Genomic DNA, 72,089 nt, shown 5'->3' on the forward strand with positions numbered 1-72,089 from the left:
CTGCCTGCTGCAGACGCGGTTGTGCCCCGGGGAAGCAGATGAGCAAGGTGCCCTGGAAAGCCTCTTGGAGCTCCATGTCAGCATTTCCAGGGCAATCTTCCAGTGCGAAGGTATAAACATAAGAGGACACGTGTAAAGCTTGGGGCTAAAAACTTCACATTTAGCAGGAAAACATTTGTACCGCCTTCCCCGTGACAGAAGCACAGTGGCACATTGAACCTGACCCCACAGAACTGAAATTCTTCTTCATTTTCTATTGAAAATACTTATGCCGAAGAATATGGAAACACGATAGCTTGATAGTGACACTTATGTTTAGGAATAAAAGCAGAGGTTTTTAATGCAGGGAACCTGATTTTGAGAATATTCTTGGCAAAGTCACTTAAAATAATTTGATAGTCAGGCCTGGATACATATCAAAGGTGTAAGAGAATAAAGCTATAAATAAAAGCAATCATAAACTCATCTCTGAGCATTTTCATGGTTTGGACATGCAAATGAACTCTTAGAATGGTGCATAAGCCAACTGTTCATCAAGTGGTAGGAGACGCATATTCTACAGGAAAGTTCCCAGGAGGGATATTTGAGTCTTTTTAATAAATAGGCCTGATGATTCTTTCTTGACCTCATGGCATAAATCATAACAAATTGAGTTATGCAGTAACTGTTGGAGATGGCATAATACAATTGCTATTAAAAATCTCAGGATACATATAGTATGCTGTCATAACACATAAATTAAGGGTCTTATATTAAAGTTATCAAAGGTTGTGGGTTTTTCTTTTCATTTTAAAATTAATTATTTTCCTCAGGACTAGTAGTAGAGGGATTACTAAATTCCAACATTCCATTGGTCAGTAATCCCAGCAGCAGAATGTTTCTACATTTCACTCGCTCTAATTCCCTGAATAATGAAGAGAGAACAGCAACTTGAGCGTTAAGTCACGAGAACTAATATCTATGTGGGTTTATAGTTATACAATACTACTGTGCGGCAACATATCACTCTTCACCCCATTTTACAGATAAGGAAAATGAAGTATCGAGTTGTTCAGTAAACCCAAGTCACAGCGCTTGTGGCCTTACTGTCAGACTCGTGACCACCTTGCCTCCTCTACAACGACTCCTCAAGCATTTGGATTTCTCACAGGATGGGGCTGTTTTTATGTTTGAAGATCCCCAGAGGTACCTTAATATTGTTGCTGGCTAGAGAGAGAAAAAAAATAAATGGAACAGGGACTGGAAGAAGAGAAGAAAGTGTCCTAAGGTCCTTAAAGGGTTAAAAAACTGAAGACCACTAAAAGGATCTGTTACTGGGGAAGGACACTCACCACTGAAGAGAATCTGTGGAAGTCACAGACCCGCCCTGAGCTGACCCTCAGCCAGCGTTTTCCACCCCACTTTAGGGCTCCCATCTCCCAGTAATCCCAGGTTACACTGACGTGATTTCCAGGGTTATCCAGTTTTGTCCACAATGTGAGTTTTTCTCAGAGAACATATACTTCCTAGAGGATCACTTGAGAAATGAGTAAAATATAAGACGGCATATATTTAATTTGTAATTAAGTGAATGTTCAGACAAACATTGCTTCCCATTCAAGTAATATCGTATAGATGGCCAACTTGGAAAAAACAGAGGGGTGGCTATTTTGGTCTTACTAAATATTTTCTAAAGGGTTCACACATGTTCCTAGCAGGTCCTTTGTAAAGTAAGATTCTATTCTCCTGCTCTCTGAGTGAAGCATTGCATTTTGTGTGTGTGTATATGTGTGTGTGTGTGTGTGTGTGTGTGTGTGTGTGTGTGTGTGTGAAAAAGGGGGTTATCTACTTCTTCTAAAATGCCTTAATGAATGGGGAAAGATATGGTTAGGTTACAGAGTACAGCAACATTTGCTTTTGGCATCATTATCTGGGGATTTTTGTGCTTTTCTTCCTGCTTGGCCTTATCTCTTTCCCTTTTCACAGTTCACACTTACACAAACTGTGTCATTCATGGTAATGATAAAGCAAGTACTGAGTGTTTAGCTTTCATTCTTGTCCTTGGATGTTAAAACTGACAGCTTAGCACCTCTATTACTTTTTATCGGTGAGTCATTGCCCTTGCCAGCACTCAAGATAAGAAAGTCTCACACTTGCCAGAGGGAGAAGAAAAAAAACACACAGGAAAACTGAAAAGAGCACTGGGGCTGGGTTATACTAACCATAAAATGGATGGCAGGAGGCTGTTTTGAAAATGAATGGGACTTGCCACTCACAAGGACAAAATTATAAATGAGAAGCTATATGGGTCTGATTTAGGTCTGATTACCAATGGAGGGTCAATTTTCAACTACCTGGTTACCCAGTGTAAACCTCTAAAGAAGTAGAGAAAACCATCAATTTATCTCATTTTAATTCAACTGTGAAAAGACTTCCAGCCAAAGTGAATTTGACTATCTTATACAAAATCCTTGTTTATGAGACATTAATAAGAACTGAGAATCAACACTTGCTTCTACTGTAGTGTGTGTGTGTGTGTGTGTGTGTGTGTGTGTGTGTGTGTCTAGACCAGTGAGGGCGAACCTTTTGAGCTCGGTGTGTCAGCATTTTGAAAAACCCTAACTTAACTCTGGTGCCATCTCACATATAGAAATTTTTTGATATCTGCAACCATAGTAAAACAAAGACATATTTTTGATATTTATTTTATATATTTATTGCCATTTAACAAAGAAAAGTCAACCAAAAAAATGAGTTCATGTGTCACTTCTGACACGTGTGTCATAGGTTTGCCATCACTGGTCTAGACAAACTATCAGAGAATTCTAAGACTCATTAAGGCTGTTTGGGGGTCATAACTGATAAATTTGGTGATATTAAATATAATTTCATGTTTCTTTTCCCCCCAATTACAGACCATCTTTCCTGGGACCCTGCCTTCATTCATATTGTCAAGATCCTTTGAAAGAAGCTGCACAGGTCTGTGAAGGAACTCAAGGACCTTCAGTCCTCACCTGCTCAGGTAGATACCTAGTGGGAGTTCTGTCCAGTGGTTCACAAGGAGTTGAGACGTCTGTAAAAATATTACATTGATTAAAAATTCCCACATGGAACAAGTTTCTGTTTCTACTGACTGCATGACTGCGGACATCCTGAGGTGGAGAACAGCCATATGTAATGTGTGCTACATACACCCTTTCCATGTCATCCTAGTTAGCTCTCTCAGTGACCAAGTAAAGTTTTCAGTGAGCATGAGCCACACCCATAAAACATCCTCAGCTGATTGATTCCCAATCCTGATTACTTTAAAGGAAAACAAGCATTTAGAGATGCTTGCAAAGCAATCTTCTAGATTTACAATCTCTCCCCAGTGTTTACAACTGTCTTGCCCATATCTAATTTCACAGCATTGTGTTTTAGTGATTACCTTTAAAGAATCTTTCCCAACCTTCAAATTCATTATCATAGAAACAAAGTCACTTTCTGGTTGCACTTGTATTTATTTGGTTTACACAATAATTTAATTGTGTAATGGTAGATATAAACAAGTCTGGAACTAGTATGGGGCAACAGGTAGGAGCAAACATGTAAATAGTGTTCTAGGGAAGGGCTTGGGAGTCTCCAGATTTCAGCTGGTCCTAGGCATTAGTCAATAAATCATACAGAGAGAACAAACAGTGACAGCCAATCCACTGAACTGATAAATGGGAATCAGATAAAGTTTTTATTGCATTCCCAACTTACAAAAGGAGAAACTGAGGTTTTTATTTATTTATTTATTTATTATTTATTCTGGATGGCTAGCAATTTTTATTTAAATTTCCAAGTCTAAGGTAAAAAGTATAGGCTTGCTCATCAATAAACATTAATTCTACCCCCAAAGATGTTTTTCCATTGATATTTATTTGTTCAAATCTTTATTGTTGAAAGTATTACATATGTTCCCCTTTCCTCTCCCCCCCATCGACCCCCTCTGGCCTTCCCCCACCTCCCCTCTGAGATTCTGCACTCTATTCCATGCCACCATGTCTCTGGATCTAATCCGTTGATCAGTTTATTTTATTCATTAGATTCTACATATGAGTGAGATCATGTGATACTTGTCTTTCTCTGACTGACTTATTTCACTTAGCATGATACTCTCCAAGACCCTCCATGCTGTCTCAAAGGGTCAGAGAATCTTCTTTTTTAGTGTTACATAGTATTCCATGGTGTAAATGTACCACCAATTTTTTATCCACTTATCTATTGATGGGCACTTGGGCTGTTTCCAGATCTTACCTATTGTAAATTGTGCTGCTATGAACATAGCAGGCTATATATTCTTTCTGATTGGTATTTTGGGTTTCTTAGGATATACTCCTAGAAGTGGGATCACTGGGTCAAATTAAATATGGGCAGTTCCATATTTAATTTTTTGAAGAAACCCCATACTGTTTTCCATAGTGACTGCTCCAGTTTGCATTCTGACCAGCAGTGTACTAGGGTTCCCTTTTCTCCACATCCTCACCAGCACTTGTCATTTGTTGATTTGTTGATGGTATCCATTGATTTTTAGAGAGAGTGGAAAAGAGGGGGAAAGATAAAGAAACATCAATGTGAGAGAGACACATCCACCTTAACTGGTTGCCTCCCACATCTTGACCAGAATCAAACCTAGGACCCTCCAGTCCACGAGCTAACACTCTATCCATTGAGCCAAACCAGCCAGAGCATGAAAATTTAAATAACTTGTCATATATCAGGTGAAACCCTTAACAGACATACAGGCTACATGGTGATGTGGCAATTCTAAGCATTACCTAGGAAGTAGTCAAGTGAAAATGGCCACTTACATTCCAGTGAATACTGTACCAGTATGTGCTGGGGTGCATTGGAGAAATACCTACAATATCAGGGGAGCTTCCTCCCAAAGAGGGATGCTTAATAGCAGGACAAGTCAACCAGGCAGAAGAAGGGCAGAGAGCGATCTGCACAGAGGGACCAGCATGTGAAGCAAGACCAAAGGAAAGAGCACGTCATGGAAAGAGAATTGCAAGTTGTTCCTAGAATAAAAGGGAGAGGATTAAATAAAAAGAGTTTGAGAGATCAGTAGAGGCCAAACACACACACTGAGGGCAATGGTAGCCTGTGAAAGGAACTAGGTCATTGAGTCAAGGCTCGGATTTGAGCTTTTGGGACATCATTTGACTGCACTGTGGAGAAAGGCCTGGCATGTCAGCCAGGAAAGAGGCTATGGCAGTAACACAAGCAAGAGCTGATGGTGGTCTGAGTTTACACAATGTCTATGGAGATAGAGAAGAGGTATATTTAGTTGCTAGCGTCATCAGGACTTGCTAATTAATTTAATGTACAGGTGGTGCTGAGAATGAGGAAGTGTTAAGAGTGAATCAGGCGTCTGGATCTCCATCTGGCCGGAGGGAGGTGTCTTTCCTTGAGATAGTAAAATCTGGAGGAAAAGCAGTAGGCTAGGGGCTGTGAAATTTAATTCCAGACTTGTTACATATGGACATCAATTTGAGATGATCTACAGATGGTTGAATATATGAATCTAGAGTTTAGGAGAAATATCTGGGCTCGAATATGGATATGGTAAATATCAGCATGTGGGTGTAAATAGAACTCACAAACGGTGAAGTAATATAAGGAGAGTATAGATTGCGGAATGGAAATGAGACAAGCCTCCCCAAAGTGGTAGCCTATCTATTTCTGACTATCTCTGTCAGGTGGGTGATGTGTCAATCAGCAAGCCACCATACTCATGCCACCATGCTAATACATAATGGCACATATATAATGGCATATTTTTTTTTTCCTTTTTAAAAACTCCTGCCCTGACCAGTTTGGCTCAGTGGATAGAGCATCGGCCTGCGTACTGAAAGGTCCCAGATTCCATTCTGATCAAGGGCATGTACCTTGGTTGCGGGCACATCCCCAGTAGGGGGTGTGCAGGAGGCAGCTGATGGATGTTTCTCTCTCGTCGATGTTTCTAACTCTCTATCCCTCTCCCTTCTTCTCTGTAGAAAATCAATAAAATATATATTTAAAAACTCCAATGCACCAAGCCCAATTTTCTCCACATGTAATAGATGAGGGAGACAGAGATGGGAAATCCGTAAATTGACCGTGGCGTGTCTGGACCACTCCCAAGTAGGCAAAATGTTCACTTGAAAACCAAGGTGCTGTCATTATCAATATTTTCTAAGTCATCAAAAAAGAGGGTGGAGTTGATGCTAATGGCAGCTGGGAAGAAGAGGATGGGATATGGACGTGAAGCAGGGTGCCTCAACTTCAAAGCGAGTCACTGCTCTCCCTCATGAATGGGGGTGCTTATCCGGGTCATTTGCTACAGTGGAAATCAATGGGCATTAGAGTTGGAGTTAAGGTCTCAACTCTACAAGCTCTCTCCACTTCTCAATAATGAAAAGTGTAAGTGGCCCCGAGGAATGCTTTGGCAGAAAACACCCAAGCAACGCTGATTGCAGAAGTGGAAGTTTAAAATCAGCTTCCAGTTTTTGCCACAAGTAGGTTAGTTCCCTTCTCTGGCTCTATTTCATCCTACAGAGGAGGGCGTTCCCAGATGATCTCTGAGGTGGCCCCAATCACCTGCAAGAGTAAGTCAAGGGACAGACTTCCCTGGCAAGTCCTGTGTGCTGAATCCACCCGACAGAGGAGGCAGGCAAGCACTTCTGGCCTGGTAGCATTCTCGATCGGGATTTGTCATCACTCAAAGCCCAGGTGGACCATGGTACATAGATTAATTCTTCCCACTTAGTTTTCATTTTGCTCTGAAATATTACTGTGACTACTTTTATTATTTCCCCCTATTGCATGCAATCTATGATTGCCATCGCGGTTTATTAGAAGGCCATTTCCCATAATTTCCTCCCAGGTCTATCCAGCTGGCTATTTGTAACTCAATATACCATTTCCAATACCACGACTTCTACATTTTATTTTTTTGGAGCCAATATATGGAAAAACCCGACCAGCATGACTGTTAAAGAAAATTGCGCTTTCATTGAAACCATTGTTTATCTATGGATAGTAGGACAATTTATACCTTTTTAACACTTGGAATTGAAAAGTTTTCTGGTGACAGAGCTAACTTAACTGGACTCCCCTGATGTTCCCTGAAATACCTCCAACTCCGCGAGCTGCCCTAACGTTATATACTCGTTTGCTCACTACCTTCGACTCTCCAACGCCATTTGATATATGCTTCCCAGGATGTAGTGGAACTTCTGGCCCGAGAGGCTGGAAAATGTAACCCCGAATTTCCTACAACCTCAGCTCCACTTTCTCCTGCGCTCCCGCCCAGGGCTTGGAGCCCTGTTATTGTCACGTGGCCAGGGGCCCGGCCGGCCAATGGGCGCGCGCCGGCCGCCGCTCGCCCCGCCCCCGACTCCGCCGAGCCGGGACTGGGCGCTCCGCGGCGGGGAGGCGGCCGAAAAGTTTCTTGTGCGGGTGGAAGGGGCTTCGGCGCGCCGACGCTGCTCGTCCGGCCCCTCTGCCGCGGGTCGCCCTCCTTTTCGGTTTCCCTCACGCTGCTCCGGTGCAGGAAAAGGCTTCGCCGGGGAGAGTGAAAGAAAGGAGTTCACCTGGGAGCGCGAGGGGAGGGCGCGCACACGCGGTCCGGGGCGCGGGCATCACCCTCGGCTGGAAGTTCGTGCGGGGCTCCGAGCGCGCCGGCTGCGGAGCGCGGGGCCGGGCGAGAGGCCGCGGGACCGCGATGGGCGCGCCGAAGCTCCGGGCGCCCGCGGCGGCGCTGGGGCTGCTGCTGTGCGCGCTGTGGGGACGCGCGGGCCCGGCCGCGGGCATCAGCCGGGGGGTCGCCGCCGAGCGCCGGTGCCCGGCTCCCTGCCGCTGCCTCGGAGACCTGCTGGACTGCAGCCGCCTGCGGCTGGCGCACCTTCCCGAGCCGCTCCCGCCCTGGGTCGCTCGGCTGTAAGTATTCTCCCCGAAGGCGGGGGAGGGAAGCCAGCCACGGGTCTGGGCACTTGGCGCGCAGCAGCGTTTTCCCGGGCAGCTGCGCTTGGCCCAGGCCTCGAGGGCGCTGGGTGCGGATGGAAAGGAGCCATCGGGGACTCGGTGGTCTCCCTTCCCCTGCGCCTTGAGGGCTGCGCTTGGGGGTGGGGGGGATGTGGGGTCCTAGGCGCACCCGTCCAGCCTCACTTGGGCGAGGGGAGGGAGCCACTGACAACTCTGGGGGTAGAGTCAACTTCCTGCGCCTGGAGCTTCCCCAGGGGGTTCCAGTGCGCGCCCCTGCCTGGCCGGGAGAGGTGGCCACCTGCGGACTATGGGAGTTCTCAGTTCCCCCTGTGCGTGTGTAAGATCCTGGGGTTCAACTATAGTTTCTAACTGTGCCAGGCCCCTCCCCTGTACCCCACCAGTATTGAATGCGCTCCTTTCATGTAGGAAGCCCTCTCTCTAGAGTTGGGGCACTGTCCAAGCTGTGGTAGATGGACATTCTTTTGTTGTTCGTTCTCCGGTGCTCCATAAACCCCCCTCCTAGACCAGATCGTAGCGTCTTCGTTCCGGTGGGAAGTTGGCAAGGCCGATCAGTAGATCTGGAAGGGAAGGAGCTGGTTTTGAGAACCAAGGGCGTGATTTCTGTGGCTGCTCAGCACGCCCAGACGGTTTAGGAGAGAGTGCTGAGTGCTATTATGCAAGTTTTTGGATGCTAGCTGTGAAGTCTGAAAACCTGAAATCACTGCCAACTGCGTGCAAGAACAAGGAAAAAAATGTAGTTTAGTTGGAAAGGCTGATTCTTTCCAAATGTCATGTCTTTATTCTCTCCCAACCTTAGTTTTGTTGAAATGGGAGGACTCCTGTAACATGTAAACAGTCAAAACTTGTGCTTTAAAAATAAAAAAGTTACTGTTTCAAAGAAGTAAAAGTACAGTCTATACTTAATAGATTTGGGCCTAGCAGAATTGCAATGGAAATGCTAAGTTCCTAAACAATTCTAGTAGACTATCCTAATGTCATAATAATAATAATAATAATGGTAGAAGGAAATTGTTTTTAAATCATTGTGCCAATCAGAATATTTATTTTTGAATTGTAGAACTGTTGGCCATCAAAATAATATTCTTTGTGTGTTAGTAAACCTTGGTTTAATAAAAAAGGAGAACTGGAGAGTTTTAGATTGATATTTAATCGCTTATCACGGGATGTCTTATTTAGTAGTTTTTATTACAATTGAAGATGGAGATAAAGGCTTTAACCCAAAGCAGGAAGACTTTCAATTAGTTGTGGCTAATTCTGCTCAATTGCCTCTTGTGGAGGTCATGCTGCCTTATTCATGAAATGTGAATGGCTCTATTGACAACATATGGAACTGACTGGAGGTGAACACCTATGAATAACAGAGGGAAGAGAAAAAGAAAATGAATATAGTAGTGCTTCCTGGGCTGTGTTTGGAAAGGCTTGGATCTTTCACAAATCTAATTTATATTCAATAGTTTCTCAATATCAAGAGGCCTCATACCCTGCAATATTATATTTTTGTGAATTTGGTTGTCTTTTAAAAAATAACTGTATTGCTCTTGATTAGAAGTTGAGTTCAACCAAAAGGGGCTTGGAACCTATTTAAACATTATCTTAAAAGTAGCTGACCTAATTAGGATTTTGTTTTGCAGATAATTTGGTGGCACACTAAAAACAAATTACAGTTTATTTGGTTAGCACAATCTTTAATTACATTTCCGCCAGCAGTAAATTGTCTCAATACAAGTCCACATTCCTTAAATGTATGTGAAAATAAGTTCCACTTGTATAAATAAGCACTAGGTCTGTTGTCAGAAGCCCCACTGTGATCACTCATTGGACAGCTCTGTCATTCTTGTACTTGTGTGACTTTTAACCAACTTTGTAGTTGTCACCGAACCATGTGGTCTAAATTCTTTATTGTAAATGTTCCTTTTGTTTGTGCTTAAAGCTCTGCAGGTCTCCTCTCTCCACCTTTGAAAGGAGAAGAAAAACCTAAGAAATGGAGCTTTAACTTCTCTGTTACTTGGTGTTGGTAACAGGAGGCATAAGAAAGCTGCTTCTTAAATTTTACGTAATGAGAAAGGCTTTTAAGTAGATTGTTTCAGAGTTTAGACATAAGTAGAAAAATGCATATTGTTCTTCTGTATCTTAACTTCCTTTCCTTAGGTAATTAAAGTAATGAAAGTTGGCCTCAGGACTAGCTTATGGGAGCACTCTTCAGAAAAAGTTTAGTGTCCTCCTTTTTTTTGTTGTTTTGTTAAATTAGCAAGTTTAAAAAAAAATCAGTCTTTCTGTTTGTTATAATTATTTATTTTTTCACGTTGTTCAGTTGTAATTTATTGCCATAGGAACCTCATGTGTGAAAAGTTGAATAGTTTGAACTGTAACATAATAATGCTGCCGTTAGTTCTTTCAAAAAGTAACTTCTAATATTTTAGTGGAAGTGGCTCTTAAAACAGTAACTATTTGAAGGTTGCTTACAACTAACTGCCTTAAAAGGCATTCTTGAGTTTACATCTAGAGTTGTGCTCACAGAGTCCTGAACCTAAAGAAGAGCACTTGTTAGAAATATGTTACTTAGCCAGAGAGGGGAAAGTTGCTCAATTGCCATTGAGAGCTTCAAGTATTATTAAAATTTCGCTGGAATTTCAAAATTATTTATTGTACACGTAGAGATGTTTGAGTTAGTAGGGCTCAGGGGAAAAGAGTCCGAAAGGGACTTCTTTCTGCTGGTGGGATTTCCTTAGTGTCCGCCTGTTATAAATCCTTTGGTTGGTATCAGAATTAGGGCTGGGGTGGGGGTAATAGTCCGTATGGTTTTCGCAGCTGTTTTTCTGTATTTTCCAGACTAAAACTTGAACATAGCAGGCTGATTTATGAGTCACTCTGGATCAGTGTCTTAAAACAGCTACAGCCTGGCTTTTTGTTTTTCAGCTTTCCAGATTTCTGCTGAATTAGCAGCTCTGCGGGCCCCAGTGGGATTGATTAAGAAGCTGTGCTGGATTTGCATTTTAAAATTTGACTTGGAAGTCAGATTGCCAAATGCTGAAAGGAAGAAAATGATAGCTGGAACCAATTGTTGTAAATTAATTATTTTCATATATGTATCTAAGCGCTTGCTAATATTCAGGAAGATTGCCTCTACCAAGTAGAGTTTGATTTTTCAAGTATTTGGCCAGCTGAGTTCTGGGTAAATAGTTAACACCTCCCTGCCTGACCACCTTTTCCTTTTATTAACCTCACTACCAAAAGTTTTTTTGTGTTGTTTTTTTTTAAGGTTTCTTGGTAACACTTTGTAAAGTATATGGTTGTCTAACCACTATGTGTAGCTGTACACCTGAAACCAACAAAAAAATAATCTTGAATGTAAATGATAATTGAAATATAAATTTTAAAAAAATTCAAAAAAATTGTTAAACATTTAAAAAAGATATGTCCCTAAACATAATAGAAATGGTTTCTTTTTCTCCAAAAAAAGTTTCTTGGTGAAGATGTTCACTAATGGGAGTCTAAAATGAATCTGCCTTCCTTTCTGAATGTTCTTACGGGTTTTAACAAAACATGGACATTGTACAACTGGAATTTGTTTGTAATGGTCTAGCTATAAAAACAATATAAGGAAAATGTGACATCCTTTAACTGGAAAATAAGCATTTCTGAAACATAAACTGAATTAAGTCTAAATTTAGGTGCATTAAAAGTTTCATGGCTTTAAGTATTTAGCAGTAAAAGTCACTTAAGGGGTGTCTTTTTTTCTCCCACTTAGAATGTGGTTTTAATAGTGGTACACAGAATTCAGGAGTGGAAGTGTTGCAGTAACTGAAATAGTTAAGGTTACCAGCTCTTGCTTCTGAATCAGAAGTGAGCGGTCCCCCCAGCATGTGCACTGTTCTCTGGAGGCAGTTTCTCCATTACTGGTTGGGAAAAATGCTAGGCACTCCATCTCTTTCCTCACAGGATTGCCTTGTGGAATGATCCTTAAACTGAAGTGAAGAGTATGGTTTTAGTTTTTCTAATTAAAAAGAAAATCACCTGTGTTAAATGTAAATGCCAGATTGGTTCCTCCTTAAAAAACAAAACAAAACAAAAAAACTTGAAACAATAGGGGAGGCAGTTTTTTGCCGGTTCAATGTTTAGTTAAGTGGGTCCAAGTGAGACTTTCTGTTGATTCAGGCTACCTCCCAGGTGAAGGACTCTTTTCCTTGGTTGTTTTCTGAACCCTGTGGGAAATCTGTGACTGTCTGTGGTGCTAAAAGCACACAGGTTTTGTTTGAATCCTAACGTGAGTTGCTGGGCTCACGGTTTCCTTGATGAACTCCAGATGGACCTGAGCTGGGGCTGTGAGGGAAAGTGTCTGGCTCCAGCGTGGTGAGCATGCACAGCAGTGGTTGTAATTGCAGGATTTTTATAGTTGAAAGACTGTGCCAGATTTTTTTTTTCATGTTATAACTCTACCAGAACAAATCTGCTCATGTCTGTTACTGTCTGGTAGGTCTTTAGGCAAACATGTTTCAAATAAAAAAACCTTTGCAGATTTTTGTGCGTGTGTGAAATGGAGAAATACAGGTTTATTCTCAAAACAAAAATTCAAAGACTGAAAAGGCTCTCTGATTTCTAATTGTTAACTAATGGATGGGCACTGAGTAACACTGTGTTTCTCTGCCTTTTTCTTTTGGGGGGGGCATGCTTGAGCATATAACAAATGGTTCATGCTTTTTCTCCAATCAAATTTGGTTATTTGAAACTTTGGTTATTTAAAAATCTTTCTCTTTAAACACCAAAAGAATTAATTTAGTAAGCGTTGGTTAACCTTTTTCAGCGGGAGCGCTTTACACCATATTGTTGTTAGCCTGGTTTTCAATGGCTGTTCAGTCACTTTATTTTCATTGCACCATTTTGAGGGCACGTATTCCATGTGCTGACAAATATAGGGAAGATAACCAAATATTTGGCAGGTTTAAAAATCACAGCTTGAATCTTAAATGCTGTGATGACTTCCTAGCCTACATATTGCATATGTAGAAGTTTTATGTTGCTTCTTTTAAAAAAGAATAATGTCCAATGGAAATTGTTAGGTCAAGTTAGACTGAGTCTTTGCGTAAGAAAGCAGAGTTATTTTAATGATTGAAAAGAAATGTGATCACAGCCTTCTGTACATTCTGCTTAACTTTGTGAGGTGGCTAATGTGGTTTAAATGACACAATATATTACCAGATACAGTGGGGCCTTCACTTACGAGTGTCCCGACTAACGAGTTTTTCGAGATACCAGCTGTCTCTCTGCCGATTTTTTACATTGAATTGATAGAGTAATTTGAGTTAACGAGCTCCTTAACGAGCTCGGTCTCAGGACGAATTAAACTCGTAAGTTAAGGCCCCACTGTACTGAGATTTGGGGAATTCAGGAGAGCATAGGGTTTAGGTTGTTTTCTACCCTCAGCATTCGAGTGTGCACGCATGCAAACACACACACACACACACACACACACACACCACAAAATGATACTTTAAATAATTTGTTGCCTTAGCCCAGATAAATAAATGTGTGAAAAGCAATTTCTACTTTGTTGGACTATAATAAGACACTTGATGTTTAAATTTATGATAATAAAAGAAAAAGATTTCTTTAGAGGTTTTAGTTTCGGCAACCTGCCTAATTAGCCACTTTTCTTAAGCCATGACTTCATCATATCACGTTGGAAGTGAGGAGATGGTAGGGGATGGGGAAGGTGAAGCAAAACAGCCCGCTCACAAAAGGCCTGTTCACCCTGTGCCAAAACACATCTCCTAAAACACTTGTGGGCTTAAAGCCTTGGAATCTGCCAGCCTCCTAAACTAATTCTGTCCGCAGAGTTTGTGTTTTTGGAGTTTGGCATTTTGGTTACCATCTAGTTTATGGTCAGGATGGGCCAATTATGGCTTATGTCACCACCAGTGTTGGTAGAGATATTTCACAGATCCATTCTGTCTTGTACATCATTAAGTGCTATTAGTGATTTTTCAAACGACTTATCATTTTATTTTTGTTTTCTCACAGGGACTTAAGTCACAACAGATTGTCTGTCATCAAGGCAAGTTCCACGAGCCACCTACAAAGCCTTCGAGAAGTGTGAGTCTTAGTTATCTTCTATTTGACGTTTGAATAAAACACTACCCATCACATTGCTTAACTGTGAAAACATTTGGATTGCAATAAATTATTTAAAACTGCTAACTTGAGTTAGCAATAATTTTAAATAATTTTATAGAGTTTCGTCTCTCTGAATTACAGATGACCTAATCAGCTTTCTTTCTTTTTTCTTTTTTTGGGGGCATTTATAGGAAACTGAACAACAATGAATTGGAGACCATTCCAAATCTAGGACCTGTCTCAGCAAATATTACACTTCTCTCCTTGTAAGTGAATGTTAGCAGGATTTCGTATGTATGTCTGCAGGGACTATGAGTAGCAGTTGGATATGAGCTGGAGTAAAGACCTTAGAACAGCGGTTCTCAACCTGTGGGTCGCGATGGTCGAACGACCCTTTCACAGGGGTCGCCTAAGACCATCCTGCATATCAGATATTTACATTACGGTTCATAACAGTAGCAACATTACAGTTAGGAAGTAGCAACGAAAATAATTTTATGGTTGGGTCACAACATGAGGAACTGTATTTAAAGGGCCAGAAGGTTGAGAACCACTGCCTTAGAAGCAAAATAAGAATACTCCCTTCAGTGGGTGATGAGGTGTTTAAAACTGTTGACTTGTTTTTCAGCCCCAGTCTCTCTCTGCTAAATTTGAAGTATCATTGTAACAACACACTTTACACTTCACTCATTGCTGAACTGGCCTCCACAATTCAGGGGAGCCGCCTGCACCCCATAGAGACATGTATTTGATTATATTCTGTTGACTGAGACTTTACCTCTGGTATTGCTTAATGGTTGGCATGGGACCTGTGGGTTAGGTATTATTACTTAGCTGCTAGTGGAGAATCATTGGAGTTGTTTTGTGAGGAGAAATGGGAGCTTTTAATAAGGCACTGGAGTATCCTCTTTTAAGTGTGGCGCCCGCGGTGGAAATCCAGGTTCAGAAGCATCAAATCAAAATAGGAACTTTTATCCAGATAAATTAATGTGATTGAAGTTAGAAATACCATTGCGCATTATTTTGCAAATACAAGTTTTCAAATAAAATGAAAATGGTGTTAGCTTTTCCGTAAGTTTAAGGGGGATAACATATTCATGCATTGAAGATATTTTGGAATAATTTTGACTTGGGCATTTGAAGGCAGCATTTAGAATGTGAATGATTTAATTTCTAAAATTAAGTAGTTTGCCATCTTAATCTTGAATAATTTAAAAATATATTTAATCCAGTGACGTTAAAAATGTTTTTCTCCTTTAAACAACCGAAGAAAATGACCCCATTGTTAGGTGCTGCTGGGAAAGGTGTTGGGAGGGTCGAAATTATACAGTAAATTTCAGGAAAGCTGTTCAATTAATTAAAGTGATCACTACCCAATTGCTTACATCTGGTGATTGATAGAGGTTTGTTTTTACTTAGGGCCCAGGTCAGCCAAGTCACTGGTGCAGCCGCTGTGTCTGCTTTCCCCTGTTTGAATAAGAGCTAAGTGACATTTGATACTGATGTGGTTTTTCCAAAGATCAGAAACAGAAAGGAATGAAAGAAAAAGCAGTTGGTATTTGACAAATAAACACTGAATTTAAAAAAATATTTTTATGCTAGCATTAATACCTGCTTTCTGTCTTTCACAATTGCTTAAAATTTTGGAGTCTAAATGAAGCCCTGGCTTTGGTGTCTTGAACATCTTTAGCTATTCTCCTTTGACCACAGGGGCCTTTTTAAATCTCAGGGAATGCCACGTCACCGTTCTGTCCTTGTCCCTGTGTATTGGCAGATTCTGTCAGCATGTTCGAGAGAGCCCTGGGGTGTGGGGGTCAGTGCATGCTTCATGGCTGAGAGCATTCACAGTGGAGTTTCAGAATTTGTGTGTGTGAGGGGGGGAGGGCGCGGGGGGAGCGGGGCAGGGAAAAAAGTCTTCTCTGACTTGCTACAGAGTTAGAAGCATAAGAACTGGTAAGGGAATTAGAAAGTTCTATTGGGAATAAATAACCTAATGATTTTGTACTTTGTAGCTATAATTTGTAATTAGAAAACTGAAATAAAATATGGAAATTTAGAAACCTTCTGAATTTGAAGTCATCTTCATATTTTGTTTGTGTTTCACTTTAGTGAGTGCTGAGTTCCAATCATTTTAGAACTTGAATAATCTCACTTTCCCCTCAAGTTGTTGCAGTACATCTAACCAGGGATTGCTTTATTCATCTATATCAGTGGTTCTCAACCTGTGGGTCGCGACCCCTTTGGCGGTTGAACGACCCTTTCACAGGGGTCGCCTAAGACCATCCTGCATATCAGATATTTTCATTACGAGTCATAACAGTAGCAACATTACAGTTATGAAGTAGCAACGAAAATAATTTTATGGTTGGGTCACAACATGAGGAACTGTATTTAAAGGGCCAGAAGGTTGAGAACCACTGATCTATATAGTGATAGATCCTTTTTATTACTTAGATCACATAGAATCTGTGAAAAGTAATTTATGTGGTGGGCTGCTAATTCAATATGGATGCTGAAAAATTGTTTTTATACCTATGAAATATCTTGAAAATTTCACTTCTCTGCCTATTTTCTTCTACAAATGTTTTGTTTTTTCTTGTAGGCTTCTTTGGCTATTGCAGTACACAATCATTGTTTCTAAAGCACTATTTCTTTCTGCCTTGTCTTGTGTAGGGTAGAACTTGTGTGTGTGTGTGTGTGTGTGTGTGTGCTTTTTTAATATAGAAGCACTTGAAAGTAATCAGAGCTAAAAGTCAATACTTACCCATTTCTGAAATAAAAAAAAAAATTGTTGAACCACATAACATGAGTCAGATTAGAAACTTGCTGGAGCACCACAGTTAAACCCCACATCTTTTAAAGTAGTTCTCAGGATTATTTGACTTCTATTCTGTCAAGATTTTTTTTTTTAACAATATGTGTAGGAAATCATTTTTCCAGGTAATTTACACAAGTTCAATAATTTTAAACATATCAAAGAAAGGGAAAAATTAGTTGGAGTCTTGAGCATGAGATTTGGTGTCAGTGCTCTGTACTTCTGCTGCTCTGTGCAGTGGGGACCCCTCCCAGCTCGAGGGGCTGACGCAGAGAAGAGTAGAGAAGACCATATCTGGTAAAATGCTTTTTCTCTCCAGGAGCCAGGAGCTAATATTGGGTCAGATGGCACCCCATGTCCAGGGATGAGTTTATTTAAGGACCAGTCCTGATGTCAGGGAAACTTGGCATTTGTCTTAGGTTGGCCATTGGGTGAGCATTGAATCTGCTCATTAAGAAACCTCATTCTAACATTTCTAGGGATTTTTCAGAATATAGAAGGCCTGAACAGACTTGCTTTTCTTTGAATCCCACCCAGTACTAGCTCAGAAGTCAACTGGCATTCTAAGAGCAAAACATGATTTGTGTTTTTTGTTTATTTTTCTCTCACAGTTATTTCCCACCCATGGCAAGATGGTATGTTTTAGGAAAAGAGATAGTTGGAATGAACATATTTTGTAGTAAGACTGTTGACCTGGCATAAGTGAGTTGTGCTCACGGATGTGATAGATTTGGCTTCCTATGATGTGCGTGAGCTGCTCAAGCAATGGGCACTTGAAACTTGTGACTTGGGTTGGGTCTTACTTGAATCTGTGATTTATATAACACTAGTGGCCCGGTGCATGGTTTTGTGCACATTGAAAGGAAATTAATTAGAAGAAATACTTCAGTATTGCTGTTTGCCCTTTCTCTATAATAGAAGTGCCGACCAAATTCACGATCGACAATGACAGATGGAAACACAAGCGCGCAATTGGTGCCAGCGAGAGCTTTACATGTATGGCGCATGCGCGAGTCAAACTTAGCTGTATATATAGAATACATTTGCTTAATTAGACCTGCTTTTTCTGATTTAGCTAAACTTTTTCCAGCCCAGTGAAGCACCCCAACTTCTCTTTCAGGTAATTGTCAGCAACACAGCAGTAAATATTAGCATGAAGCAGATAATTATTGTAGATCACGCAGGGAGAACAAAGGGTAAAATATTTAACGGCAGCCGTGTTTGACTATATTCTGCGCAGTGAGAAAACCTGAAGTCATTTTCAAGGTCCACCACTTCTTCTTTTCACTCGGGTCAAGTTTCTAAACTTTCTAAATCTCCGTTTTCCGGCTAATGAAAATACAATTCCACCGAGTCTCCTATCTTCCTACTCCAGGACTTCTGTGAGGATCAAATGAGATGAGGCACTGGAAAATGCTTCACAGACATTTGGTTAAAGTGTAAAATGTTTGCACTTGGCTATAAAGCAAGTTGTGTTCCTGGGCCGAAGAAACTCCAAGGATGCTAGTCGCTAGGGAGAGGAAGCCAGGCGTTGCTGTGTGATGTCATTACCCAGCTCCCACAGCCACCATTTCTGGGCTGGGCTGGGCTATGGGGTCTTGGCAGCATTGGCTGTGATTTGGTGGGCTGTCACTCTGGGGTGGTGGCGGGCCTGTGTCCCACTTGGGGGAAGCCGAGTGTTGGTTTGTGGGCACCAGGTCCACAGTGCTGTTTTTTTGTAACTGGCCGTTGTGCCTCAAGGCAGCTCCTGTGCTGAGCGTCTGCCCCCTGGTGGTCAGTGTCGTCATAGCGACCAGACAGACAGTCGAAAGGACACTTAGCATACTGGTCGCTATGAAGCACACTGAGACCACCAGGGGGCAGACGCTCAACACAGGAGCTGCCATGAGGCACAATTCAACAATAACGTGTGTGTGTGTGTGTGTGTGTGTGTTATTGTTGAATAAGGGAGGAGCTATTGGTCATTGAATAAAGCTAGTTGAGCCTTAGTCTTGACATTGATGGTTTATATGGTATTGCTCAACATGCAGATACTTGCCTATTATCTTAGAGATGAAAAGGTTTAGGTGAGTGAATGTCCAAGAGGTACCTAGAGTACCTGTTAAAAACACAGATTTCCTGACCGAATCCCTTAGAGATTCTAAATTAATGGGTTTGGGTGGCGCCCAAGAATATCCATTTTGACACATCTGCCTGGCTGATTCTAAGCAGAAATTGCATAAATATTTTTGGAATTACTGATAGAGTCCAGTTTATCATAATCAAATCAGCATTTTCTCATTATTTCTTATTTCAAAGGTAGAGCATTTCTCCCAAGTTCATTGTTTTCTTCATAATACTTTTCCAGAGATGACATTTGTCATCCTTCCCAAGAAGTTGTTATAAAAAATGATCACCTTCATGGGTGGGACCCTAAAATGGGTGCTCTAGCAATGGAAAGGCATTGGAGAATTGCAAGCAGGTTGAGGTGATCAGATTCGCTTTTTGAAAGTGTCACTCTGGCTTTCGTGTGGAGAATGGCTTGGAGGAGGCAGGAGGGTGGTTACATCGGGGCAGATGAGGAGGAAGCTACCGAGGTTGGCCAGGAGGGATGACGGCACCGTTCTTCTACAGTGCAGCTCCGGCCGGGTCCATAGAACGGTGATTAAATGCGAGGCGCAAGTCACATGGCTCAGAATTAATTGCTGGCTCTTCCCTTTGCTTGGTTTGTGGCCGTGGACAAGTTACCGTCTATCCGTGTTTCCCCATCTATGAAATGAAAATAATAATGCCCACCTCCTAGGGTTGTGAGGATTTGGAGAGAGAGAAGGGTAAAACCCACTGGCATATGCTCAGTGACTATAAGCCATGATCATGACCATTCCATTCAACTAAAATTTGTGGAATAAATAAACAGTGCCAGGCTCTGTTCTGGTGCTGGGGGCACAGCAGTGAACAAAGCAGACAGAGTCCCTCTTATTAGGATGCTTCCATTCTCCTGAGGGTTGAGAAAAAATAAACAAGTAAACAAACTTTAAAAGAAAACTTGAGTTCCTTCATAAAGACTAAGAAGCAAAAGGAAAGAGGACAAAGGGATGGAGAGCTCCGGCAGTTGCCCTTTAGTGTGGTCCGGGAAGACTCATTTTTGAATATTTACCAAAATCCTACTATGCGCTAGGTACTTGTTTTAGGGTTGAGATTCAACAGTGAACAAAATAGCTAAAAATCTCTGCCCTCAGGAGCTGACCCTCTCATGGAAAGAGAAAGACAAGAAGTAAAATAAATAAGAAATGTGGCCAGAAGGTGATAAGGGCCAGGGAGAACAATAAAGCAGAAAGGAGGTGGGAGAGTGTGTGGTGGGAGGGGGGTTGACAGGTTTAAGTGGGGACTCGTGGAGGGACGCCCTTGGCAGGTGACAGTTGAATTGGCCCGAAGGTGGGGAAGGGCGTCCTGTGGGGCACCTGGGGGTGGGGGCCATCTCCGCGTTTCCTCTGCCCTCTTGCCTTGTCTATCTTGATTGTGTTTGTAATCGTCTCCCCTTCTATACTTTGAGGCCTCGGTGGCTCACTCTTGTTTTTCCCAGCACTTAATGTAGATGGATGGCATGTAGCTGGTGTTTAATTAGTATATGAATTAAGGAATATTTATAGAACAGCCGCATGCAGTTAGCATAATTCAAACAGATCTCCTATAAACTTGGTCTATACTAGTGACTAAAAATTTACAGTGGAGACAAAGCATACCTGTGTTCCACTTAATTTATGTTCAATTATGTGTGCTTGGTAAAAAAAAAAAAAAGATTATAATAATAGCAATAATAATTAAAGGAAAAAGAACAAGAGAAGTAATTTAAGTAGCACAAGGATTTAGCTCACCACTGTAGCCAGTGAGCACATGCCCTGGAGTGTGTGCGAAATGAAAGTGTTTGGGAAATAAAAACCCCCTCTCCCATTTCTCATTGTTCCAAGGCAGGGGTGGGGAACATCTGGCCCATGGGCCGTATAAAGCCCAGGAAATAATTTGGTCTGGCCCTGCCAAGGCATTAGGGGTGAGTTAATTAAATGTTTGCCCAAATACAGCAGGCTAATTTTTAAGTTGATAATTTTGTATGGCCCACGAATGATGTTATAAATATCTAAATGGCCTTTGGCAGAAAAAAGGTTCTCCACCTCTGTTCTAAGTGAATACCTTGACCCATTGGCCATGACTTAGGTCTTCAGAGATACAGATTTTCCGTAGCCCCTTTGCCCATCACACATGGGAACTGTATCATCAGGTCCTGAACTAAAAATCCAAATTACAAAACTGGCCCTATGTGGGACTCATTGAGACAGACAGAAAGAATATGTCTGCCTACAAATTTTTTGCTAGTATTTTAAGGGATCTTTAGGGATATATTCATGATAGCTGGTTTTCCCCTGCTCCACTGGTTTTAGAACGTAGTGCCATGTGTGATGGGGTTCCATCACATCATGTCCTCCTGTGTTGGGGATGCTTTGAGGACTCAGGGAAGCATGAGAGTCAAACTTTGCTCCAGGATCTGATGCGATTTATAAAGAACAATCCTGGGTGGCTGGGAGTAGGGAGTATTGGGAATTTATTTGTGTGGCATTGTAGAATTCTGAGAAGGGTGTGACTTTTATTCTTCGGTTTTGAAACTCCCACAAGTACAAAATGTGTATTTCTCCACTGGCAGTTGTCACACATATGAGTCATTCCAGGGTAGGACTCATGTCCTACTGAGCTTTCAGTCCCCTCAGAAGCCCCGTCCAGTCTCTGGCACATAGGAGAGGCTCAGTAAGTATGAGTGGACGAGAGCGATCACGGGCCCCTGTGCAATAGTAGAGACCTGAGCTGAGAGTGGGGCACACAGGTTTTCATCTTGTCTCACACTAATGACCCGTCTGGCTTCGGGCAGAGTTAATTAACTCTTCTTTGTTTATCTGTAAAAACAGTGTAAGATGTTTCTCCATCTCTCATCTGGTTCCGGGGAAGGATCAAGTGGCATGATGTACAGGAAAGGGCTCTGAGCAGAGTGAGCAGCGGCAGCTGCTGCTGGTACAGCTGCAGTGGGCTTGGCGGAGCAGCAAAGATGAGAGGCAGTGAGCCAAAGTGGGTTCTGGAACAGGAGGGTCACAGGAAGAAGAGAGGATTTAGAAACATTATCCTGGCAGCAACAGAGAAGGGAGGAGAAAGAACTTTGCATTTGGGGTGAATTTTCGGGAAACTTTTGTGTTCTTCAAATCGTTTTAAAAATTGGGTGAGCCTTCAGTTACAGTGAATAACTGAACGAGGAAGGGCTTGTGTGCTATAAGGTAGATTTTGAGCTGTTCATGTTGCCCAACAACAAGGCCTAATAGGTACGAAGTGCTTGGGAACAAAGAACAATCGGACTTGGCCTCTACTTTGAATCATGATAACAGGGGAAGAGAGACAATAAAGAGATACCGCTAGGACAGTGCTGCCCTGGGATAGGGAGACGCTTGGGCTGCCCCAGTGCAGAGCTGTGGTTTCGGTAAGTGTGGACTGTGAGGGTGTGTGAGGTCTAGGGGAGGACGGAGACTTGGGTAAGTTGGTGCGGATTTGCTCAGGTGTTTTACAGGTTTGGGGAGTTATTGCAGACTTTTTATAGCAGGGGAATGAAATGATTACACTTCAGTTAAGCACAGAATCTGCTTCTCTCCTTTTTTCTCAAGTAGTTATTAAATGATGTTCATTTTCTGAATCAAGTGCCCTGAAGACAGATAGATAACGTGACTTTGCTATTTAACAGTTATGACTTACCGAATACCTGTTCTCCATCCGTCCTTGGAACTCTGAGCCCTGCTGTATGTTATGGCCACATCTCTTTCCCACAAAGGGAAATTGGCCATGGCAGGGGGGGTCATTTGCATATGGACTTCTGAAAAGGGTCCATGTGAACTATTGGCTAGAAATCTGATCAACGGTGTTCTGTTACTTAGATACCGAACCCAGTACTATATTCAATGGCAATTTCATCCATAAGCATGCATTTCCCTTTTCCTTCCAAAAATCAGACTAAGGAAAAAAAAAATCAGTTTGGGAGATAGTGATTTAAAAGATTATTGATGGGTTGCATGGCACAGACTTTATTGAAATAATAATCAAACTCAATTTTTAACTTTTAAAACATTGATATTTTAGTAGTTCACAACTCAGAGATAAAGCTGCATATAAGGAAGGCAAGCATTAATAAGCACGTTTTCCAATGCTGATGTAACTGAGTAATTTTATATCTCTGCAGAACAGCTCAAAGTGTTATTAGTTGTTTTTAAACCAAAATTTATGTGAGTCAATATTTGAAAAGTGGTTACCATTTTGTCATTTTAATTAAGGCAGTTGGGGACCAGCTTTAGTCAAAATTAGAGCTTAAGTTTCCGGGGAATCGGGAGTGTTGTTCTGATTAAGTGGACATAACCCATATCCCATCTTTACCCACATCTGGGTACAGCTGAGTCCATGGAATTTGATCACTTAACTAAAAAATTCACCCCAAAATGTATGTTCTACCCACGTGGATGAGTGGTCCAGTGACTTCCTGTGCAAGGGACATTGCATTAGGACTGCAGACTTCACCAGTACAAGCCAGACGTTACTGTGCTGCTATGGAAATGAGCTCATGAAATTCAAGTCTGACAAAGTAAACACTTGCACATGTTAATATGATAAGTTGTGTTCTTTTATTGGACTTTAAAAATGTTTATATGTAATTTGCACATAAAAGAGTTTACTGTACACAGAGGTGTGTGTGTGTGACTCTAAGTTTATCTTCACGTTTACTTGAAACCACGCCCCAGAATATAAGTTTGCGAGGTTTTCGAATTCTCAATTTAGCATGATTGTTTTTGAAACAGATCTGTGACCAGGGATTTTTAACCCTTCAGGAATTTCCCATTGCTCTTAGGTCAGGAGCAAAATCTTCCTTAAGGTATACAGTGCTCTGGATGATCCGAATCTTCTTTTCCCACTGAGCCTCCTCTGGACTCATTCCTCCTGGGAATGTGCCAGCCTGTTCCTGCCTCAGGTCCTTTTGCACATGCTTTTCCCTCTGCCTGGAAAACTCACCCTCCCCCACCTTTTAAGCCAGGCTTAGGTTTCCCTTATATATTTTCATATCTCCTTTATAATATATGCTGTCACATCTTTCAGTTGCATGTTTGTGATACTTTATTGTCTATTTCCGGCCCTCCCCCCCCCCCCGGCCCCCAGAATGAAACTTCATAAAAGCTGAGATCATGTCTGTTTTCATCCTTGTTTTCTCCCTGGCATTAGTGCAGAACCTGGCAGAGGGTACACACTTGAGTACGTGTTTGTTGGGCGAATGACCAAATGGGTAGCTCGGTCCAAAGTAATATACCTAGTTAACTGTAGAAGAAACTATTGCATTAATCTTTCTGTTCCTACACACTTAAAAATTTCATTAATGCAACTTTGTTTTCCCAAGGTAACAACATTATTAGATTTGACATAGTGACCCATTAAGCAACTTTCTTCATTCAGTGATGGTTCTTGGAGCCTGTAAAATTGACCCCCAGGCCCTTGACTTGACCCTCCAGTGTAGCATGCTACAAGTACTCCTGTATGATAATACTTATCCTGAACCTACACCATTTCCTCATCCCTTCCCCCAACTTTATGCTAGCTAGCCCTTTTGGTTGCTGCTTTGAAGTATTAAGTACAGCTTCTGCCAGAGTCTTCTCTAAGCTGAATGAGGCTTGCGCTGCCAAGAGAGACAAAACAATAAAGCTATAGCTAGTTGCTTTTCACGACTGGGATGGCAAGATTCAACATGTGTTTGTATCCTAGCCTCGTTGCTTTTCCTCCTCCTCTTCCTTATGTTAGTATCTCTGCTATCTCTTATCTTCCTTAGACCAGAGGCTGGGAGCTCTAGTTGGGTAGAGAGACTAAAACAATGAAATGGGGCTCTAACCAGTAAGACTTCTTTCTTTCTTTGGCTGGAAGTTGCTTAAGTACTAAATTCAAAACATGAAAGGAAAGGCAATTATAAATATAAGCACCTCCTTTCTAGTACTTAAAATCACCTGCCTGGCTGTCTCCCTCTCTCTCACTAAGCTTTAGTCAGTAGACACAGTTGTCTGTAGAGTGAGGGAGACGACAAAATGAAATAGGAAGGTAATATTTATGCTGCAGGTACCACACAGCATAGAGTAACCGTGGTATCCGTTCTTGGACTGTCAGTTTCACAGTGCATGTTCAAATGTTTTCATAACGAAACAAACATGGAATAGAATCAGAATAAGCATAATTTTTTAGAAAAAAAAGTAAGATGCTTTTTGAACTTGGTCACTGATTGCCATGGAATCCTGCATAAGGAATTGGCCCGGGAACTGAGGGCGTTATTCTTTAAAGATGTCAGGAAAGTAGTCAGTTTGTTGTGTAAATCCCTCTTTCTTTTATTCTCCTTCTCCTGCCTTTTTTTCCTTTCAATTCCTCACCACCATCCCCATTTATGTATCCAAAAATAAGGAGAGAGGAATTAGAAACAGTTTGCTATATTATATAACTGGTCATAACTCATTTTTTTGTTAGTGTTGAGTGTCTGTACTCAATCTTAGTAACTGAGAATTGGAAGAGACGTTTCTCTCCAGGGAGAAACCTCTGAAAGAGCGGTTAGCCAACCTCCCCTTGAGCACATCCAGGGACAAAAGCTCACTTCTTGGGGAGCTGCCCTTCCACTGTGAATACTTCTAATTGCTAGGACTTTTTATTTGTTGAGCTCTGCCCTTCTGTGGCTCCTGTACCTATTGTCCTAGTTCTGCTGGAGAGAACAACTTCCTTCTATTTCTGCATTATAAAACCAGGCTCACAATATAAGGTTCTCATAAAGCCTTCTTTTCCGCAGCTCAGAGTCCAATTCCGATTTCCTATATGAACTGGGGGCTAGGCCAGGGCACTCTAGTAGTTCTGGGAATAGCCATCATGGGAACATGCCGTGTCTTTGCTGCCACTGGGCGGCCACATGGGTGCTGAGCACTGGAAATGTGGCTAATGTTGCTGAATTTTCAATTAAATAATTTACACAGGCAGTGGCTATTGTACTGGCCAGTATAGGTCTAGATTTTTAAAGTCTTCCCCACATACACCTCATCTAGCAGTGTAAAATATTGTGCCCAGAACAAATATTAGAGCTGTGGTCTTAATACAGAATATGGTTGGACCATCATCACTCTTGCCCCAAATACTGGAAATTAATGCAGCTTAAGATTTTATTGGCATCTTACGGACCATGTTGTAGTATTGTCTCATATGGAGTTGTCATCAGCTGACATCCCTAAGTCTATTGTCACTTTCATTAAATTGCTTTCAGATTGGGCTTTTTAAAATGATGGATTAAAAACCCAAAACACTGCCTTATCCCAGCTTAATGTCTCTGGTTGCTTCTAGACCATCATTTTAGCACATTGAGAGGTTTCGGATCACGAGTCACCTATTAGATGAATTATACTATTATTCTGCGGCACCTACCCTTGACTCTTCACTCTCTACCCCTTTTAATACAGATGGTGGACTGAATGCATTCATTTAACTCTGAAACTTCCTAAATTCCCTTAAAATGAAAATAAAGAACTCCACATTGATGGGAACAAAGAGAAAATAGGGAGACAGTTCAAATGAAAGACGCCACAAAAATTTTGCAAGCGAACAGGCAAACTGTACCTGACTTCAGAGAGAAGCTGGAGTGGATCCCAAAAGAAGCAAACATTTATTTCTTTTTATTTTTGGCTGCAGAACCTCAGAATAGTTCAGGAACTCAAGACCTGTAAAGGTGGGGTGCAGAGTAAGACTAGAAATGGGGGATTGGTTAAACCTCTTTTATAAGAAGCAGTGAGATCTCCGGTTTCCTCCTCTAAAATTCAAAGCCCAGTGACTGCCCCTCCCCTGGTATAGACAGAAGATTGGAAATTTACTCTCTGGAGATCTGAAACAGAAAATCTCAGTAATTTGGGACACAGGCCCAGCTCGGCAAGGGGTGGGGCTGAGGGCAGCCGATTCTGCAACCAGTGAAATGAGGTAAAATCGGAGTACTGATGGTACTGACACCCCCGCCCTTCAGCTTATTTTCCTGTCAGCCCTCCCGGGCCCTAGACTTGAAATTGCAGGATTTGAGCAGTAAGACGTGGAGATGACTGAGACTCACAGTCAGCAGGTCCATTCTACTCACAGCCCTTAGTAAGCTTTTCAGTGCTGCTTTTTATTAAATATGAACGGGTAGCCAGTGATCACCAGACTTTTGAGGAAGTTTCTAACAGTGAAGTCAGAGTCCGAAAGGAATGGGAGAAGAATACCCGATGGAAGGAGAAGGGAACTTCAAAACAACCTAAGATCTCTGGAGATAGAAGAATGGTAAAAAATAATAATAAAAAATTCAGAAAATAAGGAGGAACTCAGCTGTTAAAAATACAATAACAGACACTATTAAAAGGTAATAGAAGGGTTGGAAAAAAGTTGAAAAATTCTCAAGAACCAAAAGACAAAGGGATGGGAGAGGGGAGATAAAAATGAGGAAATGGGGAGATCCACTGGGAAGTCTAATACCTATCTAATTGGTATGCCACAGGGGAGGTCTGTGTACATAGGAGGGGGAGAATTATCAAAGATACCAAAAAATTCCCCAGAACTGAGAAACACATTTGTAGGTTGAAAGTGTGCCAGCAAACAAGAAAAAAAAACACAAAACCTACATTAAGGAACATTACTGTGCATCTGCAGAATACCAGAGGTAAAGAGAAGCTCTGAGAGGAGGGGGGCGGGGAGCAGATCAGCTATAAGGATCACCAGTGCTCCTAGCAATATCATCATCATGTGGAAACTTGGCAAAATGCAGGTCCCCCGGCTCCACCCAGACCTCCTAAAGAGAAACCCTGCAGGTGGGCTCACCAGTCTTGCTTCAAGAAGTCCCTGTCCCGTAATTCCAATGCCTGCTGAAGTTGAAGAAACACTGGGATGGAGGATCAAAACCGCCTCTGGCTCCTCAGACTTACAGCTATGTAGTAAGGGCAATAACAGAGCAAAACATTGTCTTCAAATCCTAAGGGAAAAGGGTGTCTAATATAAACTCCGTACACACCCAAACTGTCAGTCCTATAAAGATATTCCACACAGGAAACGCGCGCGCACACACACATGCACACACACACCTACGCATGGTTTCTTGGAAAGCTAATGGAGGCTCTGCTCTGTCCCAGGGAAATGAGGGAGTAAACCAAGGAAGGCTGGGCAGCCAGGTAGTGGGACTCCAACAGAGTAAAGATGTGGAGCCCCCAAAGTGAGCCCGGGTTCTCTAAAAGGCTGCAGCTTCGGCATGATTGTGTGAAGCCTCTGCAGCAAACCTTGCCACTTCCAGTGTTTGTCATCCACATCCAGAATCTCAGCTGCTTCGAGCTGGAAGAGATCATTCTTTTCCTCTTGTTGACAGGTGAGAAAATCAAATTGTAGTGAATCAGAACAGAATCAGCATTCCAAAAAATTCCCCAGAACTGAGAAACACAGTTGGGGAACTGTGGTCTGAATTGTTGCTTCAAAGAGACCCTACTTAAAAAATAAAAAAGGAGCTCCTACAATTTAACAGGTTGGTTAGTGTATAAGATCAGAGGTTTATGTTTCCTTTTGCTGGGTGATGGCTATAGTGGCCATAACATCTTCTGACGTACATGTGCATCTAGAACCTCAAGGTACATAAATCCTTAGGGGCTACTCTGAACTTTGATCTAGACTAGAGTTTCTGGACTAATCATGACCAGTCACTTCAGGGTCTTGAACCCATTCATTTAGTCCCGACGTGGTAGAACCAGAAATGAATTAGAAGTTCTCTCCACTCACAAGTAAATCACAAGCTAACGGGAAGACAGACTCCCCGCTGAACCGTAACAGTGGTCTGGCACATGGAAATGGCTAGGGAGCGCCTCTGCCTCAGAAGACGGGGGGGGGGAATTTAAATGTCACTACAGTGAATTTTTATTGCATGTGATTAAATCATTTCCGATTACAATAATTGTTCAGTAAGTATCTTCTTTAGCATCCTAAATGGAAAAACTTGCTCTTAAATTTGTTTATATAAAGGACTAAATTGAATTTACACTTGGGGATCAAAAAGAGTTGTTTTGTATCTGGTGTGAATGGCTTTTTGACTCATTTCTTTTTTTCATTTTTAACATGTGTTATAATTGCCTTATTAATAGGGCCCTGATTATTTTATTAAGACATGTGGCCATCATTATGATATTCATGGTCCAAAAGATAATTATATTTTATATTGACCTGGCTTTTAGCTGAAAGAACTGACTCTTTGCCCCTCACAGTGGCTCATTTGCTGCTTAGTATCATTAATTCTTAATCAAGAATCCTTCTCCTTGCTAAAGTTGCCTCATTTGGCTTTATTCTTTGATGCCACAGTACCAGTGGACCAGTCTAAACGTGTTCTTTTAATGAAACTTAATTACTTTTTTAGAAAAAAGATGAGCAGAGAGAGTTTATTTTTATCTGCATGGAAGAGGTTCTTTGCTTGCCAAGTCTCTCTGTTTAAAGAAACCTAATATTATGGGGTGTTAGTATTCTAGCCAAGATAGTTTCCAAGGAAGCTTTCTTTTTGTGGGGTGGGGGGAGAGAGGGGGAGAGTTATTGTTGGAATTATCAGTGCCCTTTAAAGTGTTTGCAAAATGTAGTGTTTTCTTTAACAACTTGTAATTCCTTTATAAATGATGTTAAACTGGTTGCTTGCAAGTTATATATAGAAATCAGAATTTCCTTGGGGCCAGGCCGACTCTCCCAGTCAATACAGTTAATATACTTGCTCTGTGGTTGTATGGAATGACCACGGATTCAGCAATTTGTTAGTTGCAATAACTGAATTGGACTTAAGGGATGTGGTTAGAGAAATGCATTCTAAGAAAAGAGGGTATTGCAACATATAAAAAAATAGTTTCAAATTAAATTTCACTGAGCACACCCTCTCTGTAAGGAAAGTGCCACACGCACATACCTTCTCTAAATAGCCAAGATTGCATATCTTTACACCTCCCAGCTGCAAAGCCTTAAGCTTCCTGTTGGAGACAGTTGGAACGATTGACAGACACTTCTTATTCACCAAGAAGTTACAGTTTAATTGGTTCAGGAATTCCAGTGTGAAAAAACCTGATATTCTGGTTCCTCACTAACAAAGAATATTTCACTCTGTGACTCTCCTTTCAAACTCTGGAAATAAACTAACAGCATCTATATCCACCTATGAGTACATGAGGTTCTTTTGAGACGCTTATGCTTTCTGGAGGTCACAGTGAGTCAAAAAGTAAAGCCAATCATCATCATACTGAGTGGTTATGTCACTAACCTCATGAGTTATATTTTACTGTTATTAACTTAGTCCGGATTTACATTTAGTGGAGGTGTTCACAGTATCAGAACAAATAAGCGCATTTCTTATATATGAGAAGAATACATTTCTCTATTTCCCTAGTGACTATAGCAGTGATGGCGAACCTTTTGAGCTCGGCGTGTCAGCATTTTGAAAAACCCTAACTTAACTCTGGTGCCGTGTCACATATAGGAACTTTTTGATATTTGCAACCATAGTAAAACAAAGACTTATATTTTTGATATTTATTTTATATATTTAAATGCCATTTAACAAAGAAAAATTAACCAAAAAAATGAGTTCGCATGTCACCTCTGACACGCGTGTCATAGGTTCGCCATCACTGGACTATAGGCACACTAAAATGTCAATACTGGCTCTCCTAGTCAGCATCTCACACCTGAGCAAGAGAGGACCATAGTCTGTGCTCTGTGCATTAGAAGGCCTCCCGTATCAGCGATACAGAGCACTGTGGTAGCACAGGTGGAGGGAATGAGAATTCCAGTAGTGCCAGAGACGACAGAGCTGGAAACCCAAGCTTGTCTGTCAGGGCAGAAGAAAAGCACAGCCTGGGCCCTGGGAAACCCAAAGGGGACATCTAGGCACACAGTCACCATCGTCCCAGCGTGCCGTCATGTGTCCTCTGCACCTCCTGGAGGTGCTCCGGCACCTGGTGTTGCTCCGGCACCTGGCCTTGCCTGCCTCCCACCCAGTCCTTCTACCCACTGCTGCCAGAGCAACCTTTCTAAAATGCACTTGTGATTGTCGCCCCACCATTTGAAAGCCTCCGTCCTCCTCTTCCTACTTCATCCTCAGATAGAAGCCACATGCCCACATGCCTTATAGCATGCCCACCTGGCCTACTGTTATCTCCTGCCAGCACCTCACGCTTGAACTTCCTCTGTCTGCAGTCTCCACCCATGAACACTGTACTTCAGCCATCAAGGCTGTCTTTTTTCTTTCACTTCCTCAAAGGGAATCAAGCGTTGCCTCACTCTCACATGCTTCTGCTGGGAACACTAGGGGGCTCCTGGGTGTGGGAAGTGTTGCTGACCTGCACCCCTCCCACCACTTGCTAGGAGGCTGCCCTTCCCTCTTCCACTCCACTACTTCCTTATCATAGCACTTGTCACTTCAGTGACCACTCCTGTTTGCCTGCCTTTTCTCCCCACGGGAATCTCAGCTCTGTGAGGTCAGGGACCATATCTCCCTACTTCATTATTAGATCTTGAGCACTCTCAGAACAGATGTCATCATACAAAATGGTCAGTCATGTTTGCCTCTACATTTAAAGGCCTTTGGCAAAGTAGGCTGAAAGGTGAAGTTAGCAACAAAATGAAGCCTTTATTGCTGGGCCTGAGAAGCCACGGCTGAAATACCTGGGACTGTGTTTGCTGTGGCTCTGAGAAGCCTGAGGGAACCCTGTGCATTCCAGCTGACCAGGACCCCAGGTCTGTGTCTGTCCACAAGGGACTGATTATACTTGACCTCAGCAGTGATTAACCATGGAACACCTTGTACTGTCAACAAGCAGAGAAGACCAAAATATTCAGAGTCTTTAAGATGGATTGAAACACCACGTTTGAAACACCTTCCAATGCTTACAGTACCATAGTGTGGTTTTTGAACAATGCAAAGATAGCATTTTCACATTAACTTAAGTAATGGAAAAAGATAGTCACACAGTTTGGCTTTTGTTGTTGTTTTGTTAAAGCAATTCATACTTCCCGCCAAAAACATTAACAGCAGTGCTTTTAATGTGCCCATCAATTTTGGTAGGTATCCATATTTGGAGAAAAAATGAACGCTGGATTTGAATTAAATCTTTGTCTTCTAGAAGTGGCTAATTGGCCCACTCTTAGTATCAGACGTGTTTAGATGGAGGGTTTTAGGTGATTAAAAAGTTTTTAATCTAGTGTTTTAAATGTAGCTGTCTCCTTTAAAAAAAAAAAAACCCTTTCATGATATAAAGCATGGCTTTAAAAACAAAAACAAAACTGGTGCATATCAGGTGGTTATTGGCCAGTTAAGTCTGAGAGCTAATGTGAAACTGGTATTTGGATTCAGTTCAGCTCCGTGAGGACAGAGGCCGGATTCTGTGATACAGGGACTATTATCCGGGCAGTTGTGAGGGATTTTTGTGCCGGGAGCGGTGCTGACAAAGACGGCACTGTGCCGCCCCGTCTGTAACTGAGCGCTTTCACACTGCAGTTTAGGAGGTGTGCAGCTCAGGAAGTGGCTGGCTTTGGCTGGAGCATACTTTCACTGCAAGGAAAATTTTATTCGTCACTCAAGTAATTGGCAGTTTTAATACCTTGTTCATAATTACCTTATAAACAAACGAATATATAAACCAAAGATTGTAAGGCCTGTTATCTAACTCGTAGCCTTATTTGACCAAGGGGATAGACACCTGTGGGTCCCCCCCCCCCCCCTCCCTCCCACAAAAAACCAATTTGCTCCGTTTATTGCAGAAAACTAAAGCCGAGCATTTTCTTTTTGTTGTTGTTAAATATAAGTGTAGCTGTACTAGCCCCAGACAGCCTGGGGGCCAAAACCAGATGCAGAGTTTAATGGGAGGTACTGGCTGGGAACAGGAGGGAGGTGGAGCGGGGGGAGGTGACTTGGGCACTTCAGAGTTACTCCACTGATTGTGGGAGGAACATCCTGGTAATGCAACAGTTGGCTTATGTATTTAAGCGAACATTTTTGTCCCCTAAAGCGTGGTTTTGTTTAACCCACACACACTAACCCTAAGGCCCTGTGGCTTGTCTCTTGGACTGGATCCATCTCCGGGACCTAGAAATTGACTAATTGTCTCACTTGCATTGCCCTGTACCTCACAACTAGATCAAGGAGCTTATACACTGGTGAATCCAGATGTGGGAAATGGTCGGAATCAGAGGCCATGGCTGACTTAACTCTAAACAAAGTTTGTAAGATGTTACGGGAATCTGAGGCCTTGATATTTGTGCCTTGTACGTGTGTGTTTTTCACCTTACTGTTATCACAAAAGTTTAGCTCTTACCATATGCATCACCTTGTTACCGTGTATAGAATTACTTGACAATGGGGTTAGATTCTCAGATGACTTGGATCAAAAAAGATTTCCCCCACAGTCCTTAAAAGTGACATAGGGAGGATTTCAGCACGGCTTTGGGAAGTTTCATTAGTTGTCTAAATAGAAGATGTAACAACCTTATTCTCTTTTGTGAGGAAAGCCACACCTGAGGTTTGCACACATTCAGGAAGTTCTTCTGTGATGGGTGCCAGGCACATGCAGAACCCTGGCCCCCTCTGATCTACCTTGTGTGCAAACACAGCTGAGGCATTTCCAGGGCTTCCTTACTGTGGCATGATGGTGCCTCAGTGAGCCAGGGTGGATTCCCAAATTAGCTTGAAACCAAAAGGACAGCATTTTTACAAGGGTGGGAAGTAGTAGGCATTTCTTTAGGTGCATCTCCCCTTGAGGCCTTAATTGTCAAAATACCTTTGAAACTGTATGCCATGAAACAAGCCTTCAGGGATGGCCTTGGGTCCAATAAGGATTTTCTCTGTGAGGTGCTTTGGGAGTGCTTGCACTGTTAGATTAAAAGCTTGAATTTCCTAATTTTAACTGTAATATCTATACCAGAGAAATGTTGTTGTGGTTAAGTAGCAAATACATACATTGAAAAATGCTTAGCGTAGAGCTTGGAATCTAATAATATATCTTCAACATGATTAGATTCCATGCACATTCCAAGATAGAGGTGTAGAGACATATCCCTGCATGGAGGGGGTAGTGCACTGTATGACAGACAAGGCCGCCAGGGTAAGGGCTACCTAAGAACACAACACAGGACTTTGTGGAAAATACATCAAGTTGAACCTACCTCAAGAGCTTTCTGAGACGGTGAGAGGACTGAATTATAATAATGCACAAAAGCTTAATAAACTCAACACCATGGAAATATATCTGTTGGTAAGAAATAAACATATGTGAGATACATCTTCTAAGTTTTCTCGTTAAGCAGAGGTTAACTGCAGACTAGGTTTAGAAATGCCAGCATGTGACTTGTCTTGCATACAGAGTTCTGCCTTCAGAGTGTTTTATTGTTCTTGGGTGGGTTGTAAAGAGAAGACCTTTTGTTTGTAGGTAGACTGTTACCTTCCCAACCTTTCTACCTTAAGGTGCTATTTCCTCTGCCAAATGACTGAAAAGACAAAAGATCTGATAATAGCAATTAAGATGACCCTCACCTCAGTTTAATTCCTCTTTTCTAGCAACATGGCCATTTAACGCTTTCGCCTTGGAGTCTGTTGTATTGATGATCTCTTTAGAGCTTTGCCTTGGCCTCTTTTTTTTTTTTTTTAATTTGTAGTCTAGTACAGTGCTCGCCAATAGAACTTTCCACAGTGATAGAAATGTTTTGTGTGCGTACTGTCCCGTTTGACAGTCCCCAGACACCCGTGGCTACTGAGGACTTGAAATGTGGCTACGGATGACTAAGGAATTCAATTTTAACATTGGATTTTACTTAAATTTAAAGAGCCGCATGTAGCTACACGTTGGACATTCTGGTTTGGTATTTAGGACTTAATGTCAAAATTTTTTTTTCTTGTAAATATATTTTATTGATTTTTCAGAGAGAAAGGGAGAGGAACAGAGAGTCAGAAACATCGATGAGAAACATCGATCAGCTGCCCCCTGCACACCCCCCCACCAGGGATGTGCCCGCAACCAAGGCATATGACCTTGACCGGAACCGAACCCGGGACCCTTCAGTCCGCAGGCTGACGCTCTATCCACTGAGCCAAACCGGCCATGGCAATGTCAAAAATTTTAAGTGTAATTACGACCAGTGATTACATAAACTGAGATGCTCATATGTAGTACTGTATAAAATTCAGAGCCCTGAAACACATCCACTGGTTTGGAAGACTGTGGCAATGTATTAAAACTTGTTATTTCTTAAAGAAAAAGAGATCTTTCTAGAATGGCTTTTAAAAAGCCCCGGTCTGATGAGTATTGAAGTGTGGGTACTTTCCAAGCGAAGAATTACAGGTAGATTAGGAATCAAGAAGAAGAAAGAGGGAACTAGCAGATTAGTGCCTGGACTGCCAGCTCGGTGTTGGGCACTCACATACTGTTCAATAAAAAGGAAGAGGAAGAATGAATATTAACGAAATAACAAAGAAAAAGCAGTGTAAGTGCATAGCATTTATGTATTAGATATGTTTGCTCTGACTCCCCGTCTTGTGGGGTGGGCTTTTGTAGTGAATGTCCTGTGGGACCTAGAGGTGTATCTTCCTTGTACTTCTGAGCTGTCTGCTCTAGGAGTGTCCCTTTTGTGGGTTATTTGGACTCTTCTGTTGTGATTGGGTCTAGATTGCCGTTGCCCCATTCATGGGCGGACTCTCCTTTCAGGCTATGAGGCTCAGCCCTACCACATCGCGTGAGCTGTTGTATAGGTGCACTCTCTACGTTGTTTGTCTTCAGTGTTCCTCGGTCAAAATACGTCCAATCAGCTATGCTCTTCTTGTTTTGCCAAGCCGACTGCGAGGTATTTTAGCTGTAAATCCAGTCCGTGGCTGGGAGTAAGGGCACTCAGCCTCCTGTTAGAGTGCAGCCATCTTTGCTCCGAAGTGCATAGCATTTAGGTAACATGCCCATATTTTTATAGGGATGTTCTTCATATTATATTCTAATGTTACAACGTGCTGTTTAATTCAAAATTAAAGTGACTAGAGAGATACTGTTTAACTTTTTTAAAAAGTACTGTTTAGAGCAGTTTTCCATTTTTTTCTGGAGAGCAAGTGAGGAATAGAGAATATTATTCACCTTTCCGATTGTCGTACCATCCCTCCTATTATCTTCGCTTTCCTTCATTCCAGAGCTGGAAACAGGATTGCTGAAATATTACCTGAACAGCTGAAACACTTTCAGTCCCTGGAAACTTTGGACCTCAGCAGCAATAATATTTCAGAGCTTAAAACTGCATTTCCACCTCTACAACTCAAATATCTGTAAGTCAAGATTTCTGTAGCAGAAGTATTTAGTTTTGGTGGAACTATCATGTTATAACAAGAAAATCAACTTTAAGATGTAACAAACTGCTTATTTTACTGCTGATATATCAAAAATAATAACTTTCTTATTGACTTATAATTTGCTTTAAATCTGACCAACCATAACCTTCATTTTACTCTTACAAAAAATTAGACATCCCTTGACTATTAGAAAACTTACCGGGTACAGACTGCTTCTTTAAAAAAAAAATCAGATTTAAACCATTGTTGTTCAATTATTGTTTTATTAATACATGCATAAAAATGAAATTAGTTTCTAAAGAGTGAGTAAACATCTCTAACAAATTTTTATAACTTTCAGATTTTCCAGTTACTCTTTCCCCACCAGAGTGTGTGAATCATACTCAGTACTGGTCCACAAGGACCTACAGAGCGATTATTTAGAGTGTCCATTGTTACAGCTGGTGGTCAGGTTCTGTGGAGATTCTTTATAACACAGACCATGCATGCGCTCTGTCTTCCCAAAGAAACCAGAAAGAGAAGCTCATCCTCAAACTTTCAACAGGTACATCAACAGCAACCGGATCACGTCGATGGAACCTGGGTGTTTTGATAATTTGGCCAACACGCTCCTGGCGTTGAAGCTGAACAGGAACCGGATCTCGGCTATACCACCCAAGATGTTCAAACTGCCCCAACTGCAACACCTGTAAGTAAAATATCTCTTAGGACCGAAGACTTAGGTAATGTTTCCTCACCTCCTCTACACCCTTGGGGTCCGTCCCCTACCAGCCACAATGTGGCAGAAGGAGTTTAGAAGCAAGGATGTTGCTGTCTTCCTTTTGAGAGCCAGAGCTGTGGAATCCCCGGATCAGAACAGCCTTAAGTCACCTAGTACGAGCTCCTGCCTGACCAGGCATGTCGGATTGTTACCAAAAGAGTGAACAGTGTAGTCATTGAGCAGCCTCTGGACAAAGGCGTCATTGTGGCACTGGAGAAATCATGGGGACTCTCAACAGCTGTGGTTTATGAGAATCATGCTGACAACTCCAGGAGGCTCTGATAGCTTAAGTGGCTGTAAAGAACTGTCTCGTTAATAATGGTGGAATGATCTGCGAACAGGCTCCTACAAAATAGTGGTTTTCAACCTTGGCTGCACATTACAGACACTTGGGGAGCTTTAAAAAAATCCCAGTGACCAGGCCACACCCTGCACCAATTATATTAGAACCTCTGGGGGTAAGATCCAGGCCTCAGTAATTTTTAAAACTCTCCAGGTGATTCCAGTGTGCAACCAAGGTTGAGAACGACGGCCTTAAAGAGAAAGCATTAAACGTGAAGGATCACGAGGGTAACCAACTGTTGTAAGCAGATTGGACAGGATAAATTTGTCCCTGTTCCTGAAAAGACCTCGTGTCTGAATGTAACATTCATTATTCCAGATAATTAAAAAAATATATTAGTTTGTTTACTTTTATACTGAGTGGACAACAGTTTTGAAATGAAAGTGTAGTCTAGTTTCAGTATTTTATCATTTCAAAAATACATCACACATTTCAGAAGGAAATTTACTTACTGTTAATAAATCAACATTTTTCTGGATAAAAATATTTAGAAATTTAAGACAATATGTAATTTAACACTGGCTGGTGTAACTACATTGTAGCAATGTGACATGTTATTACTACCTCCAGAATTTTTCCTATAAGCTAACAATTTAACTGTATGTAATATCCAATGCAGCGAACTGAACCGAAACAAGATAAAAAATGTAGATGGGCTCACGTTCCAAGGGCTCGGAGCTTTGAAGTCTCTGAAAATGCAAAGAAACGGAGTAACAAGACTTATGGATGGAGCTTTTTGGGGGCTGAGCAACATGGAAATCTTGTAAGTGTGGTTTATCATAATTCCTATCTAGGGAGTGTGATCACTGAACATTCAGCAGCTTTTATTTGAAATCCTATCATGTTAAAATCTCATCATTTACAATCATTTACAATTTAGTTTTGTCTCAGGTAAAGTGACTGAGAATTTATTAGCACATGGTTTGTTTGTTTTTTTGCTGAGGTCTTTAACAGAAGCTAACTAGTAACAATAGGAATATGTAATAGGCTGTCATCATAGGTCCCCTTTGAAGAGACTAGATAATGAACTCTTGATCCTGCTTTTGATTCGTGTTGTCATTGTAGGCAGCTGGACCATAACAACCTAACAGAGATCACCAAAGGCTGGCTTTATGGCTTGCTGATGCTACAGGAACTTCATCTCAGCCAAAATGCCATCAACAGGATCAGCCCTGATGCCTGGGAGTTCTGCCAAAAACTCAGTGAGCTGTGAGTTGCCTTTTATTCTCCCCAAGTTTGAGAGCAGGGATCATGCCAGAGCATGAGCTTCTTACCACCGATCTGTGAAATTTTCATAACAGTATCCCAGGTGACAGCATTGTTCACATGCAACCTGGTCGCATTTTTTGTTGTGATAAGTTGGAGACCACTATGATGCTTCAGGTCTGTGGCACATGAGCTGAAGCAGTGAGTGATGGCTATTTTCAAATAGAGGTGTTTCTCTTAAATTCCTGGGATTAGGAATAATGTTTACCTGAGTATTAGTAAGGAGGCAGAGTTTTAGAATAAGGATTAATGTGGTTACATTAATATTACCTGTTTTGTTTCTTTAAACAATTCATTGTGTTGAATTAGAAAGTAAAATCTATGATAGGTGTGTTTTTTTTTTGTTCCTTTTTCCTTTCCAGGGACCTAACTTTCAATCACTTGTCGAGGTTAGATGATTCAAGCTTCCTGGGCCTAAGCTTGCTAAATACACTGCACATTGGGAACAACAAAGTCAGCTACATTGCTGATTGTGCCTTCCGGGGGCTTTCCAGTTTAAAGACTTTGTAAGTTACACATTTTGCTCTCTGTACAGGAACCTAATTGGTTCCTAAATGTGCCCACTTTTCTCCCAGCAGATTTCCTTTGTTGTGAAGGAAATGTGTGGGGCCTTAGAAGTAGTGTCTTAATCTTTCCCAGATCAGTTTGATTAAAATCGGTCTATTTCACCCATGTGTGTTTCTTAAAGGGATTAAAAAGGACGGTGATCAGCTTGTTTTGGTGATTATACTTAGCCTTCTCAGGATCTCCAGGAAGTTGGTGACTGCTCAAGAGGGAAACAATTTCAAATCCACTAATTTTTCTTTAGAAAATGCAGATTAAAAATTACCCAGAGCACAAAGATCTCATACCAGTTATATCCAGACTTGATCTCTGTCCAAGAGAAAGAAGAGGGAGTTGATTAGCTGACCTTTGAAAACTCTCGGCAAATGTTAATTTTAACGTTGTGCAATGGGCTTTTGATTTTTGCACTGTCAGAGGCTTTTGCTCTCTTCACTATTTGGAGCATTACATAATTGAAAGACATACTGTATGCTTTGGCGAACGCCTGCTTATGTGGTTGGAACAGTGGTTTTAAAGTTTAATGTATTTTTCAGACTATTCAGGTCTTTCAGAATTTAGTCATCTTGATAGAGGAATTAATAGAGCTCGAGTCAGCTGTCCTGATTTTGGGCAAAAAAAAAAAAACCAAACTTAAAATGGTGTGGTAAAAAGAGGACAGGGTGTAGGAGTTATGTTGGGAGAGCGAGCGAATTTTCTATTGTTTGGAAAGGGGTGGAGATGATGTGGGGAATTAATGAGGAATTTATTACAAATTACATGCCACCTGGGTGGTGATCTTTGATTTCTGAGTGTGTCCCTAAAGAGAATGCTAACATATTCTCTTAAGTACCTAGTAGCAGTTTCACAACATACCTCTTTTATATTAGGGATCTGAAGAACAATGAAATTTCCTGGACTATTGAGGACATGAATGGTGCTTTCTCTGGGCTTGACAAACTGCAGCGGCTGTGAGTATGATTTGCCTCATAATTTGACTCCCTCTTTGACCTAAAGTAAACATTGTGTCTTCATTCAGTCAGTTCCACAAGCTTAAAGAGTGTAGTAATAGGTGCTTAATGTGGTTGCTACCCTTTGTCATTTCCCTAAATGAGGGCTGTTATACAAGATGTGTATGAGTTTGCTTTCTTCCTTGGGTATAAGGGTTTTTATTCAACACTTTGGTGTGTGTAACTTATTTTAATATCTAGATAAGAATTTTAAATTGTTGAGAGTGCTTAGACTCTAAAGATTATCATTGTGTAAAAGTTTCAACAGTTTGAAATTTTCACTGTTGCAGTTTACTCACAGAAATGTTTAAATGAAGTGACCCCAAATCTACTGAGAATATGGAAGTAGGTTCCAAGCAGTCCAGGTTCAAAACATGCTTATCTGTAGCCATAAAATGGCCTTGCAGGTGTCCAAATTCTGTACTGTAAGCCGGTGGTTTTCAAATTGAGTTTCATATAGCCCTGAATGTCTGTGGGGAGGCTAAAGAGAAAGTCTCCACTGTTATCTGCTTTATTTATTAAAGTGCTGAGAAAGTGTCCTTGAAATAAAGGTTCCACCTTTATTGCCTCGCCATTCCTAAAGAGACTTTGAAATTCACTGCTTTAATGTAACCATCAGAGTCATTTATTGAATACCTATTTTTGCTGGGTTCTCTGTTGAATGCTGTGAAAACCATGCTGAACTATATTACTGAAGTACATGGCACAGATACATTTTTACTGAATATATTGTTCAATTCAAGGAAATAAAGTACTCACAAATGATTGCAAAAGCAGTTCTTGTCATGAGAATTCTACTCCCAGAATGGTTTTTATTAACTATTCCAATGTAAATTTTGTTGTGGTTTTTTTTTTGCCCCCAGAATCCTCCAGGGAAACCGGATTCGATCTATTACCAAAAAAGCCTTCACTGGTTTGGATGCGTTGGAACATCTGTGAGTAGCGGGAATTTAGTTATCCTTGGTAGACTAAGATGGGCATTTACTTATGCGTCAGGAAAGATAAGACAAACTAAAATGTAATCTTGTTGACATCCTCTTCATAGCATAAAGTACATTTACACATCTGTTTATCTGTCTGCCCTTCTACCTGCTTATCTATCCATCTATCTGTATCTGTCTAGAAGTATACAGGTATATATCTTCCTTGCCATTTAGGGGCATTACTGCAGATTATGTTGGGTTTTGTTTAGTTATTTTTTTCTCAAGTGGTATATATATTTTAAACTACCATTTCACTTAGCATACGGTTCTCCAGGTCAAGTGAAATAAGCCAGTCAGAGAAAGACAAGTACCATATGATTCACTCATATGTGGAATTTAATGAACAAACTGAACTACCAAGCAAAACAGGCAGACTCATAGATGGAGGGCAGGCATACAGCTCTGGAGCGGGGAGGAGAGGGGAGGATGAGGCAGGGTGGAGGGATTGAGCAAAAAAGAAAGAAAAAGAGAGAGAACTCATGGACATGGACAGCAGTGTGGTGATTGGGGGAGAGGGAAGGAGGAGGAGTTGGAAGAGGAGGTAAATGATACAGGTGATGGAAAAAAATAAAATAAAAATAAAACATAATTGTAAAACTACCATTTATTATGCACCCACAACATGTTGGGCATGATGCCAGGTGTATTGTCTCATTAATCCTATGACAAGACTATTCAATAGTTATTATTATTATCTTTATTTTTAAACCAAGAAGTGGAGATTCTGAGGGTTTATTCCGTTGTACAGTTAGGAAGGTGACTTGGATATTAGAAAAAACATCCCCACAGTTCTTGAGAGTGACATTTGGAGGGTATTAACACTACTTTGAGAGTTTTTGTTAGTTTGTTGATTACGTATAAAATGTACAACTGCTGTTGTTTAATTATAAAACGTACAACCTCTCCCCCACCCCTTTATTGTCCTTTTTCTTGTTCTCTTGCCACTAACCCATTAGTTAGCAACGGATAGATTCAGGACTCAAACCAGGGCTGCCTCTGCCTTCACAGTGTCCCTGCATCACACGAGCTCTTGCCTTCACAGTCTCTGCCACCGGCCATTCTCAGTAACACCCAGCACACAATTTTGACATGGCATTTAGGGGCTAACCTGTTTTCAGCTTTAGGAGAATGGGCTAGCCAACCATGCTAGGAGTCAAAACTTGCATGAGCACTGAACCAACCAGCTGCTTGTAACCATGAGTATATGTTTTATACTTGGACAGTAAAAGTAAAAAGTAATCTAGATATGTCCACTCTCACTGCTAAGGCATGCTTATAGCCAGAAGTTTTAATATCTGTTAACTTAGACAAAAGAAGTTATAATTTAAAACATACATTTGGTTGGTGCCCTTGTTTGTTCTGTGTTGAGAGTGGAGGCTGTGCTGTTTTCTCTGGGCCATCTTGCTGTCATGGCCTGGTTTACCTGTTAGCTTGTGGGAGATTTGGGTGGCTAGCCATACTGACAGGGCAGCAGCTCAGGCTGTGGTGGAATGATTGTGCAAAGCAGAATTTGGAAGGCCAGACCAGTATTGCCGGACTTACTGAAACAAGTTATTTTCAAAGGGAAACCAGCCAAAAGGGTTTGTCATCCGACCCATTCCATTTCTGGGAAAGTGGAATTAGTGGAGTATTAACCTCTGCTTCAATTTGCTAAACCTCCTTGACTCTCCAAGCCTTTTTTCTCTGCCTGTGTTTGGTACCTTCATTCTGTCTTCTGTGGCCACTTGTCTCATTCAAAATCCTGTTTGTATACTCTGACCCTTGTAAAGAAAAACAGAGTAGTAATCATTGTGGAGAGCACTTTAATTCAAACTGCTTGTAAGTACCAGTTAAAAATAAAATCCGCCCAGAATATTTGCTCATTGTATAAATGTTCTGCCTCAAGTGTTTGTTTGTTTTAGCAAGTACATCTTGTCTAAACACTTAACCATCTTTACAGTAGCGAGTTGTGGGTGGCAGAATTAGGCTAGCAATTAAGCATAGGTTTGGAAATTGAAAATAATTGGGTTCAAATCGTATTGCCCTTTTCCTCCTGCTGAGCAAGGTAGCAATGCCATCTCTTGGGTTGCTGTGAGGAATAAATGTAATATACGTCAGCCACTTAGCACAGTGCGCATCATAGGGACTATTCTATACATGTTGGTTTTTTAAAAAGTGTAATTATGAGCAATTTTATTTGTGTATTGAAAATGGTTAACTTGAATAATGAGAACTTCAATAAAATAATACAGCAGGGCAGTTCGGGCCCTTATGAGTCAAGTAACCTGTAAGTGGTAGTGTAAAGAGAATCTTTGTCACCATGACAGAACTGGCCTCTCATACAAAGATCCTTGTTCTTCAGCCTACACTTCCTGGTGGGTCTTTGGAGTCGACCCATCTGTGCATTTCAACACAGAGAGTGTTTGGTGAATGGAGTGGGCAGTGTGGGCCCAGCCTCTGCCTGAGGGCACGCGGTGACCATACTTGGCTCTAATCTGTGTGTTTGTTTTCAGAGACCTGAGTGACAATGCAATCATGTCATTACAAGGAAATGCATTTTCACAAATGAAGAAACTTCAACAATTGTAAGTTTTCCTTTCTAAGAGTTTTCAGTTAAGCATAGAGGGGAAACCACCATGGGGTATATCATCCTAGATTATGTCCCTGTAAAATGTGTCTAGCACTTTCTTAATATTCCTTAACTTTTATACCAGAAAACAAGAGAAAAGCGAAAAGCAAAGAAGGAAAAATCCATTCCTTTTGTTACAAAGAGAAGTTTCTTGTTCTTTCTGTGATGAATTTGCATTTTAACTTTGTGAGCCCTTCATACAGTACAGGGCCTAATCATAGTCACAAGTGTTCAGCAGGAAGGTGTTTTTGATCTATCAGCACTTCTGTCTCACTAGGTCAGGAAAAACAACAACAAAAAACGGTGCTGGTCACATTTCTTGCATTTTAAGATGGACTACAGGATACTATTACATAGGATATGTGTATTTGCTTTCCACATTCATCGTGTTGTTAATATTTACTTGAGTTTGGTTTACTTGTACAAATCTGCATTTCATACAAAACAAATTGAATGTAATTACTCTCCTCAGGCATTTAAATACATCAAGCCTTTTGTGTGATTGCCAACTGAAATGGCTCCCTCAGTGGGTGGCAGAGAACAACTTTCAGAGCTTTGTAAATGCCAGTTGTGCCCATCCTCAGCTGCTGAAGGGAAGAAGCATTTTTGCTGTTAGCCCAGATGGCTTTGTGTGTGGTGAGTCTAAGAATTGCCCCTGCCTTTTAGTCATTCTTCTTTTTATGTCTCCCATTTGTCCAAATAATGGTTTTGAATAAATTTATGCTCTTTTAATAAAGCACTTATTTCTGCTGAGATAGGTGAAAATGGATCTGTAGTTGGCTTATTATTTTAATTTTACAGATGGGAAGGAGAGTTTTCGTCATCTTCGTTTGGGCATTAGGGTGGTTTGATGGAAAGAGAATGACATTGGAGCTCCGGAGACTGGGAGGGTGTAGCGCCAGCCCGTCTACATAACTTAAATTCCCTGAACCTCGGTCTCTATACGTATGAAATGGGACTCTGGGATCTGCGGTCCCAACTCCGGGGGGTTGTTGACAGGCTCCCCGTGAGCTCAGTGAAGAGACTTCACTAAACCCTGGGCAGATGCTATTTATGTGGAGTAGACAGAGCAAATCATTAGCCAGTGAGTTATAGGCTGCTAAATTTTTTACTACTGGTGGGTAAAGCATTACAAGCAATAGGAAATTTATTATAAATAAATTTAAGGTCTATTGTTTTAGCATCTAAGCATTTCGGCATTAGAAATGTGCTTACCCAGATGTCACCTACTAGTTAGTAGATCTGGATAAAAAACCCACACTTCCGTCTCCCTGGTGCAGATTGCTGCCTACTACACGACACAGTTTACTCTTCACTGCCACGGAGACCTTTGTGAAAATGCGTGTATAGAACATGAAGTCACAATTTGCTGAAATTTTAGCACATGTTTTAAGATATTACAGAACCTCATTTTACATTGACCTTTAAAATTTTTTTATTTAAAACTGCTTTGCCTATGATTGTTTAGATAAGTATAACAAATATATATATATATTTAGGTTGCAGCATTAAACAGTGCCAACAATTTCTGGAAATAAAATAATGTAGCTTTTGGATCTAAATAAGCTTTTGGCCTTATTCTATAAGGACCTGAGCTATTCTCACAGTTCTCAAGTTCCCAGATATGAACTCTTTATTACTCTGAGGCATACAGAAGCGGTCAAAAGTAGGTTTACAGTTCATATGGGCAATAATACAATAATTAATAAACAATGCAAGAATAAACTGTTCTGCAGACTCACAACTGTAAACCTACTTTTGCCCACCTGTATAAACAGTGGCTATAATGTTTTATTAACCTCCATAGTGGGGAATGAGCATTGATTTTCCAGATGAGGATTTTAGAATAATCATACAAAAGAAGGTACTGTCTTTGAGTACAACGTGCAGGCATGGCATTGGAAATGAGCAGCAATGGAGTTATCAGAGCACCTCCCTCACCCCATCTCTCTCTTTCACACACGAACCCACACAATACATTTTGGTAGATCCAAGATGTTTCCTTCTGGGTTTAGAGCATCTCTGAGAAACTGAAGTTCAAAAAGGTAACTTTTCCAAAAAGTAACAGAGAACTAAAAATAACTGTGTGGAATGACAGAGTTGCTTAGCTGTAATTATAATGTAGCCCTGACATGTAGCACAGCGGCTTGATGGATTGTCCCCTGGAAGCCAGGGCTCCCAGTGAGCGGGGGAGGTGCTTTCTCTTTCACTACAGGCTTATTTTTTCTGCTCCCCATACAGAGTACTGTGTTTAATACGGGTTCTGTTTTTGGTAAGTGGAGTATTCATTGCTATCTTTAGTGATATTGATTATCATTATTGATTGATTTTTCTTTTTCATTTTGCTGCTCCTTATATGTGGAGAACATGGGAAGAATTGCAGTTTTCCTGATAGTAGCCTTTAAAAGTGGCCCATAAGCCTGGACATTTCTTAACTGATTTTTTTTATTGTATTTACATTTAAAAAGCTCAAGGGGTCTGGGATATACTGTATTCCCAAACAGCAGGCTCCTCTCAGTTAGTGATTGATAAATAGATCTCTGTCTCTACTTGAAGAACGAATTCCTTTATAAACACTCCCGGGTTCTCGTTTCAACACTGGGGCGGCTACTCCATCTGGGAAACACACACAAAGAGTAAAACCTAAGCCCCTGTTTGTTTTGAGTTTTTAGTGTTCAAATCTGAGTAGCATGTGGACTCTCCAGCCTTAAAATGGTTTTATTTCCTCCTCTCCATTATTGAACAGATGATTTCCCTAAACCCCAGATCACGGTGCAGCCAGAAACACAATCGGCAATAAAAGGTTCCAATTTGAGCTTTATCTGCTCGGCTGCCAGCAGCAGTGATTCCCCAATGACTTTCGCTTGGAAAAAGGACAACGAACTACTGCCTGATGCTGAAATGGAAAACTATGCACACCTCCGGGCCCAAGGCGGGGAGGTGATGGAGTACACCACCATTCTTCGGCTGCGCAACGTGGAATTTACCAGCGAAGGGAAATACCAGTGTGTCATCTCCAATCACTTTGGCTCATCCTACTCCGTCAAAGCCAAGCTTACAGTAAACAGTACGTGATCCGACTTTTCCTTTTGCATTTAAAGGCACCTTGTAGAAACAAAGCACCTGGTTGGTTCTTTCTCTTATTCCTTATCCTGTCCTCTGTTCTCAGCGTTCTCCACCTAACCCTTTCTGCTCCTACCTCTCATCCCACAAAATTAAGATTCTTGGTTATTTGTGTCTAAGGAAGCATTGTTTATGTCGACCCGTATGTAGCGTGATGGGTAACCCAGAGATGAACCAGACAACTTGTGCTCTTTGGAGTTCACAGTACACTAGTTTGATATGGGACACCCTAAGCATAGTGTTAAAGCATACCGCCTTTAATGCTGAGATCTGGGTTTGAATTCTGCCAGTTCTGCTTACAGCTGTGTGACTCTGAGCAAGTCACTTAACTTCTCTGTGCCTCCATTCCTACATCTGTCAATTAGGGATAATAGTACCTACCTTATATAGGTATGATAATCATTAAATAAAATAATTTGTGTAAAGCACTTAGCAGAATGCCTAGAATACAGTAAGTACTCAGTAAAAGCAGTGAGTGTTAGCTGCTCTTAATAAAAGAAGGGTATCATGGTTGGCTTTGTATGGTAGGTATACAGTTCACAATGGGATCCTTGCCACTTTATCATTTAATCGTTTGTATCTTTCCCAGTGAAAGATTTTGTGAATGATTTATTAATGCATTCAACAAATGATCGCTGAGGCCTGACATGGAACAATTCTGAGTTTAAATTGTAGGACAAAACACATTTAAAGTCATGGAGTATTAGAGTCAGGACGGACTTAAAAGAAAAAAAATATGGAGTGGTCAGGGTACAAAGAGATAAATTGATTTGCCCAAAATCTCACAGATAATTACTGAGGAAACTGGAAAATAGCCAAAAGACCTTCAGTCTGAAGATCCGGCGACCTGTGTTTTATCCTGACCCCATCATTTCTGTACCTCTGTAACCTTGAGGGAGTCACTGAATCATTCCATCTCAACTTTAGATTCCTTGTCTTGTAATTAGGAATAACCCCGCCTTACCTCTGTCAGGGACATTTGTGAGCATCGAAAACAAAAGGCAGGAAAACGAGCCTCTGAAAGGCCACAGTGCTAACGCCCACATTGTGTTTCTGATTTCAGTGCTCCCTTCTTTCACCAAGACACCCATGGACCTTACCATCCGCGCGGGGGCCATGGCGCGCTTGGAGTGCGCCGCCGTGGGGCACCCGGCCCCGCAGATAGCCTGGCAGAAGGACGGGGGCACAGACTTCCCTGCCGCGAGGGAGAGGCGCATGCACGTTATGCCTGAGGATGACGTGTTCTTTATCGTGGATGTGAAGATAGAGGACATCGGGGTGTACAGCTGCACAGCCCAGAACAGCGCAGGAAGCATTTCTGCCAATGCGACTCTGACTGTCCTAGGTCAGTGGGTATTTTCAGATTCTGAGATATAAATTAATCATAAAGGTGCGAGCTCACCCAGAGACCCTCAGTGTCAGAGCTGTGAGGGTGAGAGATGGCCCGAGGACACTGCCCTTTCCTGGGAACAACAAATGGCTCCTCAGGCTCTTTGAAGTCAGGAGTGCTTCACACCTTCCAGGACACAGCCTGTGAGAGGAACCCACACTCTCTGTTCCCAGGAGCGGGAGATGCTTTCCCTGTATTGCAGGGTTCACCCGCCCCTGCTCTCCCCATCGTGCCGTCTCCACTGGTTCTCAACACCACAAAGAATGTCTGACATAATAAATACATGAACTAATTGGGAAGGACCTAGGGCAGTGATGGCGAACCTTTTGAGCTCGGCGTGTCAGCATTTTGAAAAACCCTAACTTGACTCTGGTGCCGTGTCAACATAGAGAAATTTTTTGATATTTGCAACCATAGTAAAACAAAGACTTATATTTTTGATATTTATTTTATATATTTAAATGCCATTTAACAAAGAAAAATCAACCAAAAAAATGAGTTCGCGTGTCACCTCTGACATGCGTGTCATAGGTTCGCCATCACTGAGTCCTAGTGTCTTTTCTCAGCTTACCCTACCACTCTGGAAATCAGAGTTTGTTTTTTATCTTTTACCTAAACAAACACTTTTTAAAAAATGTGAACATGTTAGTCATATGTGTATCTCTAAAGGAGTTAAAGTAACCTCTTAACACCACATAATAAAAGTAAATCATTTCCAGAATTTTAATATAGGCCTGGGCACCTGGCACTAGAAAGTTTCTCTTTAAAAAATTAAATGTTCTTATTTATTTTTATGCATCAACACACTCTTGTGCTCGAAAATATTCTTATACATTTTCTGTTTGTGAAAAATATGCTTTGCCCCTCTTCCAACGTCCCTCAACCTTGTCAGGAGGGAGGGAGATTGAGGTTAAAAAATAGTAAATGTTATCCTTACCTGGTGTTATGAGTAAGTGACACCTGGACAATGAAATGAAATCCCACGAGTTGTATATGTTTAGGCTTTAAAAGAAACATGGGTATTAGTTTGTGGGAGAATAAAATTTCACTTTGAATAAATTCAAGTGCTAGGTCTTGTGCAAAGCCTGATTTCATTGAAAGGATTAAAGACATAACTTGTCATTTCAGAAACGCCATCATTTTTGCGGCCCCTGTTGGACCGAACTGTAACCAAGGGAGAAACGGCCGTCCTGCAGTGCATCGCGGGAGGGAGCCCTCCTCCCAGGCTGAACTGGACCAAGGACGACAGCCCGTTGGTGGTCACGGAGAGGCACTTTTTCGCAGCAGGCAATCAGCTGCTGATCATTGTGGACTCAGATGTCAGCGATGCTGGGAAATACACCTGTGAAATGTCTAACACGCTGGGCACTGAGAGAGGCCACGTGCGCCTCAGTGTGATCCCCACTCCGACCTGCGACTCCCCGCAGATGACTGCCTCATCCTTAGACGATGACGGGTGGGCCACTGTGGGCATCGTGATCATAGCCGTGGTTTGCTGTGTGGTGGGCACGTCGCTCGTGTGGGTGGTCATCATATACCACACAAGGCGGAGGAATGAGGATTGCAGCATTACCAACACAGGTGTGTAAACAGAAGCTTGGCATGGGGCGTAGCAGTTGTGTGTGTGTGTGTGTGTGTGTGTGTGTGTGTGTGTGTGTGTGGGAGTGTGAGATCCCGGGGTAATTCTCTTCCAGAATGTGTGTCTTGGAGTCTGAGGCCATGTCAGAAGGGTGACTCATTTGTTTCAAGCTGCAGAAATATGGTTAGCTAAAAATAGCACCCTGGCCCAAAATATAGCCCTTGTTTAAAGATTAATACTTTGTGTGAAAACCTCATCCGAATATCCTGTTGGCTGTGAGATCCGGTGGACATCGTAAGAGTTCAGTAGCCTAACTCCTTCCTAAGATGCTGATGGAGAACCAGGACCAGCCCCTTAGCTAGGAGGTTTATACTCTGCTGTAGGTTTTGGTTTTGTCGTGTGTGCAGGAGTCTAGGGAGGACACTACTTATTAGGGAGAGGCCTATGTGCGGACTCCTGAGTAGTAAGTCAGGACTATCACAGAAATCAAGCTTGATTCCAGAGCTTAGGTACCACCCCATGAAAATCCTTAAGCCTTTCTTTTTAAACACTTGTTGTTTTTGAAGTCTGGGAGGGGCATCCCACGGCGATAAGGTAGGAGATCAGCTCAGGCTTCCCAGAGCAGCCCTGACTTGCCTGCCTGCGCGCTGCACAGCCAGCTGGTTTTGCAGGACTCGGTGATTTGAATGCACAGAAACCAAAGCAGTGCATGCTGTTCATCGGGGAAGCCCGCGGGGCACTTGAGATCCTTCTTGGCTAAGAGGGTGCTGCTGTTTGATTGTAGATGAGACCAACTTGCCGGCAGATATCCCTAGTTATTTGTCATCTCAGGGAACGCTAGCTGACAGACAGGATGGGTACGTCTCCTCGGAAAGCGGAAGCCACCACCAGTTCGTCACTTCCTCAGGGGGCGGATTTTTCTTACCACAACACGACAGCAATGGTAAGTGTTTGAGGTGGACATCTTTGCTCTGGGCTCTCAGAGAGGGCCGTTTGGAAATAACCTGATGGAAGATTCACATATAATATTAATTTTCACCAGAAACGGATCTGAGGACATGGCCTAAGGTCACTAGTAAAGCTAAAATTAAATACATTTTTTCTTACATACGAAAGAAGCTTTGTTTCTGAAACTATGGTTTTAAGAAAAAAAAAATGGAGGCAGCATAAGTAAGATCACAGCCTCAGTTCAAGAGCCACTTCTGACACTCCGTGTCTCCTTGGACAGTTACAGTACTTCCTGTTCGGTGGTTGTGAAAATTAAATGAAATGGTAATGGAAAACCACTTGGCACATCTTAAGGGCTCAGCAAGTGGAAGCTATTGACATTATTTTCAAACATTTTGGCACCTTTTCCGGCAAGCGTTTATTGAGTGTCTGCTCTGTGGGGGATGCCACACTTGGGAAAGAAGAATATTTGTTTTCAGTTTTACAGTTTAGTCAGTGGTGAGCAAAAATTCAACTAACAATGACAGAGGGCTTGGTAAGGCAGTAATAGCATAGAGATAAAAGTGGATGTTCCGGTTACACTCATTTGGTTGCAAAGAGCAGAGGCCCACTTTCGTTCACATGTAGCAGAGTTTACCGAAAGGACATTCATGGAGGTCTGCATGAAAGGCTAAAGGGGCAGAGCCGGAACGTAGCAGTGCCCCGTCGCCGGGGTGCTGGGGCTGGAGGTCGATCTGCTCTCGGGGCCCTGTAGGGGTCACCATCATTACCAAGTCACATTCCGCACGTTGGCTGCTCTCTGAGCCACCATCTGACTGTCCAGTCCCCCCTTCCAGGCACATGGCTCATCAAGGCACCTCCACCCCTCACCACATCTCTTGCCTTTCACCTGCTGGGTCCACTGCTAACTGGCATCTTGTTTCTGAGTTGTTTAGCTCAGATCCTCACGATAGGATTTGGTTTTGGCTGAGCCCATCTTTGCTCGGGCACTGAGAGGTCATTGGTTAAGTGCCAGTGTGTGGTCCTGGCCACTGGCTGTGGCGGAAGGGACAGTGCTGTTGGCATCCAGTGGTTCCGGTCCCAGCGCTTTGCTGCAGTTCTCATATACAGACCAGTTTCCCCTGCCAACAGGTGGGGCCAGCAAACAGGTTAGCACACCTGGTACAATGGTTCATCAAGTCCCTGTTAGTGAGTTGTCACGAGTTTACCCAATCCGTAGGCTTCGATGCATTTTTTTAAAAACCCTAAATTTCTGCAGTTTTTTCCTTTATAAGATGCTCTATCCAAAATCTGTAAACGTGGAAAATGCCCAAAGTAGAGAGAGTACTGAATGGTACTTGAATACAATGGGTTCAGTGACTAAGATATCTGTTTTAAAGGGACATGTCATATTGACAACAGCAGTGAAACCGACGTAGAAGCTGCCACAGATCCATTCCTGTGTCCCTTTCTGGGCCCGCCAGGCCCTCTGTATGTGAAGGGGAATGTATATGGGCCGGATCCCTTTGAAGCCTATCACGCAGGTATGTGGTCTTCCTACCCGAGTTCTGTTTCCTGCAAGGTTTCTACAAGCGCTAACTCTCTCTCCTTCTGTCTCAACATGAAAAAGGTTGCAGCCCGGACCCTCGAGCTGCTTTAATGGACCACTGTGAGGCCAGTTACATAAAGAAAAAGGAGTGCTACCCATGTCCTCATCCTCCCGAAGAATCCTGCGAACAGAGCGGCAGTGACATAGGCTGGCCTGCCCACGTGAGGAAGTTAATCAACTCTACTTACTCTCCACACGAAGGACCTGGCCCAAAAAATGTGTGTCCAAACAAGTCCTCCTTAGATTTTAGTCCAAGTTCAGAGCCAGCACCAATTACCTCAAGTAATTCGTTCATGGGTAAGTTCATTCAGTTGTGAGATACCTTGACATGGGACTCCTAGTCCACGTTGCGTGTGGGAGAGCAATGAGAGAACTTCAGATGCTGAGCGAGTGAGAAATGTCTTTGATTTTTAATGATTCCGTTATGACATTCTATTTGTTAGTTTACATATTTCTAAAAGCAGAGTCAGGCATGGGGGATTTTACTTGATTATGTATTTAGTCCCTAACGAAGCCTTAGGAGCTTTCTGGGTAGCGCTGTGTGTGGCATCCTCTAGAACACAGGAGTTTCAGGAGTGACTTAGGAGCTCAGTTTGTCAGCCATGTGGAAAAAGTGGTTTTGGGCTACAACAGCCTTTGGGGTGGAGTTGTGTGCACTGCATGATTGTGGTTTGGATGTCTGGTGGTTTATAACTAAACCTGCAGCCGAAGGGTAGACGGCGTCCTACCTGGCAACAACTAACTGCTCACCAGCCAGGCTAGACTACCTTTGGCAGAGGAGACCAGCAGAGCCTTAAAGCCCTCAGTGGTGGTGGTCGACGCCGGCTGGCACCAAGATTCGTGTGCAGACTTCTTTCGTCTGGTGCCTGGAACCAGCGCGATGGAAGAACTTAGGTCATCTTTTCACTGAGCGGAGATAGGGGAAAAGAAACCACAGCTTGTCTCGTTTGTTAAGAAATAGAATTTTAAAATATTTTACCCAGCTATTAAGAAATTTTATATTTTGTCACAGTATAATTATTTATATTCCTTTTGGGGGAAAAAAATGAAAATAATATCTTTTATGAAACTCAGGCAAGAATTTGAGTCAATTGAATAATATTGTGCTGCTAAAAAGGAAAGAATATGACATAAGGATTATTTTAAAAGACACTTTATTCAGGCACCGTTTACTTGTATGTTACTGTGTAAACTTGCCCTTCATGGAGACTGTGGGCTCTTAAGTCCTAAAGCAGGGTTTTGAACTTATATTGGGGAACTTCATTGCTCAATGATAAATATTACTATAAGTCATAGAAGTGATAAGAAATGGACACATTGAGTGGAGATATATATATATATGAGGGATGTAAGTATCCTGTCATCTAACACTTCACAGGGCCTGCCTGGGGATCTCGGGCATGCACCCCAAGTGGGATCTCTAAACCACAAGGAGTTCTGTAAGTTCTGTCTCCGTAACACAGACACACATACCCCCAAGGACCATAATGTGGACTTGTAGAAAATGTTTATTCGTGTTCATGGGGCAAGGTGCTCCATTTGAAGTGCTTTCTGATGACTTCATGTTATTAGCAAAAGGTGCCACATGCTCAAGGGGTTTCTTTCTTTCTTTTAGGAACATTTGGAAAGCCTCTGAGGAGACCTCACCTAGATGTCTTTTCAAGCTTTGGACAGACGTCGGATTGTCAGCCAAGAGCTTTTCACTTGAAAGCTCATTCTTCCCCAGACTTGGACTCTGAGTCAGAAGAAGATGGGAAAGAAAGGACAGATTTTCAGCAAGAAAATCACACATGTACCTATAAACAGACCTTAGAAAACCACAGGACTCCAAATTTTCAGTCTTACGACTTGGACACATAGACTGAATGGGACCAAAGAGTTCTAATATACTACTACCTCAAGTGGACTTTTATTTAAAAGAGAGAGAATCCTATGTTTTTAAATGGAGTTATGAATTTTAAAAGGATAAAATGTCTTATTTATACAGATGGACCAAAATTACCAAAATTTATAAAAATTTTATACTGGGAGTAACTTTCATATAAGAATTTCTTTTTAAAGTATTTTATAACTTTGTTTTATGCAGCAACAAAAAAATCTTGTGTAAATTAAGGGTATAAATCCATGACTATTTTATGTATTTTTATAATGCCGGATTTCTTTTTATTGAAAATAAGTACGAAAGCAATTTAAATAATACCTGTCTTGTACTTTTTTTGAATAGCGGTCACTTCATTTTACTTTGCACATTACATTTAATAAAATGTATCATTTTGATCCCAAGTGTCATCTATATAATAGCATTTTTATTGTTTTCAGCAGTGTGTAGGCTTAATTATTTCGTATTATCATGTCTCAAATTGATGAAAATTATATGCAGCTCATAAAAATATGAGCAAATTCAACCATTTTGCTTACCTCCCAGGGTTGTAATATAGACTCAAATCAGATTAGTATATGTGAAAGCATATAGTAAGTGAGAAGGAGCTGCAAAGATTCAAGGTACGTTAATTTGCTTCTAACTCTTCAAACAAAAGATTTGTTATACTCCGGTGTAATATAGTACAACCATCATTGCTAAGTCACTGCTGGAGCTATGAGTCCTTAATTATAATAATGCCTTATATGGTCTAATGCCTTGTGCTTTTCCAAATAGTTTCACATCCACCATCCCTTTAATTATAACGAGGGTGTTTTTTTGCACATTTCTGTAGTTAAAACAGCTAAAGTAGATGTGGATTTTCATCCACTCTTCCAGGTTATAATAGGATGCTGGTAGAATTGGTTGCTGTTCTTACTGATTTTCTTACAGAAAAAGCTATTCTAAGCTATCCAGCAACATTCTTTAATAATTAAAATATTTTTGTAATTTGATCATCATAGCTCTCTACTTGTTAAAAACTGAGTATCAGATCTGTTAGACACATAAAATAATTTAAATATTTGTTTTAAACAGTAGTTAAATGACATAGCTTGAAGCAATAGAATAAAACAAACTTAAGTTTAATAACAGATAATGCCCTAACTGGTTTGGCTCAATGGACAGAGCATCAGCCTGTAGACTAAAAGGTCCCAGGTTCGATTCTGGTCAAGGCCACATGCCCGATTGCAGGCTCAATCCCCAGTAGGGAGCATGTAGGAGGCAGCCAGCCAATCAATGATTCTCTCTCATCACTGATGTTTCTATCTCTCCCTCTCCCTACCTCTCTGAAAAAAAAATAATGCAGATGATGAAGTTGGATTTCTTTTTCCAGAAAATTCTTCACATCTGTAGTTAAAACAATCTCTTGCCCAAGAAAAATTAAATTGGTATGGAAGGAGTTAATATAGCACATTCAGCTTTAAAATTGAACCAGTTGGAAGTGAGACTGTATGTCACTGTCAGTTCTTTGAAGTAAATTGAAAACAGCTCTTAGAGAAAGCAGATTCTCCTCTGAAGAGATGTTGGGCAAAGTTTTCCTGCTCAGTGAGTTCAGAACTTTGTTGTTTGTGAGCCAGGAGCCTGGAACCCAGATCGCAGTAAGATTTTCCTTCTTTAGTTTAGACACCGAGTCCAAGGCAGGAAGTTGATTCTCTCTTGGACCACAGTGACTAAAGTGCAAAAAAGTGATCTCAGATGCCTTGCCTTTATCATATTGCCAAATTTTCAAATCTTACTGTTGATTTGTCTTCATTATTGCCAGATGTGATGCAAGCATCACTAGGGACCTCTTCAATAATTATGAACTTATTTAAAGCATTTAACTTTTCCAGACTGAAGCACAGAGGGTCATTCAAGTCATTAATGCCTGAAATTCAAAACTTAGATTCATTCTGCATCAATATGATTTTCCCTTTTACTCTGCTCATATGCTGAAATTATGGATTGCATATAATCTTAGCTGCTAGAGAAATAGGAGGAGCTTAACTTCTTTTGGACATTTGCAGGAAAAGATGTATAATTTTGAGACTTCAATTAACAGAGTGAGTCCAGTAGGTATTAAGAAATCCTAAAATAACAGACTTAAGAAAAAAACTAATGTAAATAAATATCAAATTACTTGCCTTATTTATGAGGAGGAATGTTTAAAATGTTTAATTATTTTATGCTTTCTGATACAAGACCAATTCATGTACAACCTATCCTAACAGATTTCACACAACTTGTATTTTTTTGTTCACTGTTGACACTAATGATAAGATAGTTATTGTGTATAATTTTATCTGTTTTTTTGAAGATATTGGGGGAAATATTCCCTAGTTATGGCAGACATTTTCTACAGATTAAATATCTGTAGAACTTTTATAATTTATCTTCACAGTGTTCCTACAGAAAGAAACCAACAGTTATTTTCAGAATAAAACCAATGGGACTATGGTTTAAAACTGGACTGGAAAGTGCTTTGACCTGTGTGCACACTTGAGGGGTTTTAGTCCTTTTGATTTAATGCGATAGGAAGTAATTCACAATCAATATTGCAGGAGATGTGCTATGCCAGTATTTTTCTAAGAGAATGAGAACCAAATGTCATCACAGAATGCCTGCCCTGTCCCTCCCACTCTTGGATCAGCAGTAATTGGACTTGTGTAATAAGATAATTTATTTTTCTAAATAAATTCTTTTTTAAATTTTATTTTTAATTAAATTTATTGGGGTGACATTGGTTAATAGGATCATATAGGTTTCAAGTGTACATTTCTATGATACATAATGTGTATATTGCATTGTGTGCCCACCACCCAAAGTCAAATGATCTTCCATCTCCATGAATTTGGCCCCCTTTACCCGGTAATCACCATACTGTTGTCTGTGTCTATGAGTTTCAGTTTTATATCCAACATATGAGTGGAATCATAGTTCTTAGCTTTCTCTGACTTATTTTCACTTAGCATGATAGTCTCAAGTTCCATCCATGTTGTCACAAATAGCAGTATTTCATCTTTTATGGCTGTAGTATTCCATGGTATATATGTACTATGTCGTCATTATCCAATCATCTATTGAAGGACACTTTGGTTTCCATGTCTTGGCCACCATGAATAATACTGCAATGAACAGGTGTGCATATGTTTTCAAATTTCTCAGGAAGATACCCAGAAGAGGGATTGCTGGGTCATATGGTAACTCTATTCTTAATATTTTGAGGGACCTCCACACTATTTTCCATAGTGACTGTACCAGTTTACATTCCCACCAGCAGTGAATGAGGAGGGTTCCTTTTTCTCTCCAACCTCTCCAACACTTGTTATTGTCTCGTTGATAATAGCCATTCTAACAGGTGTGATTGCATTTCCCTAATAGTGAATTTGAGCATCTTTTCATATATCTGTTGACCATTTGTATGTCTTCTTGGGAGAGGTGTCTGTTCAGGTCTTCTGCCCATTTTTTTTACTGGATTTTTTGTTGAGTTGTATGAGTTCTTTGCATACGTTGGACATTAACTCCTTGTCAGAGCTGTTCTTAGTATAATTTAGAAATACTTTTTTTAAAACAATTTTATTAACACATTGAATAACACAATATCCCATCAAAAAACTATTAGAGTCTTTAAAGAAGGGGTACAATTTCTTCACACACTGAATAATTTCAGTGTTCCAGAAACATCCAGTTACCAGAACTTACCTTTTCCATGAGGCACTTTAATGTATAATAAGAGTGTGCTGAAACATCTTGAGAGTTTTCAAGTTTGACCTAAAATGGCTCAGAGGTACTTTAGTTTGTATTTTAACAGAGAGGAGTTCTGTCCACATACATTGTGTATTATTCCAATATTTTGGGCCATTTGTTTTTATTTTTATTTTTTGAGAAGTTTGATTGTGGTGGGGTATTTTCTAATACAGATGTTTGCTTTCACTTGAGGTAGAAAATTTATATTATAGGTTGAAATGTGTACAATTTATCAAATACATTGTTACTATTGCAAAAATACTAAGTTCATTTCCCATTTTTACTCTATTTCCTGTCAAGGATCTGAATTCTTTATCCTGAATTCCTTATCCTCCCATAAATCATTCATGGACAATTTATATCCATGAACACAAATTATAACCAACCCAGCCGGTGTGGCTCAGTTGGTTAAGTGACGTCCCAAGCACCAAGAGGTCACTGGTTCGATTCCCGGTCAGGGTGCATGCCTGGGTTGCAGGCTTGATCCGGGGGCCGGGAGGGGGGCGGGGGGGCGCTTGCAGGAGGTAGCAGATCAATGCTTCTCATTGACTTTCCTATCTCTCCCTCTCCCTAAAATCAATAAAACTTATTTTTAAAAGAAATTGTAACCAATATTTACATGTAGATTTTTATTAGATGTACATTTTTTAATTAAAGAATTTTTGAAAATACATTTTAAAGAATAAGGCAGAGCAACTCAAGACCATTACAATTTTATTCTCGGATTTCTACAATTATTTCCTCTTTTTCACATATCTTTGTTCAGTTTCATGGTTGATTTTGGCTTTTATTTTAATATGTCCAACTTTTTTTCTTAAATCATATTTGAGCATAACACCTAATTCCTTCATGAAATTATGGTCATTTTTTGTAATTATATGATATTTCTGCATATGGCTTTATTTTGACCTATGTACAGCTCAGAGTTGACATTTGGTAACAACATACTATCAGTTGTCAAACTTTTTTATATACGAAGTTGTATATGTTGCATAGGTGACGTGAATTGAGTAAAAATGATCTTTGTCCTAATTATTATCAGTGGGATAGGAAACAGGTATGTAAATAAATACTTACAATGAGTTAAGTGCTGTAATTTAGTAGGGCCCCTGTTACAGGAACTAATTTGGTGTCTAATCCTACCTGAGCTACCTAGAACTGTGGAATATACGTCACTCAGCATGTCCTAGAACAAGCTGATTATCTGCTCCAGTTCTGGTACTCCCTTTGTTTACTTAGCAATCATCACCATTCCTGCTGATTTTGCATCTGAATTATCTCAAGGCTGTTCATGCCTTTCCTCTTCTCCCGTTACCACAGCCAAGTTCAGATCCGTATCTGTCCCTTGCAGCAGCGTCTTCTTGCCCCTGGTATCTCTCTCATCCAACTCCTTGTTTCACTGTTGCTAGAATTGCTTTTCTAAAATGGACCTAAGTTGGTCACCTTCCTGTTTAAAAACCCTCAAGAGCTAAACTTTACGCCCCAGTTATAACAAGTAAAGCTTTCCGCATATTGATTCCAGCCCACCCCTCGAACCATGCACGCCCCTTCTCCAGCCCACCCCCTCCCGACTTTTTAACAGTTTAATACAGTATCCCTGCCCAGCCCCTATGCACCTCTATGGCTTTATATTGACATATGTACAGTTTGGAGTTGAAATTTGATAGCAACCTACTGTTGGTTGTCATTGTGCATATTTTCTCATTTTTAGTTCAGCAAACATTGATTGAGTGGCTACTGTGCTAGGTGCTGTCCTAGATGCTTAGGCTGTACTATACTATCAAAACAAAGATCCTTCCCCCAAGAAGCTCCCAGACAAATGACAAAACTATTTTCCTGAGGTGCTCTTTCTCTTCTCTCATCCGGCAGAATCCACTCCTCTTTCAACACCAAACCTTTCCTTTTACTACAACGTTTCCCCATAGAATTTTATATGAATCATCGTGAAAAAAAATCACAGGGAAGCCTGTGTTGTCGTCTTGTTGCTTGAGTCTGGCCCATAGGTTTGTTCATGCCATTTTTGAATGTGGCTACGTCACGTACAGTATATGTAACACACAGACACCCACATATGCAGACATGTTGATATTTGCTGGGTGAAGATGGAAGCAAGAAATCAGAATGTCCTCCTCACCAGAAAAAGCTCTAAATGAAGTGGGAAGTGACTGTGAAGGAGAAAGTGAAGATACCAAAGTTCTAGCTTTTGTAATTTAGATGGATGGCAGCACCCATTAACTGAGACATAGAACATGATAAGTTTGGTGAGAGAAGATAATAAATTCTATTTTCTAAAATTTGAGGACCTTATTTAAAAACCAAGTGGAAATTTCAATCAACTATTGGAGAGTATAACACACAGGAGAGTAAAGCATGCTCCTGACCAACGGAGGTGAATCATTAGCTTGTGCATCGTCTAAGTCCTGAGAGAGTATGAGATGGAGAGAGTTGGTGAGTGAGTAGATAAGAGAGCCAAAAGTGTAGGGGACAAAAGATGAAGTGGAATTAGCAATGAAGCCTAAAAAGAGGACCATCACATCTTGGCTGCATTATTATAATAGTCATGTAATTAATCTCTTTGCTTCCAACTTTGCCCTCTTTACTATTAACAACATAGCCACTAGAATTAGATGAACTTGTTAACATAAAAGTCTTTCCTTGAATAAAAACCCCTCAGTACCCAGGCCTGCTCCACTGAGAAAAGGCCCATGTTCTTGCAATGGCCTCTAAGGCCCTAGGATCTGACCCCAGTGTGACCTCTCCTGTATCATCTCCTACTCATCCCCCACCGAGGTCCTCCCCCAAACCATATGCTCCTGCTTCCACTTCCACTCTTCGTGAAGTGCTCTGCCCCTGGATGTCAGCATTGCTGGATCCTTCCCTGTTTTTCAGGACACAGCTCAAATGATTGAATTTTCTGTGGCCACCCCATATAAAATTGCAGCCCCCACCCCTGAAACCATTAAGCACATTTTTTTTTGCTTTATTTTTCTTTTTAGCATTTTCCACAGTGTAACATACCATATATTCAGCTCATTCATTTTGCTTATTGTTTGTCGTCCTCAGTTATTGTTTATCCTTTTATTTCCTGCAACTTTTATTAATTTTGTTTATCCTTTTATTTCCTGCAATTAGAACAATGCTTGACATATAAAAAGTGCTCAGTTTGTGATTGTTCAATGAATGAATAAATATTTAGGCAATTGGTAGTACATTTTCAATCTCTTTTTTGCTCTTTATTTTTCTCTTGCCTTTCTGGAAACTCTTTTTTTCAGGCTTCAATGCCAATTTCAGCTGTGAAGGTAGTGAGGATTATAATTATATATTTTGACTTTGGAGTCAACAGGATTTGCTGATGGATTAGAGGTGGTTATGGAGATCAAGGAACACTGTATTCCAGGTCTGCTGTGGCCGGGAGCTCTGTGTCCCAGGCACACTGTGCCCCAGGCCTGGCATTGCCACTAGGACCTCTACTGACTAGCCAGCTCTCTGGGGGCAGTAGAAAGAAGCCACCCCTTCCCTAGAGGTCTTCTCAACTATGGTTGCCCCATAGCCAGAGGCCCAAATAAACCAATGGCACTCCTTTCTTTCATCATATAGTTCTGTTTCCACACTCACACCATGCCTATCTCCTATCATGCCCTGTCCCCTGTCCTACACCTCTTATAGATGCTTCTAGACAACAGGAACAATGCAACTGGAACAATGCTTGACATATAAAAAGTGCTCAGGGCATGATTATTCTGCTGCAAACATATATACCAACAGAGGCCAGGCACATTCCCTGAGTGTGTGAATTGGGCCAGATACAATACATTAGGGAATGGCAGGGGCTGGGGTGTCCATCAAAGATGCCAACAGCTAAAATCAGGTTGGCCAGGACACTCTGGGAGCGCCATTGTTTGGGAGCTCTTGGGTAAACCATGAATGCATCCAAGAACCAATGTTGTAGTGAATGGGCGTCTTGGGCATTCTCACCACAATCCCCTTTGCTGATTTCTTCAGGTTTCCTCAACTCAGGCCTAACCTCAGACCAGGTGTTTCTAAATGAGTAATTTAGATTTATGTTTCCAATCCAGGAGGAGTGGAATCTAAGTGTAAAAGAGAGCTATTAAAGCTAACTGCTCTATTTTGTAAATGAAGGCTGTCAGAGAAAAACATTTTGAAGGTGTTTCTTGGTTTCTTTATTCACCCCCCTCCCCAGGGGAAAATGAATCCGACCTTTTAGGGCCAGGTGTTCTTTACAGTTAAGTAACAGCATAGCAGAGAGAGGGAGGCTCACTCAACTTTTCACAAAGTAATCAAAGTTTATACTGGCTTTGTTAACGTATGTACTAGTGATTTTAAAGATGCTGCATAACAATAAAGCAAAAAGACATTCATGGTGCCTTGTGTTCAGTTCTGTTTGGAAATCTCTCATGTCCACAGGAGACTCAGGAACTGGGTAGTCTAAAGTGGTCCCAGGCTCACCCCACCCTCACTCCACTTCATTCCTACAGATGCTAATATAAATCAATTAGAGGCTGACACAGCAATTGGCAGCCTGACAAATGTCCCATAATAATGCAGCTCAAGAGAATGTGGAATTTCTAAGGTGATGGTTATAACGCTTTCAATATAGCTGTAAATTCCATGCCATGTCAGCACAGGTGGAAAGTTGAGTCATAAATAAAATGTTTCCCCAATTCCTAAAAAGCTCCCTAGGTGATTGACCAAAGAAAGTTGTGATTTAACTCAACCACTTAAACTTTCAGGGAGTAAAAACCAGACCTTCATCAAATTCAGACCAAAAAAGGGGGAGGAAGGGGAGAATGTGTGTGGAGAGAACAGAGGGAAGAAAGGAAAAGAACACTGGCAGCCAGGTATTAAATGAGCAAGGGCTGCTCCAGCTGAAGCAATTAGAGTGCTCGTTATTTGGGAAATTGTAAAAGAAAAGACCATGGCTAGACATGTGCTCAGTTCCATGGGAGTAATTAAAGGAGGCACACCACTTCTCCTCCTCCCTGGACCACAGCATGTCATGCGTGCGGTGACTTAACTTTTCCACTGTAGTTTAATGGCTAATGGTGGGAGCACTTGTGATTAATGTGGTTCTAGCAGACCCCTCTTCCACTTGGAGAAGCCTCATGGACTTAAGCCAATTACCTTATTGAGTGGGGGATGAAGGGAGAACTATAGTTCTCGTGGGTTTTCTCTGGGAATCTCTCCAAGGGTAGGTACTTCTTCTTTTAGTATTCTTCATAACTTTTCGCATTAACTTCAAGGACATGGTAGACATACCAGTGCTACAGTGAAGAATGAATAAAATCAAAGGGTCGCTCTCAAAGATGCATTATTTCAGGATACACAAGATAAGTGGGGCCATATTAGAAAGTTTAGTTGAAAACCTAAAATTTGAAAGCACCCCAAGTCTGACTTTTTAAAAAACGGAGTCTCATTACTCTGTCAATTTTATTCTTAATTCTCTATAGTTTTAGATGTCATTATGTCCAAGTATATCCGGATTATTTATTGGGTTCATAGAGATATAAGTATGGAAACATATTACTGTCTGAATTGCTGTTAATGCATACTTTTATTTTCAGAGAGATGGCTAAGTAGCATGAAAGAACCCTTGTTGCCAAGATAGTAATTGGTTTTATTTTTATGTCTTCCATTTCACATTTTATCTAGCTTCCCTGCCAAGTTAAGAATATCTATGTATGTGCACAGATGTGTGTTTGTGTAATTCTGAGGAGGCTCTTAGGATAATTCTACTAAAGATTCTAAGTATCATAAGTATATCATTAAATTCCTCTCTGATGTAATAGCTATGAAGATATTACCGAGGAGCTGAAGATAACATCTATTATCTGTGAAATGAATACTTTTCATATTTGTGAATCATAGCTATGCTTACTTCTCTGTTCCTGTGACTAATTGTGACTTTCATTGGGAACGTCAGTAATTCCTAGTGTTGCTGAATTTCACAATATTTATAAATGTCTTAACTCTTGACTTGCACTTCGATGACCTTAATTCATCAAGTAATTTTATTATGAATGTTGTCAGAAAAGATCAAGCCCCTAATTAATCAAAACTAATTAAGCAGTTAAGAATAATTATCTATTTTAATATATTTTTGTTAATGTAATGTATTTTAATCTATTATAGATATTATTTATATAGTCCCATGAAATATAAGACGTGAAGAGCAAATCTTCCAACTACCTATTTCTACAAACTCTTTTCTTACCCTCTGCTCATCATGGAGGACACTCAGTAATATTTACATTCAACCGTGCTATACTTTTCCTAGATTCCAGGTGTTAACACATACTGTTTCTTTTTCCAAATGATAAATCTCCTGTCCTCATCCTCTCCCTCTCTCTCTCTCGCTCGCTCTCTCTCTCTCTCAACCTGGGACCCTTCAGTCTGCAGGCCAACGCTCTATCCACTGAGCCAAACCAATCTGGGCTCTTTTTCTCTGTTCTTTTTCCCTAGCAGAAGGAAAGGAGAAAGGCAGAGGGTTTTGAATCCGTACCAAAAGGAGGGGTAAAGAACTCTACTTGGACACAGAGCAGTCCAAGTAAGACCCCAGAGGCTTGAAATAGTGTACAAGTTGGGGAATTATGATGTGTTCCAACCATACAGTGAAAGAAAGGATGGAAGGAGATGAGGTTGGAGAAAGGGGTCCCAGGCTGTCCTCACATGGAAGTCATTACAAAGCCTCTCTTTCCCACACTCCCTCTTCACTCTCTTTCTCCCTTTCACCAGGTTCATCTATTTGCTTTAAAATAACCCCTCAATTGAAAATTGAAAACAATTCAGGCCTTAGTCAGGCTTTTCACCTTTATCCTGAGAACAATAGGAAACCATTTGGCAGACTTAATTAAATGAGTGGTCAGAGCAGGTTTTCTTTTTAAATTTATTCTCATTGCTGCATTGAGAATGGTTTGAGAAGGAATGGACAGGAAAGATTTGGACAGAGCAGTCAGGTGGTGTTAGGTAAGAGAGATCATGGTGAACTGAAGTGGTGGTAGCAATAAGATAGAAGGAGTATTGGACAGGTGTGGAAAGTATTTCTAAGGTAGAATTGATAGGTCTTGCTGATGGGTTGAATGATCTTTTACCCTCTGCATCCACCCCCTTGGGCATTTAACTTTGAAATGTCCTCTGCCTCTGTCTCTGGACTTGACCATGTACCTGGCTTTGGGTAATAGAATGAAGCAGAAGTGCAAGTATGGTGCTTCTAAGTCTACAACTCGAGAGGCCTTGCACTTTCTTGTGTTTCTGTCATCTCCATAAGGACATTCCTGAGGTAGCCTACTGGCATAGAATAGATACGTGGCAGAGACTTGAAGTGCCCAGTCAGCCCAGTTGAGACTCATCTAGAATCTAGAAACTCGTATAGAAACTCATTAGTCAACAGAGCCGAATATCAACAGTATCAAAATTTCTTTTGAGAGCCAAATTTTTTAAACTTAAACTATATAGGTAGGTACATTGTTATTAACTTAATTAGAGTACTCCTAAGGCTTAGGAAGAGCCACACTCAAGGGGCCAAAGAGCTGCATGTGGCTCTCGAGCCGCAGTTTGACAACCATGGCCCTAGACAAAGCGGGTGCTCCCAGGCTCCGTGGTCCTTTTATGCCTCCCATTCTCCCAGATAATCATTTTAACCTCCTCTGTCCACAAGTATCCCAAACCTCCTCATCACCTGTTCTCACTCAGCTAATTTTATTGAGAAAATAGAAGCAAACAAAGAGAACCTTCTCAAAGTCCACCACTACCCACCTATCTAAATCCATGCCCACAGAACTTGCCATCTCTCTTGTTCGTTTCCTCCTCTGCTGTGCATACATACCTCTTGCCTCCCACCCCGGGTCTTCCTGAAGGGAGGCAACTTTGGCAGATGAGAGGTGTGAACTGCTGGAACAAGTTCTGGACTGCTTGGTAGCTTACCCATTTCTCAGACATGGCATCTCTGAAGACGTCCTACCAGACTGGACAATCAGTTGGTCACAAAATGATGGTCAGATCATTAATATTCTCTTTTTGCTCCCCATCCCTTCCCACCATACTCCCTCTATCCTCATTTCTGCTTCCTTATAATTGCACCCTCCCAATAACATATGAAACTTTAACATATTGAACTATGTTAACACATAAGGCCTTGTTGATGTAGGCAATCACACTAAGGCATTTTTAGTTGTGTACTAGATCCTCCCTTGCCGATTCAAAGCCACTGATCCAGTAATTTCCTCTCTCTAACATTATCCATTTTCATCTCTATTCTGGATTTTTTTTAAAAAAATAAGGATACAGATCAGTGTTATTTCTCTCATATTAAGAATTAAAACCTGGATGCCATCTGGACGCCATTTCTTTCTTCATCTGCTCTGATTTTCTCCTTGTTTTTTATTCTTTTTTTAAAAATATATTTTATTGATTTTTTTACAGAGAGGAAGGGAGAGGGGTAGAGAGTTAGAAACATCGATGAGAGAGAAACATCGATGAGAGAGAAACATCGATCAGCTGCCTCCTGCACACTCCCTACTAGGGATGTGCCTGCAACCAAGGTACATGCCCTTGACTGGAATCGAACCTGGGACCCTTGAGTCCGCAGGCTGACGCTCTATCCACTGAGCCAAACCGGTTAGGGCTTGTTTTTTATTCTTATTTTATTTTTCAAACCACAAAACTCTTGGAACAGTTGTATCTAGTTCCTCCCCTTCTATCCTTTCATGATCCCCCTCCCCCCCCCACCCCCCCCACCCCCCCCCCACCCCCCCCCACACACACTTCAGGCTTCTGTACTCACCTTTTTGCTAAATTGCTTTTGTGGTGGTCACCTAAGACTTATATGTTTCCAAGGCTGATGGTTACTCCTCAATCATATCTCTGCCCTACCTACCAACAGCATTTGACAGTGATCAATCCTGCCCCCAGGACATTTTCCTTCTATCCCCAAACTGTGTCTTCTCATTTTCCTTTGGTGGTTCTACCTCATACTCCAGTCTCTTAACTGTGGAGTCCTTGAACCTCTTCTCATCTCTATCTATACCCAGTCTTGATGAATATTGTCTTATCCCGTGACTTTACATACCATCTAAATGCTGATGATTCTCATGTCTATATCCCCAGCCCATTCTCTTCTCTGAACTTCTTCTATTCCGCTGCCTCATTGACATCCCATTTAGATTTCTGTAAGGAATCTTGGACTTTACATGTCAAGCACTGAGCTCCTGACTTCCCCTTTCAAAAGCTGCTCCTCCCGTAGTCATTCACATTTTACTTAATGGCATCTTCATTCTTCCCTTGCTCATGTGTAACAAAAATACTAATAGTCACTTTTTAATTCTGTCTTTCTGTGATACCTTATTTCCAATCCATGAGCAAATTCTGTTGATTGCTTTAAAAATATATTCAGAATCCAGCAACTTCCACCTTATCATTTGCTACCAATCTGTTTGAAGCTACCTTCATCCTCACCTTAATTAATGCAGTATACTCATAATTGGTATCCCGGCTTTTGTATCCTTCAATCTATTCTTAGGAACACTACCAGGGTGATCCTGTTATGACATACAGATCATGCCCCGGCTACGCTCAAAACAGTGCAGTGAATTCAGAGTAAAAGACAAAGACATTTGTCTGGAAGGCCATACAGGATCCAAATTACCCTTACATATCTGACACCATAGCCTACTATGTTCTCTTCCCACTCACTACCTCCAACCACATGGACAGCCTATAGCTCCTGGAAAGCATCAGCCGTGTTCTCACCTCAGAACTTTTCCCCTTGCTGGGCCCTCTGCTTCTGATGAACTCTCCTTGCTCTTCCTTTCCCTCTTCTGAAATGACCGTAACCTAAATTTCACATGACTCCCACTCCTTTTTCTCCAACAGGTCTTCAGTCAAATGTTGTTTTTTTTTGTTTTGTTTTGTTTTTCCTCTGGCAGGCTCCCTTTACCCACTAATTTCAATTGCTTAACATTCCCCTACCTGTGTTATGATTTTCTTACTAGTTCCCACCATCTAACCTACCTTATAGTTTATTTATTGTATTTTCTCTCTCCTTTCACTAGGGTGTAAACCCTATAAAGGTACAGATCAGTAGGTTCATGACTATATCCTCAGTGTGTGTGGTAGCACCTGCACACAGGAGATACTCAGTGAATATCTGCCCTTCCCTCATCACAACCTCTGACTCTGCAGTGTTTGTTAAATGTCTCTCTCACACTTGGGTGACAGTTTGCTAGCTGAGTCAGAGTCTATTTTTTTCTAGAACATTCACAAGGCCTAGCAGAGCACTGGTGCAGAATCAGATGCTCAATAAATATGTCAGAAAACTGAATGCAATTTTTCTATTATCCACATGAGTTACTAATTTAGATACATTTAGATGACTGATTTGCTAAATTTAAATGATGTCAATGGGATAGTCAATAACTTAGCTTTTGATAGCTTAGGACATTCACAGTTTCTGCCTTGGTTTTAAGAAACATTCAATCTTGTTACTTACAAACACATTAGCAATATTTCGGTGGCAGTCATCACTTAGATGGGATGCACTCCTAGAGATAAAGGCCCCATTTACCACGTTAGAATTTGAATCGTGTGGCTATTTAAAACCAACTTCCCCTAAATGCCTATGCAATGTTTCTCCAGCTCCCACTTCTTCTTTGTCCTTTAAAGAAAACAACAATTACTGTTCTTATTATAAAAATAATGACACTAAAGCAGTGGTTCTCAACCTTGGCTGCACATTAGAATCACCTGGGAATCTTTTTAAAATCCTGATTTCTGGGCCTCATCCTCCGGAAATTCTGTTTCTTTGTTATGGGGTGGGGCCACAACATTAGTATAACAAAGAAACAGAATTCCCAGAGGATGAGATCCAGAAATCAGGATTTTAAAAAGATTCCCAGGTGATTCAAATGTGCAGCCAAAGTTGGGAACCACTGCACTAAAGCTTTAGAGATAATAGTTAGGAAACTAAAGGAAATTGAAATCACCTGTTATCTCTCTTTTCCATGTAAACCTGTGTTATCACTGTAATCTGATCACATTTTTATACCTTATTTTCCAGGTAAAACAACATATATACAAATACACATAGCATTAAATATAATATGTATGTATATTTATAATGTATATGTCCTACAGGCATACTTTTAAAGAATAAACTAGGCTTATTATGGTAATAATTTTACAATATGTACAAATATTGAATCACTATGTTGTACACATAAAACTAATATATTATTATGTCAATTATACCTCAACAAAAATATATGTAAATAATTTAACTATTTTCATATTGTTAGACATTTAAATTACTTAATTTTTCCTTAATACAAATAACATGTTTATAAATGTTACTTATTTGCTCAGAACAAATATCTAGAAGAGGAACTATTAGGTCAAAGGATAGGTACCCAGAAGTATAGAAATAGCCACCTATATTTTCTTCCAGTTCTTTCTCTTTCTTGGGCTCACCTTTTGCTGCCATTTATTTTGATCTGAGGAAGGGACCTAAACTTTTTTTCAAATGATTTAACAATGTTCCAAGACCATGTATTAAATCATCCATTTCTTTTCTATTGATAACACAATGCTTTCTTTATCATATACTAAATTTTCTTTAATCTACTCAGGTGTTATGTTTAGATATTTTTAACCTCCCTTAATTTTGGAAGGGCATATTTCAAAATACCATTTTATGGGTTCTATAGTGTTGTGATATGAAAAGAACATGTGTTTGGGACTTACTATGTATATAATTCTAGCCAAGCAATTACTTTGGTCCTCTTTCTTTTGTAAAACAAAGAAAAAGCATAATATTTGCTTAACCTATAGCTAAGGTTATTATGCAGCAAAACAAATTGTAATGAAACAACGTTTAATTAAGCAAAAATCACCATGCAGATGTTTTTCAGCTGCCATGATATATGAGAAGCATTGGCTCACCATTTTAAAACATTCATGATAGGAAACAATTTCCTTACTTAAATTAACATGAATGAAGGATCCATTATTTTGTAAATTCACATTTCCTTGTTGTGCTATTTCTAAACCAAGTCAATATTTTAATCCTTTGAAGGGGCGAAAGAGTCTTTTGCCACAAAGACTCTTTTGATAGCCAGTCCTCCCTATTCCTTCTCTTCAATAATAAATGTTTTCTTTGAAAAGTCAGTGAAATATCTTTCTTCTAAATATGACAGCAGATGTAGACATTTTCCCCAGACATAGACATAGATGCCAGAATGTCATTCCCAGCCCCAAGAGATGCCTATGCAGACTCTCCATCCCAGTGAGCTGAGCCCCCAGGGTCTTACCCACGTGCATGATTCAGAGGCCCGTAGGTTTGTTCCCATTTCTGCAACACACTGTTTATGGTGAGTAGAGGTAAAGATCCCTCATTCTCCAATGAGTCTCAGGTAGGGTGGCAAGTCACTTGATAAGAAAGATGAAAAATATCCTGGAGATAGTTTCACCGTAAATATCTCCCCAATTTTTGGTCAGAGAGCCTAAAATCGCACCACGTCTTTGGTTTTGACATATCTTTCCTGGTTGTGCAAGGATTCTTTGGAAAAGCCATCCAACCCACATGCCTGCTGGTGCCTTCAGCCAGATGCAAATTCTTCCTTATCAGAACCCATCTCACCTGAAACCTCTCGTACAAAGATAAGTATATGCTGTCCTAGATTAGAGGGATTGATGTTCTAGGTCTCTCTTTTCCCAGAGTGAGCTCTGGGGACACAGTTTTGTCACCTAGCCCAGTGCCTATCACAGTTACTCAATGTGTGTGATTTGGTTGGAATAAAAGTCAGTGTTTGGGGAAAGTTATTAAAAACTGTAGGAAAACAAACCCTCTCAAGTACAAAAAGGAAGATAAATATTTTTGTCACCTTGTGGTTTTGGCTTGTAGCACCTACTAGAGAAAACTGTATTTATTATTACTCAAGGTTCTCCACAGTCATGCCCCAAACCATCTTCTGGGGGTTGCCTCTAATTAGTCTGCCACAACTTCTACATCCTCGTCACCAAAGCCTCATGAACAGAAGTTGTAGGGGCCTAACACTGACTCTGCACAGCCTCCCTCTCTCTCCTCCAGGCATCAAATATTGCCTGTTCTTAAAATTTATTTCTTCTGAGAAATCATATATTATTCCTTATACAGCTGTCCACATCCATAGCTATTACACTCTTCATTACTCATTTGAACCGAATTTGCTGAATGGTATTGTCAGTTACTTGTTACATGTTTCTGTTCTGTCTGTATAGCTGGACCATTAATTCTTTGAGGGAGCATACTGTCTGGGCCTTTTAAAATCATCTTTTAAAACTATCTCAGTGCTTCAGTTAATACTAAATAAAATTTACTTAATTAAATTACCTTTCTAGCACAAGTCACATGTCTAAGAATCTTGATAGGCAACTTTAAAACTTTCTCTGGAACCTGCCCTTCACTTTATCATTCATTTCTCCTTTTTCTTCTTTTTGTTACAGCCCTTGTACTCAGGGGCTGCTCAACAAATGTTAATGGTCATGATCTTTTCAATCAGCAATTCGTAAAGTGGGTGATTATGGTCTGTAAGAGACAAGGGAGACACTATTTTCTATCTATGCTAATGAAAGACTTGATTTATGAAGACAATATCTACAAACAGTGAATGGCAAAACTAAACTCCTTAGCTCTGCCAAAGCAAATAGTGTCCAGATCCAAGAGGAAGAGTGACACCTATTGTTCCGGAGATGCCCATTGGCATTTCCTGCGCTACCTCCTGCATTGATTCCTGCCTGTGTCAGCAAGATGGGCCATAAACAATAGCATCTCCAATGCAAAGTGGTACTTGCCAGCCCTTGGTAGCAATGGACATCTGATACCAGCAGCATTTGGTTTGTGAAGTTTATTTGCAGTTCACACACTTGTCAGCAATCGTATTTTAATCCATGCTCACTTAAACAGCACATCATTAAAGATGGAAAAAGAGCT

At 40.9% G+C, this 72,089-nt stretch overlaps 1 protein-coding gene across 2 annotated transcripts; it reads left to right on the top strand.

Moving 5' to 3' along the window:
* Window positions 1–7,458: 7,458 nt before the first annotated feature.
* Window positions 7,459–57,042, top strand: LRIG3 (leucine rich repeats and immunoglobulin like domains 3). Of its 2 annotated transcripts, XM_070409842.1 has the most exons (19): window positions 7,459–7,926; window positions 14,011–14,082; window positions 14,295–14,369; window positions 36,168–36,299; window positions 36,868–37,011; window positions 38,046–38,189; window positions 38,492–38,635; window positions 39,055–39,198; window positions 40,123–40,203; window positions 41,106–41,177; window positions 43,718–43,789; window positions 44,306–44,469; window positions 46,580–46,900; window positions 48,020–48,301; window positions 49,475–49,927; window positions 50,710–50,868; window positions 52,253–52,396; window positions 52,483–52,758; window positions 54,077–57,042. In XM_070409842.1, exons 1-19 carry the CDS (start codon window positions 7,712–7,714, stop codon window positions 54,319–54,321), a joined length of 3,339 nt encoding a protein of 1,112 aa, XP_070265943.1. In that variant the 5' UTR covers window positions 7,459–7,711; the 3' UTR covers window positions 54,322–57,042. The 2 variants fall into 2 exon arrangements, with proteins under 2 accessions (XP_070265943.1, XP_070265944.1); XM_070409843.1 differs by lacking the exon at window positions 50,710–50,868.
* The last annotated feature ends 15,047 nt before the right edge of the window (window positions 57,043–72,089 follow it).

This window comes from Myotis yumanensis, unplaced genomic scaffold (assembly GCF_028538775.1).
Source record: "Myotis yumanensis isolate MYYU_CA2020_CCGP unplaced genomic scaffold, mMyoYum1.0.hap1 SCAF_3, whole genome shotgun sequence".
In the NCBI taxonomy this organism is placed as follows: Eukaryota; Metazoa; Chordata; class Mammalia; order Chiroptera; family Vespertilionidae; genus Myotis; species Myotis yumanensis.

What these genes read in the sequence shown, in the direction of transcription:
- LRIG3 (XM_070409842.1), top strand. Translation starts at nt 7,712, where the DNA reads ATGGGCGCGCCGAAGCTCCGGGCGCCCGCGGCGGCGCTGGGGCTGCTG. An exon ending in TGCCAAAAACTCAGTGAGCT is followed by an intron (nt 38,636 to 39,054) that starts GTGAGTTGCCTT and finishes TTTCCTTTCCAG; the next exon opens with GGACCTAACTTTCAATCACT. An exon ending in CCCAGATGGCTTTGTGTGTG is followed by an intron (nt 44,470 to 46,579) that starts GTGAGTCTAAGA and finishes ATTATTGAACAG; the next exon opens with ATGATTTCCCTAAACCCCAG.